A 72089-nucleotide genomic window follows, 5' to 3' on the forward strand; every position below is an offset into this window, starting at 1 on the left:
TGCTTCAGCAAGGGGGAACCTAAGCACCCTCTATAAAATCATGAAGCTCCTGAGTGGAAATAACACCAAGCCCTCTGCTCCCATACTGGATAAATCTGGCAGGAAAATAACAACACAACACCAGGAAGCAGCACGCTGGGTTGAACATTTTAGAGATGTGCTAAATCACCCAGACCCTGATGAACCAGCTACCCCCTCCCCTGCAATTGATATCCTGGACATCAATACTGGCCCCCCAACTACAGAGGAGGTAACAAAGGCCATCAAAGCCATGAACACCGGCAAAGCCGCAGGTATTGACTCCATCCATGCTGAGTTTTTAAAGGCGGACCTCCCAACATCCTCAAGGGCCCTCACCACCCTCTTCCAGACCATCTGGAATGGAGAAAACATCCCCAGTGATTGGACCAAAGGCCTAATTGTCAAGATCCCCAAGAAGGGAAACCTCCAGAAGTGTGACAACTGGCGTGGGATCACGCTTCTCTCCATCCCCAGCAAAGTATTCTGCAAAGTTATCCTGGACAGAATCAATGATGCCATTGATATCAAACTCCGAGAAGAGCAAGCAGGATTTAGAAAGGGCAGAGGATGCATAGATCAAATATTCGCACTTCGAAATATTATTGAACAATGCACAGAGTGGAATGTGCCATTGTTTGTCAATTTCATTGACTTTAAGAAGGCGTTTGACAGCATCCACCGCGAAACCCTATGGAAGATCCTGCAGTCATATGGAATCCCCCATAAAATTACCTCAATAATAGGGATGTTTTATGACCATTTTGAATGCAGTGTCATACTCGGCAATACCACCTCTGAGTCTTTCCCTGTACGATCTGGAGTTCGCCAAGGCTGCATCCTCTCACCAATCCTCTTCCTGACTGCCATCGATTGGACTATGCGAAAAACAACAGCTGAAAAGCGTCAAGGCATCCAGTGGACCTTCTCTAACCATCTTGAGGATATTGACTTTGCTGATGACCTCGCTGTTCTGTCCACAAATGCAAAACATCTGCAGGAAAAAACAAATCGACTCACCAAATACGCTCTACAGACAGGCCTCATTATTAATACCACCAAAACCAAAGTGATGTCCATCAACACCACCACACAGACACGCATCACCATAAATGATGAACCGCTTGAAGCCGTTGACGACTTCGTATATTTAGGAAGCCTGATTAGCAAGGACAATGGTGCACAGAAAGACATCCAGCGCAGACTTGGTCAAGCACGCAGCACCTACACAAGACTCCATAACATCTGGAAATCCAACACCTACAGTCTCAAAACTAAGATCCGCTTATACAACACCCTGGTCAAGCCGGTGCTACTGTACGGGTCTGAGTGCTGGCGTATAACCAAGTGCGACATGAGCAAGGTCAGCTCCTTCCACAATGGCTGCCTGAGGAAGATCTGCCGTATATTCTGGCCCAACAAAATCTCCAACAAAGACCTCTACATAAAGACTGGCTGCCGAGAAGTCACCACTGAAGTTAAGCATCGTCGCCTAAAATGGCTTGGACACGTACTCCGAATGCCCCCAGAGCGGATCCCCAAAGTGGCCCTCAGATGGACACCCCCAGGGAAAAGGAAACGAGGCCGACCTAAGATCACCTGGCGCAGAACGGTAGAGGCTGAACTGCTGGAGATGGGTCTCTCATGGGGCACGGCGCAACTGGTTGCCAAGGACCGTGATAGGTGGAGGAACATTATCGATGCCTTATGCCCCATTGGGGGCGAAGAGCATAAGTAAGTAAGTAAGTAAGTACAGTGGCCAGGGACTTGTAAGGCAGGCTTCAGGGTCCAGCACTCACATCCGTAATAGGAGAACAGCCTCTACAGTCGGGATTCTCACACTTTTAAAGGTCGGATTGACCCATATGAGCCCAGGTATTTAAAGTCAATTACTTCTTTCAGCACATTGCCTGCCTCCTGTTGTCATGGAGGTGGACGGTCTGTGACTGTGAGGGTGCGATAAGTGATGAAAATATTTTCTTGGCATTTGGCACACTGACACAAGTTTCTTGCTCCCCTCCACTGATAGTCTGCATATTGTGCATAAGTGCATACTCCAGTCCAGGGTGTCCTCCTAGAACACCCCTGCCAGGATGTCAAATGTCAAACTCTGCAATGTTGTGGTCTGGCTGCCTTGAGAGAGAGAGAGAGAGAGAGAGAGAGTTAAACCTTTGCAGTGCTTGTTTGTTTGAGTGTAACAATGTACTCAACATGAAAATTAAAATGAATAGCCCATTAGTATGTAATTAGCCTAAGGGCACAACCCACACACACAAGTGGGTTGTGTGTGGGTTTTAATATTAATTGAACCAATGAAATGGTTGCGACTAAAACTACTAATTCCTGTTTTGTTTTTTTACAACAAATATAGTGTAGGCTATTTGTAGTATATTACATCATATTTAACCACAACTAAACGACACACGCACACACACACACAATACAAATATTCTAAGCGAAATTACACACAATTCAACTCTATTTTATGTAAATGTTCATGCTAAGAAAGTAAGCAACTGTAGGTACTGTTTAGGCCTGTAGCTATAATAAGCCTATAACTCACCTGCATGATGAATCCAAAATTAGTATATTTCTGTCACGAGGATTAGGCTAATAACTCCCTGACTATACTGAAAACTACCCAACTGTCATGTCGAGTTTATGTCAATCTTTTAATACAAATTGAAATGTAAGAGCTTTAGCATAAATAAACACCAGAGTGTGAGGTAATATGGGATTCTTGTTTACATTGAGACTGCACGGCGCGCAGGTGCTGCATGTTTGTGTAATTAATTCCGAACAGATCCCCAAACCTGTTATTTTGGGGTGCGCTGGTTTCAGTTCATTAAACCTCCTCTTGTTTGTTGATGAGAGGCAGCCTAGTGAGACATACAGGCCTACTTCACTCCGCCAACAGAACACAAGCTCACATCGCGTCGTGGATGCACTGAAAGATTGAACCAACCTTCCGTCTGTCTGTCTCTCTCTCTCTCTCTATTCTATTTCTCTCTTTCTATGTAAGCTATTTTAATTCCATATTCTTCCTTGTTTTCAAAAAGAGATATATGTGCCATGTTCTTTTTTTCCCTATTCTAGATATATCTTTGAGGGGCGCCGGGCGTCTACAGATTTAATGTTTGTCTTAAAGGGGCATTCCACTCATTTTCAACATATTCATTAATATACCTTAGAGCCGTTGTGTGGAAATATTTTTTTAAAAGTCCCCCCCATTCTGTGTTTTAGTCCAGTAATAATGTAATTTGACCTCTAACTAATTGCAAAAAAAAACTAACTCAAATAACAGAAAAAAAGTTGCCTGGAATTGTCTGAGGGGAAAGTGTTGAAAATGGCCTGTAGCCTACAGTATGGCCACCATTGTGATGATGATGTATAGCCTACTGTGATGATGTCAGCACATTTGGGCAAGTTGCTATGGCCAAATTTAGCCCAATGAGTGTTTTTATGCAAAACTAATGCTTGGAATGGATTCAGCATCATGAAAACCCCCTAGTTTGATATGTCACATGCTACTTAAAGCATAAGGAAATTTAGAAAATATTGCCTTATAATAGGATGTCAATGGTGGCCATACTGTACAGGCCATTTTCAACACTTTCCCCTCAGACAATTCCAGGCGACTTTTTTTCTGTTATTCAGGATATATTGAAGATGCAAAATCAGTTGAGTTCGGTTTTTTTGCAATTAGTTAGAGGTTGATCCTGTATTTTCCATAGATTTCCTGTACTATTTCCTAGAACTGGAGGTCTGAAAAAAATCATTAACATGGTGAAACACATCTTAATGATGTCATCAAGATGTGTTTCACCGTTAATGATTTTTTTACCTGCTGATTGCAAAGCAAACAGCAGGTTTGCTAGCGCCCCTCAAAAAAAGTAGGCGATACGAAAATGCATTATGCTGTAAAAGAAAAATCACACTCGTGTGAAGTGAGGGGCGCCTTTGGGGGACACCCACTACGTCATAGTCTTGCATTGCCACTACTGTTGCCTCTGGCAATTTTCAAATGCTTCCGTCATACAGTCTGGAGCAACGGAAGCTCTATCATGAATGAGTAAGCGATAAAGCAGAAGTGAAGCCTCCTCACCACTTCTGTAGGTGTAGTTCCAGACTCTATATATAGCATTCTGAGATTGTGGAATAGTTGTCTGGCTACGAGAGACTAACTACGTCATAGTAAAACGTCCATAGACTTGGATGCCACTATGAGGTCACGGGTGGAACACATTATATCCAGGCGTTGGAGGCTCAAAAATGGCCAACTTAACAATTTTCCCAAAGAATAGAAATAGAAATAAAAGACATTGTGAACTTCATAGTGTTCAAATGTCTGCATAGAATGAAAGGAATTTCTGTACTCCTCCATCTAATCAGAGATCGATGAGGTCGGCTTTGATTGGCACTGCATGAAAAGCGTCAAATGAGGTTGAATATAAAGCAGTATATCCTGCAGATCGACTCGCATGAAGTGAAGAGATTATGGTTAGAGAGAGAGAGAGAGGAGGGACAGCGAGTGCATTCTCCGGCAGCGGCAGCAGCCACGGCAACGCCGCCAATTGCCGACAACAGCCGTGGCAGTGTTTCCTATGCCGTGGCAGTGTTTCCTCTGCCACCGGCAAAGCCTCCTAATCCGCTACAGACCGGCGGATGCCGGCACCTGCCGCTTGCCACCGGCACATGCCGGCACATGCCGGCACCTGCCCCGGCACATGCCGGCACATATGCCGGCACATGCCACCACCTGCCGGCGCCCCGCCGGTGCCTTGCCGGCACCTGCCGGCACCTGCCGGCGCCTTCCGGCACCTGCCGGCACTTGCCGGCACTTGCCGGCGCCTTCCGGCACTTGCCGGCTCCTTCCGGCACTTGCCGGCGCCTTCCGGCACTTGCCGGCACTTGCCGGCGCCTTCCGGCACTTGCCGGCGCCTTCCGGCACTTGCCGGCGCTTGCCGGCACTTGCCGGCGCCTTCCGGCACTTGCCGGCGCCTTCCGGCACTTGCCGGCGCCTTCCGGCACTTGCCGGCACTTGCCGGCGCCTTCCGGCTCCTGCCGGCACTTGCCGGCGCCTTCCGGCTCCTGCCGGCACTTGCCGGCGCCTTCCGGCTCCTGCCGGCACTTGCCGGCGCCTTCCGGCACTTGCCGGCTCCTTCCGGCGCCTTCCGGCACTTGCCGGCACTTGCCGGCGCCTTCCGGCACTTGCCGGCGCCTTCCGGCACCTGCCGGCGCCTTCCGGCACCTTCCGGCACATGCCGGCACCTGCCGGCGCCTTCCGGCACCTTCCGGCAACTGCCGGCACATGCCGGCACCTGCCGCTTGCCGCCGGCACATGGCGGCACCTGCCGGCACCTAACCCCTTAACCCCTAACCCTAACCCCTAACCCTAACCCCTAACCCTAACCTTAACCCCTAACCCTAACCTTAACCCCTAACCCTAACCTTAACCCCTAACCCTAACCTTAACCCCTAACCCTAACCCTAACCTTAACCCCTAACCCTAACCCTAACCTTAACCCCTAACCCTAACCCTAACCTTAACCCCTAACCCTAACCCCTACCCCTAACCCCTAACCTTAACCCCTAACCCTATGCCAGGTACCGGCATATGTGCCGGCAGTTGCCGGCAGTTGCCGGCAGGTTGCCGGCAGGTTGCCGGCAGTTGCCGGCAGTTGCCGGCAGGTTGCCGGCATGTGCCGGCATGTGCCGGAGGGTGCCGGCGGGTGCCGGCATGTGCCGGAGGGTGCCGGCATGTGCCGGAGGGTGCCGGAGGGTGCCGGAGGGTGCCGGCATGTGCCGGAGGGTGCCGGCAGGTTGCCGGCAGTTGCCGGCAGTTGCCGGCAGGTTGCCGGCAGGTTGCCGGCAGGTTGCCGGCACGTTGCCGGCAGTTGCCGGCAGTTGCCGGCACGTTGCCGGCAGTTGCCGGCAGTTGCCGGCAGGTTGCCGGCACGTTGCCGGCACGTTGCCGGAGGGTGCCGGCAGGTTGCCGGAGGGTGCCGGCATGTGCCGGCGGGTGCCGGCATGTGCCGGAGGGTGCCGGCATGTGCCGGCGGGTGCCGGCATGTGCCGGAGGGTGCCGGCATGTGCCGGAGGGTGCCGGCATGTGCCGGCGGGTGCCGGCATGTGCCGGAGGGTGCCGGCATGTGCCGGAGGGTGCCGGCATGTGCCGGAGGGTGCCGGCGGGTGCCGGCGTGTGCCGGAGGGTGCCGGCATGTGCCGGAGGGTGCCGGCATGTGCCGGAGGGTGCCGGCATGTGCCGGCGTGTGCCGGCATGTGCCGGCGGGTGTGCCGGAGGGCGCCGGCATGTGCCGGCGGCTGCCGGCAAGGCGCCGGTGGGGCGCCGGCGGGTGGTGGCATGTGCCGGCATTTGTGCCGGCATGTGCCGGGGCAGGTGCCGGCATGTGCCGGCATGTGCCGGTAGCAAGTGGCAGGTGCCGGCATCCGCCGGTCTGTGGTGGATTAGGAGGCTTTGCCGGTGGCAGAGGAAACACTGCCACGGCATAGGAAACACTGCCACGGCTGTTGTCGGCAATTGGCGGCGTCGCCGTGGCTGCTGCCGCTGCCGGAGAATGCACTCACTGCTTATGAGAGAGAGAGAGAGAGAGAGAGAGAGAGAGAGAGAGAGAGAGAGAGAGAGAGAGAGAATACATTCATTGTATTCATGATGTTCAACAATATACATTTATGGTATTTATGCTGTATTGTAGATTCTCAGTCGCACAGAAGGTGCACATTCTGCTGTGACATGTGAATCTAAAATGTTATTTATCTATGTGTGTGTTTATCTATGCAGATGCTGTTATTGGGAAGATGCCTTGATTGAAGTCTGTGTAGTGGGGTGTGGTCATAGATATTTAAAAAATATAGATGCCTCATTGGTCGCTGCAGTTCGTTGGAGTGACCTGTCTCCAACTGGGAAAGAGGGAGTCACGCCTCTGATTCTCCTACCGAACATCCCCTTCCGTTTTGCTCCCGCTATGCTTCGCAAGGAATCTCGGGAAAGCTATGGCCAATATCGCCTCCCGTTGCCTCCATGTTGCCTTCCGTTGAGATACAGACGCCCCAGAGACCTTTATATGTCTATGGGGTGAAGAGCTGATTGTTTGCATTATGGGGAGCATCTTGGGTGGATTGCTAGTACACTGTGATTTGTTGATTTCTTAGCCAGGGGTGGAGTCTGTAGTCTATATAAAAGGGGAAATGGTTCGGTTGAGAGTATAGGCTGCCATGGGGAGAGGTTGAGAGTATAGGCTGCCATGGGGAGAGGTTGAGAGTATAGGCTGCCATGGGGAGAGGTTGAGAGTATAGGCTGCCATGGGGAGAGGTTGACACCTGTGCCTCTCTGTTCAAGGTGTTTGCTTTTTCAATTATGTTATCTGGAACACATTCAAAACGTATTTCTTCACCTGCAAGCCTGCCTCCTGGTACAGTCTGTCATTTAAGGGTTTTTCAAGCAGCCAACACACAATCCCACTTGGCAAATGTCTGCATAGAATAAAAGGAAGTTCTGTACTCCATGTAATCAGAGATGAGGTCAGCTTTGATTGGCACTGCATGAAAAGAGTCAAATGAGGTTGAATATACAGCAGTATATCCTGCAGATCGACTTCATAAAGTTTTATGAAGTGAATTCATCATGGTTAGAGAGAGAGAGAGATCACTGCGTACATGTCAAGCCTTTTCAGCTGAATGAACTCCTCTCAGACTACGCATTCAACACTTTAGGTGTGATCAAGTTTCATAACAAAACAACACTCCAGTGTTGTTTTGTTAACACTCCAACAACACCATTTCCCAGTGAAAAATATAAAACATCTCATACCATGGGTTTCACAGACATTTGTCATGTCCTCACCACATTTACTTTTGGGCCTGGCCTAAGGGATAATATAATTCTGTATGAGAGCCTTAATTGGAGGTTTAAATTAAAATGACTAGCATTGACATATTGTTTAAATAGTCACTCATAGATGTTTGCAATGAATTGAAAGTAAATTGAATTGTATTGAAATGATCTTTAAAGATGGAGTGCCGTGATTTTTTTCCACCCTAAAACATGATCATCAGGTCTTATTGTTATATAAGGAGGTATAATTTTTTCAAAAAAGTGTACAGTATTTGTTAAAATGCTGTTTTTATGTGGGCACGCCCACCAGTTCATTAAGTATGCCTGGTTTGCCTGGTGGGTGGTGATGGGTGGTAATCCACCTGAACTGAAGCCGCACCCACAGCTGTAGTTGTATGATAAAGGGGGAGGGGTTAGGGGAGGGGCTGATAGTGTGATGTCACTATATTACTGTTTATTTCATTGGCCCGTTTGACTGTCAAGGGTTCAGCCTCCTGGAAGAAACCCTAAATACAAAGTTAATACACCATTGCACATAAAAACGACTCCAGGGTGTCTAATGAAGTACTGTCACCTCATAGACACATGAAAAACTGGAAAAATACAAAACTTGTGGCACTCCTTCTTTAAGTATCTACTCCGGCATGGAGTAGTTACCCCCAAGGGTGTCCCAAGGTCAGAGGTCAGGACCCCCACTGTCTAATATAACAATTTGGATAGTATGATCTTTTCACAGTTACTTTGTGTAACTAGGTCTTTCATGTGATGTGATGTTTACACTGTGTGCATGTGTGTAACAGTGGGTAGTGGGTAGGCTACCGAGTTGCTCACATTTACTTGGCATGCCCGTCTGCCTGCCTGTGTTTACTCAATTGCTGGCTTGTGTTAACACCATGCACCCTCAGTCCTCCTGCCCACATCACCACTCACTCCCTCCCTTTTCCCCTCTGTGACCCACAAGGTCAGTGTTTCTAACATGTTCTGGCCTCTGTAAGCAACTGGATTTGGTATTCTGTTTCATTGCATTACATTTAAACACCTGTTCACTAGCAGATCGTGAATGAGGTTTACTTGAATGTTTGGTGCCAGTGAGTGAAAGAATACCCGCCTCGTAGGGCGGCTGACCCGTCAAGTCTAACACGTTATCTCCAGCGCCACCCGCTGCATGTAATGAGTTGATGAATGCTGTCCCACAGCTAGTGCTAGGAGGCTTGCGTCAATCTTCTTCCAATGACAACACTGCCACAAGAATGTAACAAGAATGTTTACAAGCTTAAAGTGTTGGAAGGTTATACATACAGTAATAGACACCTCCTTCGGCTCTGACTGGAGCGTATGTGCAAAAGTGAGGGCAAGCTTCCTTGGTTGGTGCTTCACTAGTCTCGCGTAGCCAGACAACTATTGCGAGACGCCTGGCAAAGCGAGACTAGCAGCATCGTGGCTTCCGCACTTCCGGCACATGTCCGCCCTCACGCCGATACACATGGCTCAAATTAACTGCATGCAGTGGCCAATGAGGCATATTATTTTTAAATATCTATTATAACATCAGAAGCAGTGGTGGAAAGTAACTAAGTATTAGTTAAATTTACAGTACCCAAGTACTGTACGCTATCCCCTCCTATGCCCAGCTTTGCCTGTCTAGAGGTGGCAAGAAAGCGCCTATAGTCAGGCGTCTCTTCCGTAATTTTTAAATAGCTGGTTGATGGAAATGAGGCTTGCGCGCGGCTTCAACTTGCAGCGTTGGCAAAAAAACGGAAATGCCACTGGGACGTATGCACTATGACCCTTAACAACTACAACATCGTGTATATCTAGGGAATTTGGGCCCTTTGAACGTAAACGAATGAAACGCTCAGTGACTGTTTTAATCTAAAATCATGCATAACCATGCACACTATATTGACATTATTGACATCTTATTTGGAAGCAAACCTCAGGCTTTTTAGGGCAGACTGGTGGTCTGGGACCCAGGGCATTTGGTCATGTATGCACAGCTTGTAATCCAGGCATTGTCCGTGTGTGCGTGTGTGTGTGTGTGTGTGTGTGTGTGTGTGTACACAATGTGCGACATGTGCGTGCGTGCATGCTCCACAGAAACCTTAGTCTGCATAAGCCCTTTCAAACACAGCTGTTATTTCCATAATTGTGCTGCAGGGACTCAGGGAGAGCGATAATACAGTTTCATATATCTGCTAAATGATAAGCTGGCTGCTGGACGGCAGTCATAGACTTCATTCTTTCAAAGTACATCCAAATCCAACTACCCGGTATTTCTCACGAGTCTATGAAGGTATTTTAAGGACTCTGGGAAGAAAACGGCACAGTGCGTGCGTGCGTCACGTGCGTGTGTGGACGCAGGTGGTGATTGTAGGCTCCCAAGGCCTGGGGGACATTGCTCAAATCACCAGAGACCAAAAGAAGAACATTCTTTACCTCTCTTCTCTCTCTCTCTCTCATTTACTGACTTCTCATTCTCTCTTTCTTCCTCTGTCCATTTCTTTCCCTTTTTTTTTACCCTCCAGCTCTCCTTCCATGGATTTTTCTTCCATTTCCAATTTATTTAATTTTCATTTTTTAATTCCACACAAACTGTGTGCAAGTAGCTCCCCCTAGTGGCAAAAACTGACATACAGGTTAGGGCTTTGTTTAAGGAAAGACAAGACAAAAACAAAATACATACAGACAATTCTTAAGGATGCACATTAGGCGTGCTTCACAATTTGGAATGGAATGACCACAAAAATCTAATTATGTGAAGCACACAACGGAATGGCATTGTGGATCTCAGACCTCATAATGGCCTATGACATACTCTACATGGGCAACTGGTGGCCCGGGGGCCACATGCGGCCCCCGCTATCACTTAATGCGGCCTACAGGTTAGTATCAGAATACTGATATAGTATATTATTGATTTCAGCTAATTACTAGTATTAAAGTGTTATTGTCTTTTTTATGTCCACTGAATTTGTATTTAGTTCAAAAAGTTAACATAACTATAACTAAATGCATTTGAAATTAAACAAAATGTTACTTTTCAGGATTCAAATTAAAAAATAGAAAAAAAATAAATCAGGATTTCAATTCAAATATAGCAAAAAACATTGATTATTTTGAGCTTGTAGATCAGCTATCTTTGCTACGACAGTATATGCAATGTGAGTGAGTGTGTAAACTATAGTATTAGTGGCCCTCTCCATCGTCAAATTACAGCAGATCTGCTAGCTCACAATGTTGTGAGCTAGCAGATCTTCTCATTTCATATATAGGCAATGTACTGTATGTATAGGTTATTATAGCCAGGGTTATTTTTTTTAGATGTGAGAATTATGTCATACTGTGCCAACATGTATGTGCAGATTGGAGATTGGCTATTTTTGCACATTTCTGAATGTACATAGAAAAATCTATAACAACTGTAGGCCTATTAACATGTATATAGCAAGTATAGCATAACTTAGGCAAAGTGTCACAAAGCAAAACAATGTGGTTACAGCTTCTGCTGGATATACAGAGTGCAACTCTCTGCAATGCTAACCTTGCTGTGTCATGTTTGCTGTGTCATGCTGTGTCATGTTTGTTCAGTCAGACAACTCACGAATAGATTTACCAACATTTATTGTAGAATGAGAATACAAGTGTGCATATATTTTAGGCCGGACAGCCTACTGCTGTAGACTGCTGCTGCTGTGTGACAGCTATTAATTTGACATTGTATTGTATCATGTCTTCAATAAGTCACAGTTTGAACTCTGATGCTTACTTATGATGCATGTCATACATACAGCACTAGCCTAAACATGTCAGTACTGAAAAATTGATTGATTTAGCTATCTTTATAGCAAATGTAATGGTGGTGGTGATGATGATAAAATAGTAAGCATATAGCTGTGGTACTCAGAATGAATAGCTTTGAAAGTTGTGGCCATTCCTGGCACTTAATAAAACAATAGATGTTGTATCCTTGTGTAAAATTAGGGGTAGGCCTACTGTATCTGGATTAATGAGAATCGATTTACACTGTAAAGTCAAGTAAATCGAGTGCTAAGTATCATTCATTGTTATTTAGCAATAACAAAATAGCTAACCCGCACACATTCAATGCCACTGGTAAACATAATTCTGGCTTCTATTAAAAAGTAAAGTTTGAATTCTTAGCTAAACCTGCTGATACCCTGTACATTGGCAGTATAGGCAAATAACCGGGATGTATACAGCACTGTAAACAGTTAATTGATTTAGCGATAATTACTATTATAAACAAGCTCATCTCCTCCTGCACTGACAGCAAACAGCGAATAGCTGTTATGACAGGTCAAATTATAAAGCATATTCAACTTAAAGCTACAGAACTGTGAGCTAATAACATCACTTGCTCGAGTATAATAATGAAAAACTGTTGAAAATGAAAGCCCCAGTTAATCTCTCCTCCATAGGGTGTTTTAATTCAGAACAATGGTGTGTGTGTGTGTGTGTGTGTGTGTGTGTGTGTGTGTGTGTGTGTGTGTGTGTGTGTGTGTGTGTGAGCATTTACTGATGTGTGTGTTCATGTGTGAGCCAAGAAAACATCACCTGAAGGCCCCCAGGTTCTGTCTCCCATATCCAGGTGTGTGCATGCGTGTGCGTGTGTGTGTCTCAGGTGTGTGTCTCAGGTGCGTGTCCAAGGGATGTTTGTTTCCAGGCCAACTGTTGCCATCGCCAACCGCAGGCCTGGAACATTCTCTTTGTTTCTTTCTTTTCTCTCTGAAATAACTGATTTGCTGTTATTTTGAGTGACAAATTACCCTGGGGTATCCAAAACCCACTTTGAGAGACTGGACTCATTCCACTCGATCATTGCCATTTTTTAAAATGAATGTGACAAATTATTGGCCTCTGTCTGTTTGTCTGTCTGTCTGTCATGTCTGTCCATCCGTCCGTCCGTCGATGGTGAATTAATGTAGTCAACATACAAATCAATGTCCACTGTCTCACTACTGCATTATAGGTGTCATGTCTTCATGGTCACCGCCGTCACATCCGCAGCAGTTGGAAAACCATGGGAGTGCCGGTCCTTCTGACACTGTTCACATATTGTGCAGGACATAGCAAGGTTTTCTTTCTTTTTTTTTTTTTATATATTTTTTATCCCACGATTTTGTAACCCATTTTTCACCTGTGTCAATTATCTAATGTGATCCTGGGCTCTACACACCCTCCGCCAACCTAGTCCCCATATATGGGGGACATGGGGAGAGCAACGGACTTGAACTCATGCTTCCTTCATGCCTGAGTGTCCAAGTTGCTCCTTTACACCTGACAGGGGGGAGTTTCCCTGGTTGGACGTAGCGCATGGAAGGAACACGTTATTCCAACCAGTTCCTTTCCCCTCCATCAGGCGCCCCGGCTGGCCAGGGGGAGGCAGTTTAGAGACCAGGATTACTGCATGTTTTTTGTGAGGGTACCTACCCTAGGGGAGAACATGCAAACGCCACACAGAAAGGCCCTTTCGCCAACCCCGCCTCGGGTATGGGCACCGATGATGCGGAGCCTGGAGACACGCCGCCAGCGCCCACAGCGTCCCGAGCGGGAATCGAACCCAGGACCTTCTAGCTGTGAGGCGACAGCACTACCAACTGTGCCACCGTGCCCCGTATAGCAAGTCTTTCAGACTGGTTTCTACCTTCTGTGTGCGTCTTCTCTTCCCATCCCACTAAAGCAGCAGGTGTTCTTCAAACCTCTGCAGCCCCGTCTGAGTTTCAAGCCTCCAGGTGTCTGTGTTTTTTTTGCTGAGGCATCCCATGTGATTGTGTCGATGTTTGTGGCTTTCATGTCTCGCTTGCATAGGTCTTTGTATCGTAGCTGTGGTCGCCCGCGTGGCCTCTTCCCCGCAGCGAGCTCTGCATAGAGGATTGAGGCATTCTGCCATCCTGCATACGGCACACATGACCCAGCCAGCGAAGACGTCTCTGCGTACATGGATGGTATTTTTGAGTGGTGTAAACCACTCCTACAACTGGCTTTTGTGTGCAGAAAAAAATGAGCATGGTTGCTATGTTCAAAATAATTTCTGACGTAATTAAATCACACCCGGGTGAACTGGATGACCGTAGCAACCATGCTCATTTTTTCTGCACAAAAAAAGCCAGTTGTGAAATCACATCCGGGTGTGATTTCATTACGTCAGATCAGAGCTGATCAGGCTATATAATACATTACCTTATATAATACCTCACATCGGACAAAAACTCCAGCTGAATCAACTTCATGGTCACAAATCATCACATCAGAAGACGACCCTACCAGAATCAGACCTAAAGGCCATTCAGTCTTTGAGACCCTTGAAACCAAAGATCTTTAAAGACGGTGGGAAGCCCAATAGACGAGACGCAAGACAAAGTTTTGTTCAACACCAAGAGAATATTAGATCACGGCTGCTCTTTACCAAGACAGACCCTCCTGACCAGACCCGAAGACGACCCTACCAGAATCAGACCTGAAGGCCATTCATTCTTTGAGATGCTGAATGCTGAACTCAATAGCCTAGATCTAGGAAAGTGGTCACTCAGTTCACCCGGGTGTGATTTCATTACGTCAGACATTACGTCAGACCACAGCTGATCATGCTATGTAAAACCTTACACCACTCAGTTCACACGGGTGTGATTTTTTGCATACAAATTGGAACAAATACGCGTTCGTTTCAATATATTTAATTTCAAACACGACAATGACAATGTTAGTTGATGAGTATCTATACCCAGAGCACTCAGAAATCGCAGCAGATTCTCACAGCGTATTTAGGAACACACCCATATAGTGAGTAGTGAGTGACTTTGGTCACATCCAGCTGTCCACCAGTCTCTGGCCACTCCCTAGTTGTCCCAGCTATACACACCTGTTCAGACTCATCATCCCGGTACTTCTTTCCTGTCACCACTCTCATCAGCTGCTGCCTATACTGGTGGTTCTCAAACACAGTCCTGTCAAGGACACCCAAATTGATACAAGTATTCTTTTTGACCACGGACGCCCATCTGAAAAGATGTTGTGCATGCAAGGGCCCCGCCATAACAGAAGATTTGTGTTGCAAGACATTTTCTACAAATTACAATATTCCATTATTTTCTAAATCTTTTGAAACAACAGATCTAAGCTCACTATGTGCCGCATGGTGACATCACATTATGAGCTTGTAGATCAGCCTATACTACCTCATTTTGATGGGCACCCCCTGGAACCCTGGGGTATCCAAAACCCACTTTGAGAGACTGGACTCATTCCACTCGCTCATTGCCATTTTTTAAAATGAATGTTTCTGTTTGTAATCTGTCTCGGCTCCATAGAGGGATGACTTGCCCCTCCGTTGTGATTGAGGACACTCCTCTTGATCGTGTCACATCCGCTTTATTAACAACTAAAACTACTTGGTTCCCTCCTATTTTCTCCCCCCTGTACACCAAATTACTTTGCCAAAAATACCGTAGCTGATGTACAAATCCATCAAATTTCATCAAATGTAACACTACTGGCAAGACGCCTAATACTTATGAGATGGAAATCGCCCATCCCGCCATCCCATACACAATGGCTGAGAGATATCTTTTATAATTTGCAGCTTGAAAGGATTAGATACATAATGAGGGGCTCTGTCGCAAAATTCCACACAGTATGGGACCAATTCCTTGCCTATGCAGAGGGAATCACTTTCCCGGTCATCCCTGAATGACTCCCCGTCCTACCTTCTGGTACTATGGGCCCAAGTGCTAAAACTATAAACTACATGCATTGGACGTCAAGTGGTGAAGTTACGGTGTGACCAAAATGGCATGGTGTGTGTATGTGTGTGAGTCTGTTATTTGTTGCCTGGCTTTCCCTCTTTTTCCCCTCTCCCACCGTGTTATGTTATATGTTATGTTATGTTATGTTAAAAAAAAAAAAAGAAAAAAAGAAAAAAAAAAGAGAAATTTCATCAAATGTCTGCTTATTGTGACATGCCCAGAATAGGAAGCTGGGGTTCAAGTTATTATACTTGAAAACAAGTATAATAACAATCCTCACAGTTCAGTATTTTGTCACGAGTGCGTAAACTTGGACCTGTGCTCCTTTACTCACCAGCAGGTCTATTAAGGCCTGACCTCGTTTCCCTCTCAGTGGTTGGTTATCTTATGTACTCCATCTTCTTATCAGCTCCTGACAGCATGATGGTAGAACAGAGAAAAACCACCCAGCTGCATGATGTGCTTTACTGGGTCGCAGGTCAGGTCAGTGCCGATCTCAAATTGTGGTGTGGCTTTCGCTCCTAGAGTGAAAGGGTGCAAAAATCAGTATGATACATCTTTATCACAACATGTGAGTTTGGGACAAACTCTGTAAAAGTGTGTTTTGAAGAAAAGTTGTATACTGGATGAATTATAGGACCTATGGTTCAAGAGTTATAGACGCATTTCCAGACAACATCATACACTGATAAGAACCAGTATGCGCACGCAGCTGAGCTATAGGCCGGGGCCAAAATAAACCGACCGTTCATTAGATGCCACGTAAAAAATAAAAATACATCCCATCAAACTTTCAGTTGTGTTGCTGTTTTCTTCCAGTGTGGAGGAAGAAGGTTTAGGATGGATGTTTACTGTGATCTCTCGATCTTGAAATATATAGTTTGGTTTACGTTGTGTCACTTGTGTCAGTGTGTAAACAATTATAGCGATTCTCAAAGCATTAAGTCCCCAAACTCGCTCCCTACGGCCAGGGGCGTTTCAAGACCAAATATGAGGCCCCCATATACCTATGACATAATTATTTTGTTGATACAGCCGTATTGATACAAATAGTTTGACCGTTCAATATCACACGCAGCCATTACTCTCGACAATTAGCAACAACAACACCTCTTCTCATCCTGTTGTCCCTTCACAATTAAAATGTCTCCCCTTTACCTCCCGATGCTGCACATTTTACCCAGGTTATTAAAAATAGGTGTAACTTAACATTGTGGGAGAGAGAGAGCAAGGCAGTGCATGAGCGAGATAGAGAGGGCCAAGAGTGACGGGGGTTGACTGACGCCTGAGGTTCAGTTGGAGCTTGGAGGCCCCCCTGAGGGTGGAGGCCCGTTTCAACTGAAACTGGTGAAACATAGCTAAGGCCTCCTACGGCCACGGCACCACCAGACCCTGAATGATCGTGCAGCTGTATCCCCTCAAACCTAATGTATACTCCTCCGTGCCGCGCGAAGTGTTGTGCGCAGAGAACGGCTGAGAACAGCAGATCTACAAGCTCACAACGGTCACAACCGTGACACGATGTGAGCTGGTATGCCAGCTGTTCTCCGTGCGAAAGTTTGAAACCAACGCTCCCCAATCGGGAATTGCTGCGTTCAGATATTCGCACCGGAAGGAATGTGCTCTGTTTTTGAGTAACCGCTCGAATGAGTGTATGTCTGTGGCACTAACCGCGCACACGGCACGCACACGCACACACACACGGAAGGAGGGGTCATTACAACCCTCGTGCTTAAGTCAACAACTGTGCTTGACTCCAAGGCACCGCTCACTTCACATTATGGTGTGAGTTTTTTTTGTGCGCTGGCCGGTGACATCGTAGAGCGCACTAAGTGTGGCTCATCTACAAAAGTCCAGTTAAAACAATACAGTGAACTGAATACACCTTACTGTATTGAGTTATAAGAGTATTATAGCAGTGGTTCTCAAAGTGGGGTTTAGGGACCCTCAGGGGTCCTTGGGGGGTTCCCCAGTAAAATGAGGAACAGTTTAATTTCCACAGCTAGACGTTAGTCAAAAGAGAATGGAGCGCTCAAGACACCGCAGTGACGCACTCACACTGGACAACAACCCCAACTTCTGAGTAGGGTCAGTCAGTGCGGGCACTAGTCAACACACCCCGTAGTGCAGCGCACTAGAGTTTTGAACGACAATAAACGAACGACAAGAGGGCACACCAGTACACTATCCGAATGCGCCACTATAAGGTCAACAATATATATATACACATACATACATACATGCATGCATGCATACATGCATACTCACACAGTTCCAGACTGTGGGAGAGGCTGTCCTGTTTATTGACTGACAGTTGCTGCACAAGGCTTTGCTTTAGCACTTTTTAGCATGGTGTCAGTCAGTCTGTCAGTCAGGCATGATTTCAATACAGAGATACAGTAAGGGTGAGGGAGGGAGTTTTCATTTTCAATGCAAACGAAATGCAACAGGCCAGTATTTCAGTTCGATGATTGCCAAAGCCAATTAAGTCAGACAGCTTCTAGAAATAGCTTTTCGTGTGTGTGTGTGTGTGTGTGTGTGCGCGCGCGCGTGCGTCTGACTGTCTGTAGAGAGAGCATAGGGGGCAGGTCTCTGCTGCCTCTGTGCCATAACAGGGAGGTGATGTAGCATGTTAGCTACAGTGTTATAGCATGGAAACAAGGATGATGATGCACCGAGGAGCTCAACTCAACAACCGCCAAGAATAAAGTGATCTGTGTGTGTGATCTCTCTGTGGAGAGTTTGTGGAGGACGCACTAGCTTTATACCTGACTGACTGTCAGTCTCTCATCAACAACACACTGGCAGGCTGCAGCTCTCTGGCTACTAGCTAGCTATAGCTAGCAGCAGGGGCAGCTAATCGAGCAAAGTAAGTTATGTTCTTGCATCAACGAACGCATTTGTATGTCACGCTCCAGTTAAATCTGACAGGTGTCAAGCAAAGTGGAAACTCTGTGTTTTATTTTGCATAGTCAGTTTACTGGGTGTGTCTGTGTGGGGATAATATTTTTAGGCTATAAGCTTTAAAAAAAAAAAAAGGGAAGCTGCAGCTAGATAGCCCAGAATAAAGACTCGGAAGGATTCGTTCATGATGTCACAGCCATGCGTCATGTGTCAGGAAGTGCTGTATATAAATTCATGGAGCAAAATAAAACGGAAATGCTTGTATGATGATATATGTGCACCACATTAGCGTTGTGTCCCTCTTTTAGGGTATGTGAAATGCTATATTGAAAATGCTTTCAATGCTTGAAAGGCTTTCAAAAATAGCCGATCTATAAGCTCATACATCACTACAGAGGCATTGTGAGGTTGTTAGATTGTTATTTTTGAGCGACTGTCGTACTACGAAGTTGGGGCATTGTACGTGGTTAAGGCACATTTACAGTATAGTGGGCGGTTTTGCTATTTTGAAGATGTACTTGTTACATATAACATACCAAGCTATACACACTTCCAGTTGTTTGACGTCACCTTCTCATCCTTGGTGTTTTTTATCCTAGGCTATATAGACAGTCAGACAGTTGTGACAAGGCCTGGAGAAGTTTCTATCTGGACAAGTTGCTGTTGTTAGCCTGGGAATAACGATATATCCAGTCTAAATGCAATTATGCAAATGTTGTATGCAGCGTGCATGACACACATGGAGACTGTCCTTTAAAGACTGCTAATCGTAACAGTGTGCAAACTGTGTTAGTTTAAAAGTAAATATGCCTAAGCTCAGCTGTCTAGCCCACTCAGTTCTTACCGTTTTGTCATTGTAGAAATAGCCCAGTACATTGAAGTCCATGCAAAACCATCTAGACAATGTCATCTATTTTTTGTGTCAGGTGAAAGCTCATGAAATGTAGAAGACCTAGTCATACTGAGGACTTAGTCCTGATTGGCTGCCACACACGCAGCTGTCATGTATTGGTTACTCAGGTCACATGACCAGGTAACAGGAAGAAGGTAACAGAAATCTTTAGAGACACCCAATGTTATGTAACGTAATTTTATCATTGAGACCAGCCGGTTGAGAGGAGCGTTCGTTACTAAATAAAGAAACCAGTGCTTCTTTCACCTGACAAATATCACTATGTGATTATTTCTTGTTTTTTATTGCACACTTCAAAAGTGCAAGTGGAAAATAATTCACAATAACTGAAATACTCCCCACTCCATTTATTTGACTTCAGCTTAAAATTCTTTGATTTCAATAAATAAAGACATAGGCTAAGCATGAAGGTACAATGGAGGACAATTACAGGATTCAAATATTTGTGACCAGGAGATCCGTTAAGGACTTGCTAGACCTTTTTTCACTGTTATGGAGGTGAATGTTTAAGGTATCTAATCTATCTGTGCTGGTTGGTGCACAGGCATACGATAGTAACGATACACATTTAACATTTAAATTTGAATCTAGATAGTTATTGGAAGTGTTGCATCTACTTTGATTTGAGAGACATTTTGCTACAGTGCATGCTGAAGTTTTGCCAGTGGTAAATCCAGCCAGCGCTAGTAAGATTTATATAACAAGGCCTCAAGCCTGGTTTAGCCTGGGCTGGGATCATATAGAGTTATAATAAAGGATAGAGGTATACCTTTAACTGCTATTCTGCTATGAACGGCTATGAATGCTTTTCATTTCAATGGAAGTTGCTCAGTGGCGTTTTTGAAGCACACAGAAGAACGCTCTACTTCCGCATTTGCCAACCAAATTTCGGTTGCCAAATGCGGAAGTGAAAACGAGCGCTCAATGTTAAACCCCAGATCCACAGGGTTTCCTCGTGCTAAATGCAGGGGCCCGCCTGCAGTCCAGCTCTGACCACTACATCTCACAGCTTCAACGTTGGCCTGGGGGCTTGGCTGGGATGCATAGTTTGCGTACCATTTTTGGGTTTATGATCCGGTCGGTAGCGCATGCATTACGTCATGTTGTAGTCACCGGTTTGTAGTCATCAGGCCGGAACCCAAACCGGAACCAGATTTACCCAAAACAATTCCCAGTGGTCAAGGGTATCATAATTTTAGGGTGTACTAAAAAAAAAGCCTTGATGTGGCTTATTAATCCGATACGTTTCTGTACTTCTTGGAATAGTTTGTTTGCGGTAGGGTGTCTGACTAATGACTGTCAGACTGTTGAACCTTATGCCAGTACCAGACGGTGATCCCCTCTGTGCAGCTTTATGCTTTTTATGCTGTTTTTTTTTACCTACTCTGTGATAATAGATGTTCGCAACGTTGGGATATAAGGACACCACTCTGTAATGCGCTCCGTCCTGACCTACAGTAGACGTGCTTGGACTTGTGAGCTTGTAGATCATCACCGTGCTTAATTTCTACTCTTTTTTTGTTTGTTTGTTTTGTGTTTTTGAACTGCACAAAGGTGTGACGTCGCCGATGGCCTGTATCCCAGCTATGGACACAGAAAAAGCTCCCACGTGCCCGCCGGTGCACCAGAACGGAGCTGCCCACCACCAGGAGCCTTCGGGGCCCAAGCCGTCCGCGCCCGTCCTGAGGGTCCATCTCTACCACAGCAGCCAGGGAGGGGCTGAGCGTAGCCCCCTCGGCTACGCACCCGGGGACTATGTGGCCGAGCAGCTGTGCATAGACGCAGCCAAACAGTGCAGTGAGTAGTGGATTTACAACCCCATTCATCTGTGCTGTTTGGGACACACAGGTCCCAAGATAAGGTTATCAAGAAGCCGCAGTTAGACCTGTCAGGGAGCGTGTTGCCTTGTTTATTGCAAAGGCTAGCCCGCCTTCACACATTATTTCCCTCTGTCTACCTTTATTTACTCTTGTTATTTATAAGCACAAAAATAGGTTAGCTCTGCTTGGGATGGTGGATTGTGCAAGAGCCACACTTCAATGGTCAATACAAGTATAATTATACTATTTACAGGGCTAGCCTGCATGTTGTTGTAATGGCATGTTGGGTGTTTGATGATAAACAGAACAAGACTGACATTTGAGCAAAATCTTTATTGACCTTTTGCTCAACTAAAAACAAATGTCTTCTAGATGTGTTCCCATATGGCATTGTCTGTTGTTTGCTCCTCTTGGTGTTGTGTTAAATTCGGATTTCAATTCAGAATGCTTGCCTGTAGGAGCAGGGAACCATAGAGGAACTCACTTAATGAATGAGCTTCAATATGAGGACATTTTAAAGGTGGGTTACCCTGAGTATCACATATACACACGTATAAAAGCTAAATTACTACTGGGTTAATGTGGTAAGTTGTGTGATATGTTTAGCCCTACAACTTAAGCAGCAGGGCTCTAAGGATGCTGAGGGTCTAGTGAGAGGCTCTAAGGATGCTGAGGGTCTAGTGAGAGGCTCTATGGATGCTGAGGGTCTAGTGAGAGCCTCTAAGGTTGCTGAGGGTCTAGTGAGAGGCTCTATGGATGCTGAGGGTCTAGTGAGAGGCTCTAAGGATGCTGAGGGTCTAGTGAGAGGCTCTAAGGATGCTGAGGGTCTAGTGAGAGGCTCTAAGGATGCTGAGGGTCTAGTGAGAGGCTCTATGGATGTTGAGAGTCAGTGAGAGGCTCATTAAGACTGCAGGCAAATCTGACCAGATCGCATATAGTCCGACATCGTTGGCCTATCTGCATTTGTTCGTTGTGGTAATGGCATATACAGTAGGTGTGAGTAAATTCTTAACTTAAACTCTGCCATACAGCGGTGTCGCTAGCCTCCCGCCAAATCAATAGCTGATCTACAAGCATAATGTGTGTAGAATTTCAATGTGGTTCAAACCTGGTTGAACCATTATTTTTGTGTTCTTTTGCTTTTTGCAGCCTTAGACACTGAGTCTTGTTTATAATTACAGAGCTTTCGAGTTTTCATTGAGACTGATTTCATTGAGATATACATACTGTATGGCAGGGGTTCTCAAACTGTAGGTTGCGACCCCTTGGGGGTCGCCACATTTTTTGGGGTGGTCGCCAGATTATTTTATATAAAGAGAAAAAAAAGGCTGGACTGGAGTTCACATAGGCTTATGTACATGCATAAACCTTCCATAACGACTATATCTGGTATTTATCAGTATTTATTTATGATGTATTTTCTCTGTCTCTGTCTCTGTTATGCCGTCAGTTTGTCTCGCGACATGCTTTAGCCATGTCGCGAGACATGGCTAAAGCATCTCCGGGGGTCCCCTCCCCGGTCAAAAAGGTTGAGAACCCCTGCTGTATGGCATACAGTAATGTCCCGTGTTTACTGTTTATCCATAGTGTATATGTGTCACACACAACACAGCCTTGAAAACATTTCCGTTTCCCACCCTCCGTGTTGTCTGTCTCAGGTGTGTCGCCGCTGTACTGCAGCCTCTTCGGCCTTTTCCGGGAACGAGATGGCCTTTGGTTCTCACCCAACCACATCTTCCAGCTGGACGAAACGGCCTCGGAGGACGTGTTCTTTAGGATACGGTTAGCATACTTTGCATTCCACTCACTTTGTTTCCCCCTATATATTTGTGTTGTTTTGAATCCCTTAGTGAATATGATTGTCACTCACTCCACACGACAGGTATTACTTTCCTGGCTGGTACAGTGGTGGGACATCCAGGGCCTACCGATACGGTGTCACCAAGGGCCAGGAGAGCCCCGTTCTGGATGACTACGTCATGGCATACCTCTTCTCTCAGGTACACACTCGAGCATACAGTGAGTGTGGACGAACTAAAACGACAATGTTTAGCGTTGTTTTTTTGGACACCGATATCCACATGCATCAGCTGAATGGCTTGATAGAGGTTGTTCGTTGCGTGCACTGCGCACAATTAAGCATCTGTACCATTTTGTGTCTAGTGGTTCTCAAACTTTTTAATTTCAAGGACCCGCATAACTCTTGAGAGTGTACAAATCAGTGTTGTTTTCGTCGACTAAAACTAAGACGAAAAATGTTCGTCGACTACCTTTTTCCACTGAAGAAAACTAAATGGAGACTAAATGAAAACTGTGCTATGATGACTAAAACTAAGACTAAATATACTGACAACTTCGTCAACAAATAAAAACTAAACTAAAATGTTAGGAAAGGACTAGTGGACAAGAGATCCAGTATAAGTCATTTTACACTTGGTTGCATGCTGAAAATAGCAGATCTACAAGCTCACAACGCGTCGCAGCGCGACGCGTTGTGAGCTTGTAGATTGGCTATTTTCAGTATGTGTAAAAACAGTCCTTACGACGGCAACAATGCCCACCAAAATACATTTTAGTCGACTAAATCAACTGTAGATTTAGTCGACTAAAATCTCATGGCATTTAGTCGACTAAAACTAGACTAACACTAAAACATTCCAGGTGACTAAAATGTGACTAAAACTAAATTAGAACTATTCAAGAGACTATGACTAAAACTAAAATTAAAATTGCACTCAAAAACAACACTGCACTCAAGGACACTTTGAGACCCACTAGTGTAGCAGAGTGTTTCCAGTGAGCCAACAAGCACAATAGCGGCAACCTAACGCTGTTATTTGGAACAGAGCCTTCATAGTATCAGCTGTAACACCTGTGAAGGAAGTAGGGAAGGGGCCCAAGTTATTTCCAAAATGGCGTGTTCATAGAGCCCATTGCATATTGCCTTTGTCGTGGCATCACATTACAGCTTAAGAGCACTGGCCAGGCACTCTGACAAGGGCCCTGTATTTAGACTACCGTACCTCTATCCCAGTGGATTTCCACACTGACTTGAGAGAGCTGACACATATTTGCCACTAGTGAAGAGGCTTTTTTTCCCCCTTCTCCTTGGCGTCAAGCTGGCACGAAGTAGATCTGGGCTGATCAGGCCTTATCTAGATGGTGAACTTAGGGCATCTAGACGGCAGTGTTTAAAAACAACTTCGAACTTTCCTGCTGTGTCGCATCCGCCATTTGACCTTTTCTCTACAATGAAGCCTTTTGACGGAACCAGCGCCATGTCAATGTTCCACTGTTCTGCCACATTAGTTGCATATGGTATTTATAATAAACGCCAGGCTCCCTAGGGAACTGGGAAGTGTGACCTGAGATGGGTTGTATCTACTGGCACTGAAATGTCCTCTTCTGGACTAAATTTAGAAAAAACAGAATGTCATTGTTTGCCTATAGAGCGTCACAGTCCCGCCCCCTACCATGGACCAGGAAATGATTCTCCGTTCATTTTCCTCATAGACATTTCAGAAAGTATTATTTAAAGACACAATTTTTGGGGCCGAAAAAATAATTAGAAAGAAGAAAAAAACGGCAGGTTACAACACTTTTTTTGTTGTTTTTCTTCTTTGTAATTATTTGTTTGGTCCAAAATATTGTTTGTGTTGTCATGAGTTGTCACGACTCGAGTTGGCTTTGTCCGCGGCGTAACCGTCTTTAAATAAATACTTTATGAAATGTCTATGGGAAAAATGCATTGGGATTCATTTCCTGGTCCATGGTAGGGGGCGGGACTGCGACGCTCTATAAGCAGACCACAGAGGTACATTTCATTGCATTGGCATTGCTATACCATTTATTGAAGAGCTATACGCATTGGCCCCTTTTCCACTGAAATAACTTTGGTTCTAGAACTGGTTCCGTTCTTTATTTTTTATGATGGTTTTATATCACATATGCGTCTTCCGACCTGAATTGCGACACACCCACTTTCGTTCCCACTTCAGGGCAAGAAGAAGTATTTTTTTTTTGGGTTCCATTTCCGAACCGACTTTTAGGGAACTGAACCAATTAATTTGGTTCAAAATTATAGGGTGGAAAAAACAACAGAACCGTTTGAACCCCCGGTGGAAAAGGGGCCATTGTGTGAGCCTTGTGTCAGCCTTAGTTGAATTCACGTAACTTGAAGCCACAATGACTGGTGGTGATGAACTCTGGGTGAACTACCGTGGAATTGGGGCGACGTTCACCTCAGTCATTTGGGAACGGCTAAAAGGCTTTGGCAGCCCCACTAATGGTTTATTAAGGTGAATGTCTTCGAGACACAAGCCTGACTGACACTTAGCGCTCGCCGCTCACCCCTGCCGGGTTCATAAGGGATTTGATTTTGTGTCAGGCTGCAAAAGGCAGTGCCGTGGGCTAAATTATGTAACACAGCATTGGCCACAGGTTCGTCAGCATCTTCCTCTTTTTTTATCCAAGGGTGTGACTCAATACCAGCAAGAGCCCATTATACCACATTCACCTCAAAATGCTGACGGTATCTTTTAAAGCACCGACTTCTGTCTGTCATAATATTGCACTCTGTGCCACATTCTATCTGTACATAGTGGAGGAGTGATTTCGTCAGTGGCTCGGTGAAGATTCCCAATACCCACGAGGCCCAGGAGGAGTGCCTGGGGATGGCTGTGCTGGACATGATGAGGACAGCCAAGGACACCCAGCTGACCCCGCTGGACATCTACCACACTATGAGGTACAAATGAAGACGATGGCAGCTGTCATCGGGTTTCTTGTGCGGTCCTCCCTTAGAGTATATATGAATAGAGACGGCACCCGAGTTCTCCTCCCATCCACTTGCATTAAGTTGCTCAAAAGCGCATGAGGTGATTTCACTGTGCATTCTGGGTAGGAACAGAGTGCATTCTGGGATGGATTGGGCCCAAACACATGAACGCGCTGCCGCTGACTATCATTGCAGGCATTCAGCGTTCACGTGTCATCGTGACGTGCACAATGATAGTCAACGGACCAGCACGTTCATGTGTTTGGGCCCACGCTGCAATATCAAATTCGGCCACTATGTCCATTTCGCCTCAGGGTTTCATCCGGGTGCCGTCTCTATTCATATGTACTCTAAGGGTCCTCCATGTAATGCAGGGTCCCTAAAGTCACCAACACTTTGAAAACCCCTGCTCTAGTGCCACAATTAGGCCAACATCTGCAGATATACTGTACATAATCCAATAGGCAGATTACATGATGAATCCTTATTCCGGTGACCCCATCATAGCTGCCGGTTATTTCCTGTTTACTCGATCGAGCAACGCAGAGCTATTCCATGCGGTGGTGAACAGCGCGATCTAACTCAGTATCTAAAACAGTATACTGAAAAATATTTATGAATAAAACAATATATATAGAAGACGAAGAACGTATTGTCTGAGGTGAATCATTTTTACCACAGTTATTGGAAGGTGGTTAGTTCAGTGCCCCAGCCGAGATCACCTGGGAAAGTTTGGGTGAAGAATGTAAATGAGTAATGTTCTCTCACCACCGGTGCTTGCAGGTGTGTGTGTGTGTGTGTGTGTGTGTGTGTGTGTGTGTGTGTGTGTGTGTGTGTGTGTGTGTGTGTGTGTGTGTGTGTGTGTGTGTGTGTGTGTGTGTGTGTGTGTGTGTGTGTGTGTGTGTGTGTGTGTGTGTGTGTGTGTGTGTGTGTGTGTGTGTGTGTGTGTGTGTGGTAGCTGTGCTTGAACGTGAAGAGTTGTGTTGCCGAAATAGAGCAAGCATGCTCAGCAAACCATTACCCGCATAAAGATATTTCTTTTTAACATCTTGTTTTCTCTGTGTGCAAGGCAGTGATGCTAGTGATGGTTCAGCACTTTGCAACTTTGAGAAAAAGTGTTAATACATGTTAGGGCAGTCACTTCTAGTCATTTTTACTAGTTGACTAGTTGCCTAGTTTACTAGTTGCCTTTGTTTAACTACCTATTATGTAAACCAAAAAAAAAGAAATTCTTATCAACTAGTCAACTAGTACCAACAAAGTCGACTAGTGGATTTACTAGTTTTTACAAAAAAAAAGAAATTCTTGTCAACTAGTAAACTAGTCGACTAGTTGCTTAATGCCCTAATACATGTAGTAAGAGTTAACATCTTACGTACATCTACAGTTAGGATTAAACATGGCTTCCTGGCTCTGCTCTCAACATTGGTGAGAAGGATCTCAATCGGCGGTTACATTTAGTGGATAAATGAACCCTGATGATTTCACGGCGTGCAGTTGAACTTGTTTATTCACAGAATAACTCTCGTCCTCTCTTTGTCTCGTTCTCTCTTTCTCACTCACTCTCTCTCTCTCTCTCTCTCGCTCGCTCTCTTTTCAACCCCAGCTACAAGTCCTTCTTGCCCAGAGGCATGAGAGCTCAGATCCAGGGCTGCAACTTCTTGACGCGCAAGCGGATCCGCTTCCGATTCAAGCGCTTCATCCAGCAGTTCAGCCAGTGTCGGGCGACGGCGCGCGACCTCAAGCTCAAGTACCTCATCAGCATGGAGTCGCTGGAGCCCGCCTTCTACGCCGAGACCTTCCAGGTCCGGGAGCCGGCCGGTGGCACCGCCACCATCCTGGTGACGGCAAACGGTGGCATCCAGTGGCACCGGGACACAAACAAAGACTCTGAACAGGTCCGGTAACCCGGCCAGGGCAAGTCCCGGGACTTACTGTACCTCTAACTCTTTGGCTGAGCTTTAGTATACTGGCGTTAATAATATTGGGGTGCAACAGCTTATCGAACTAATCGATTAACGCATATATCTCTGCTGTCGGGAAGAAACCACATAAGGCCATTCAGGAAATTAAAAAACTAAATGTACATTTTTCAGAAAATTAAGAGAACCTTATTTTTAAAACAAAGTAATACTGCCTCATCAAAGTTGGTATTGTGACTTTGTATATTGCATGTGTTACTTGCATGTGTCATTATATAATATTATCACCAAAAACCTCAAAAAGTTAGTTAAAGGGGCATTCCACTCATTTTCAACATTTTACTATGTCATTAATGTACCTTAGAGCTGTTGTGTGGAAAAAAAAGTTCCCCCATTCTGTGTTTCCTAGAACTAGAGGTCTGAAAAAAATCATTAACATGGTGAAACACATCTTGATGATGTCATCAAGATGTGTTTCACCATGTTAATGATTTTTTTCATAATTACAGTTCTAGGAAACACAGAATGGGGGGACTTTTTTTAATTATTTCCACACAACAGCTCTATTCTCCCGACAGCGACGATATACAGTATGTATTTAAAATGATGAACATGACGTGCTGAGAGCTTGTTTGTGTGACGCTGTTGTGTGATGAAGTATAATAGCGATTAAGTAATCAGACGAGTCAATTAGCCCCCATTAAACCCATTTAGGACGGGAACCCCTTTTTGGAGTTTTTTCCGTTCAAGACGGGAACCCCCTTTTGGGGTAGTTGTTGCATTACAAATGGACTGTATATAGTAACATATTCTTTTTTTTGTAATTTTTGAATAAATATTTGACGCTTTTCAAAAAACTTAGGGCAGGATTTAGAAAGCATTTTTATAATCGGCCTCAGGTCTAAATGGGTTAAAAAAATATATATATATATATATATATTGATGGATATAATGATTTCTCAGCAAATAATCGTTAGTTGCAGCCCTAGAAATGATTCTAAATTCGGTCGGTCATTACGTTTTTAACTCAAAGTAAGGACCGATCGTCTTTCAGCGTCAAGCTGTGTTTTTTTTCTTAAGCTGAAACTCAACGTTATGCTTGTCACTTTAATCCTGCGGAACGCCGACACTGACTGTGACTGACACGTCTAAGGTGGAAGAATGTGCTCAGTGGTTTGCATGGCTACACTGGTGTGTAACCGCATGTGTGACAGTGTATTAGAGACTGGGGTTAACCCATTTCGGGCGGGATCCCATTATGGTGTTTTTATCTTTTATTTTTTATGTTTTTTTTTGTGGCTTTCGCCTTTATTTTATATTTTTTATGGAGGGATAAACAGTAGGCTGACAGGAAATGGGGAGAGAGATGGGGGGGGGGGGGGTGACATGCAGTGAGGGCCGTCGGGATCGGGAGTCGAACCCGCGGCACACTGCCAGACTGGATTCCCAGCCAAGGTGCCTGGACCGCTGAGCCACGGCCCAGGCCCCCTTTTGGTGTTTTAAGCATTATGTTATACTTTAGCTATTGAAAATAGCAGATCTACAAGCTCATAGATCTACGGCACTCTGTGCCGCGCTATGAACTTGTAGGTCTGCTATTTTTTAAAAATCGTGACAATGTGGCGCAAATCTTTGAATATATATTCTTTCAGAGCGAACGTTTTTAACTCAAATCTTTGCTTCTGGGGGGGTCCCTGGAAGCGGCCAATTACATATATTTTTGGGGGTCCTTGACATGAAAATGTTTGAGGACCACTGATATAGAAACATGAGGTTTTTCAGAAAACTGTCAGGATTTAGAAGACATTTTATAGAATCGTCCTCGGGTCTAAATGGGTTAAGAGCCATCAGATCAGCAGTGGCGTGGATCGCTAAAACGCTCTTGTCGTCGGTTGGCGCGGTTAGCAGAGCGGGGGTTTATAGAGTGCATCTGCCCACTTGGATGACGGCGTCACAGAGATGTTGACACCCCGTCGCTTGTTATTATCAGAGCACAACTGTGCACCATGACACGCCGGGCTGTGTCGCTGACATGGCTGAGAATTTAAATGCTTTGTGCTGTGGCATCACGCTGGATTCCATTATCTTGATACTTTAGACTGTGAAGAGAGGGCAGAATATTGATCGAAACTGAACAGCCTTTAACCACATGAACCCTCACGGCCCTGTTCCAGGGATGTCATAATAGGTAGAGCTTCAGCAAAAGTGGGCAAACATAAGCAAAGAAATAATGAAAATAGGCAAGCATTTGGTGAATAATAGCCTATCTATAAGCTCACAACAGCACCTTGTGACACATTGTGAGCTTGTAGAACGTCTATTTTACCTTTTTTGACGTACAAGATTTTGTATTATTATTATTATTATTATTATTGGAACATGATGAATGAATCATTATAGATTTATGGAACCTAATTTGTGTTTGTGCTATTATTGGATTCGTGGATGAAATACTAACTTGGCATCTTCGGTGAAAGTTTGCCTGAACACTTCTCCCATTTCGAAGGAACACGCATAAGCTGGATGCGCATATTTTTTTGTCCATAACACGTGCGTTCTCTCCGGTGCTTTATCCCTGCCTCACCCTGGAGTGGGAACCAACTTGGCAGATTACTCCCAGCTTCATCTAGCAAACAATAAGCTATCTGTGGTCACCAGACACATGTTCTCAAAGCTGCCAGCAACTTAAGCCATTACCACAGTAATAAGACAGCGCTAGGGGTTCAACACTTAACTTAATCGAGCTAAATTATACAAATGAATACAAATTAATTTATATAATCGATTTTGAACCTGGCTTCTATATTTTAGGCATGTCGATGTATGAGTGAAAACTGTCCAAAATCTATAATGACGTGGATCCGATCTGTGACAGATGTCACCGAATACCAGCGAGCCATGTGCGTAGGTCCTGATCCTGTCCTGTTCTGCAGTCCTATTGGGTGGGAATCTTTGAATCAATGTCTAAAGTGGTTGGAAAACGAATTGAGCCTAATGTGATCACGGCACTATTTGGACTAATTCCCCCTAAAATGTCACTCTCTTCTTTGGAGGCAGCCTTTAGGTCCTTCGTTACCCTATTAGCTAGAAGGTGCTTTGATGTTGCTTAGGTGGAAATCTCCCACACCCCATCACACACTTTGTGGATATTCTTAACTATGTCAAATTGGAAAGAATCAGATGCTTGCTGGGTGAATAAATTCAGTAAGATGTGGGACCCTTTTTTGAAAATATTTTCATGAGCTGAACCTCTCTGATATTACTTACTGAGTTTCCAGTCATTTGTAGAATGAACTGTGGCATGTCGGATGGCGGATCGACTAGTACTACCAGTAGTACCAGTTATAATTTTTGTTTCTGTCTGTTTGTCAATAAACAGACTGTTGGGGGGGAAATATATATATGCATGCAGCAGCAAGCTCAGCTGTAGATTGGCTATTTTCGATATTTGTGGGTGTCATCATTGTTGTAACTCTGACTAATCAATTTAGTCATATAAAAAGTACATTTGAAAATATTAGCATCAATTCGTTCATTTATTAAAAAGAAAATGTATAATTCAGGATTATTCACTTAACCGAAAAGGTTATCGATAGAATAATGGAGAACATAACTCGTATATTTTAGCATTGTGACGTAAAATGTGTCCAATGTCATGTGTGTCCAGGAGCTGCAGATCCTGTGTGACTTCCCAGATGTTACTGACATCAGCATCAAACAGGCCAACAAAGAGAGCACCTTGGAGAGCCGGGTCGTTACCATTAACAAGCAAGACGGCAAGAATCATCTGGTAAGACCTCTTCTTACACAGTATTCAGTATTTAAGTCCGACGTCATATTGTAGTGCTACGTGACGTCCGGGTCCAAGTGGCACCAGCTCCCGTCCACATCTCATTGTAAATAGAATATCTAGACGCGTGAATCTTTTTACAATGACGTTATTTTTCAGAAAGGAAGCCATTGAGGGTTAAAATGGGTCTTAATGCTTCCAACTCGAGTAGAATTATTAATGTGTCTATGACCCAAAAATAAAATGATGTGGATACAATAAAGACTATTATTATCATTATTATTGAAGGTGGGTGGTAACAGTCCATTTGCTCAGTAAAATATTTCGGGGACATATTTAGAATGTTTGCAGGCTTGAGTATGTTGAATCTAGTTTGCATTAATTAGGATTTAGTTGACACAATGAAATAAAATGGCGACCCAAATCTGTCACCGCCAGATTTGGGAGAGCAGCGCAGCTTTGTTGTTGCGAGGAAAGCAGTAAAATGAGACTTTCGTGGTTGTTTTCGTCTCAGATTTAGTCCGACGGAGCGTCACAGTATAACTCTATGGGGACACAAAAGCGACACAAAGTAGGACCTGGATGTATCTCAGGAGGGGGCGCTCACGTCACAGCTAAAATACTGAATAGTAGAAATGGGAGTCACATTTTTGGCTCTCTCTGAGTGAAATGAGCATTCTGAAATGAATAGTCGCAGTCCTTGAATCCGACTGGCTGAGTCCCATTGTTAAAATACTTGATATAGAATAGAACACAGCTGGACTGTAGAACAAGCCAATGTCCCGTTTGGAAGATTCACTGCAACGTTCCATGGATGCATTACCGTTCACAACTTTGTTTTCCTTATTATGCCTAAGAGGCCCTTTTTTCCTCTGTATGTTAAGGTTTTACGAATCACTTTAAAAGAAGGCAGATACTATATGGTGCATACCGTTTGGTACCGTCCATGCATTTGCACAGCAACTTCCTTGTTTGTGCAGTAAGCCACGGGGACTGCTTTCTTGTGAAATTGTTATTAACCAATTTTGACCTGAGATCAGATTCTAAAAATGTCTTCTACATCCTGACAGTTTTCTGAAAAAGCTATGTTTCTATGTCAGTCGTTCTTCGATTTTTCAAAAATAGCAGACCTACAAGCTCGTAGCGTAAGAACTGTTCTAAGTGGGTTATGTCCATGATTTTGATGTTGCCACATTTGGTAACCGTTTTAGAACAGCTAGGATGCTTTTGTAGATTGTATATTATATGGTGTATTCTTGGTTGCCGTGTGCATAGGCACGACTAAAGCAATTCCAGGAATCCTATTGACAGCTTCTCTTGCACGTTGTCTCAGGAGCTGGAGTTACTGTTGACACCTTCTCTTGCACATTGTCTCAGGAGCTGGAGTTCGCGAGCCTAGCCGAAGCTCTGTCCTTCGTGTCCCTCGTCGACGGCTACTACCGCCTGACTACAGACGCCCACCACTACCTCTGTAAGGAGGTGGCGCCCCCTAGGCTCGTGGAGGCTATCGCGTCACATTGCCACGGCCCCATCGCGTAAGTCTGACTGAGTCGAAGGCAATTTAGCCACTTTCAGCCTGGCAGGACGTTATGGGCATATCACCGCTGTACGATGAATGATAAAATGGAGCTTAAATCTGTAATCTGTTACTTTTATGTCGTACAGGGTTCCCTGCACGAGCATTGAGTTTTGCCTGTTTACCTTCATGCAGTACCTCTTGTCAACCGGTAGTTGACAAGAGGTCCATAGTTTCCTAAGTACCTACCCGAGCACAGGATCTAAATGTCTCAATAGAAGAGCCGGTAGACCAACTGTATAATTAAATATTAACATACTACCATGCAGATTGGTCAAATCATAATTGTATTCACTGATAATAAAAGTGATTGCTTGTAGCTTTAAGCGGGTCATTTCACAGGAAGCATCACAGCCTGGTGATGGAAGTGTTGGCAGAATGTATCCGACACTGAGATGAGTCTATATTGGAAACCTTGTTGCCTGTCAGCTCTCATGTGGCCAATGTCTTCTTCACAGAATGGAGTTCGCCACCAACCGACTGCACAAGTCCCAGAACAAGCGAGGGTTTTATATCCTGCGATGTAGCCCGAAGGACTTCAACAAGTATTTCCTGACCTTCCCCGTTGTGGTACGTACAGTACAGGGTCTCGCAGGTATCTTATATCTTGGCCCCATCTACACCGAGAAACTCTCCGAAAAAGAACCGACCTACAAGCTCGCAGTGCACTACGTTGTGAATGTTGAGGCTGAATGTTCATCTATTATGGCCAGGTCTAGTGCGCTCCCGTGTCCCGGCCCAGGTGCAGTGGTGGAAAGTAACTAAGTATATTTGCCTAAGTACTGTACTTGAGTACAATTGTGAGGTATTTGTACTTGAGTATTTCCAATTTCAAATACGTTTACTTTTACTACACCTCAGAGGCAAATACTGTACTTTTACTCCATTACATTTATTTTAAAACTTTAGTTACTAGTTACTTTGATTATTATTACAAAACATTTCAGCCCTATATAGAATTCGGCCATTTGGGCCGATCTATAAGCACACAATGCATCGCGATGGGACACATTGTGAGCTTGTAGATCGGCTGTTTTCAAAAGATTTAAAGACTTAAAATGGGACATTCCGCATAATGACTACTTTTACTTTTCATACTTTTAAGTACATTTTGCTGTCAATACTTTAGTACTTTTTTTTTTACTCCAGTGCATTTTTTTTGTGGCTTTCGCCTTTATTTTATATTTTTTATGGAGGGACAGACAGTAGGCTGACAGGAAATGGGGAGAGAGATGGGGGGGAAGATATACAGTAAAGGCCGTCGGGATCGGGAGTCGAACCCGTGGCACACTGCCAGACTGGATTACCAGCCAAGGTGCCTGGACCGCTGAGCCACGGCCCAGTCTCAAGTGCATTTTTAGTTCCGGACTTTTACTTGTAAGAAAAAGTTTGGGTCGCCATTTTGAAAGAATAAAAGGGCACATAATGTGTTAAGTGAAACATGATGCAAGTATGTTTTCCCTCCACTGCCCCCAGGTGTACAACACCAGCATCGAGTACAAGCACTGTCAGATCACGCGGTCTGCCGGTGGCGAGCTGAACCTCAGCGGGACCAAGCGCAACTTTGGCAGCCTGCAGGAGCTGCTCGGCTGCTACCAGAAGGAGACGGTGCGCTCCGACGGTGTCACCTTCCAGTTCAGCAAGTGCTGCCCCCCCAAGGCCAAAGGTACAGCAAGGCAGCAGCGTTCGTGTGTATATATATATATATATATATATATACGCCAGTGGTTCCAAAAACTGTTTTTAGACTGTGACCCAAAAGAGAAATTTAAACATTCTTCCGGGACCCAAACTATTTTTTTTTTTTTAAACATTTGTTTTCTAATTTATTGAATGGCTTAGATTTATATTTTATTTCTTCAAAATCATTACATTTTGTTTTTAATTCATGAACGAATTGATGCTAATATTTTCAAATCATAATTAAAAACCAAATGTAGGAAACAAAAACTAAGGGCACCCATAACAACGTGTCTGCGACCCACAGTTTAATATGCTTTCATGATTATTGTCAGTGCAGGTTCTGATGTGAATTCCTTGGATATTATAAATGGAACAAGGTAGTGCATCTCGCTGACACTACGTTTTTAAATGGTTCCATGCCACTGTCCGCTCTTATTTACAAGCAAACAAAACGTAACTGTTTATTTATTTGTATTTTATTTATATACGGGTCTCTTTCTTCCAAGAGTCAACCATAAAATGTTGTTTTTTTAAACTTAAATAATATAATTTGTATCGTACTTTTTTCTGCTAGAGGCAGGTTAGCAGCGATAAATATGACGTGTGTGTGTGTGTGTGTGTGTGTGTGTGTGTGTGTGTGTGTGTGTGTGTGTGTGTGTGTGTGTGTGTGTGTGTGTGTGTGTGTGTGTGTGTGTGTGTGTGTGTGTGTGTGTGTGTGTGTGTGTGTGTGTGTGTGTGTGTGTGTGTGTGTGTGTGTGTGTGTGTGTCCGTCCTTACAGAAAAGTCCTGCCTGTTGGTATGCAGGAGCAACAAGGCCTCTGAGGTTCCCCCGTCCCCCTCGTTACATCGACACAACATCAGCCAAATGGTGTTCCACAAAATCAGGAAGGAAGACCTGGAATTTGTAAGACTTGGCTCTCTCATTCGGGCAGCATCTAGTTGTGCGTACCAAGGCGACCGGAGATCTCCACCCTACCGATATCTAAATTCAATGTAGGAGCTAGAGCCTCTGAGAAAAGCTATTTATGATTTAACCTATGGTCACTGCTTGGAAACCAAGTCCCAATATGAAGGACCGGTAGGATTTCCTGCCAGCTGGATCATGTAACTTCCCTACTCGGCCCATTTCCTGTCATCTCTACTGTAACTTGACATTTTCTACTGTAGTTACAGTAACGACGACTTTGGATGGGTCCTGATTCTGAAGTTCAGTTGTTTGTGAAATCTCTGAATAGTTTTCACCCAGTTTTAGCCCCTACATTGAGCTTAGTCCCCAGATGTACTGTAGGCAGAAATCTCTGGTCATCTAGGGGGCATCCCATACCTCTGGTCATCTAGGAGGCATCCCATACCTCTGTCTACCCAAAAATGTTTTTGGGTTTACAACAATTTACAATTTACAATTTAGGCATTTAGCAGACGCTCTTAATCCAGAGCGATTTACATTAAGCAAGAACAAAAAGCATGGGAATACATCACATATGTAAAATGCATTTATCGCGAAACATGCGTAAGCTAAGAACGTAACTAGAACATATCTATATAATGACACTATACATATAAACTATAACTAGAACATATCTATATAATGACACTATACATATAAACTATACATATATGCTATACTATGCTGTACATATATACTATGAAGTGCTATGACTACATACAATGCACTTATTGTGCTGTCTACATGACATGCTATAAGTCTGTTTCAAATGCTATATAAGTCTAAGAAGTGCTGTCTAAGGGGGTAGGGTAAGTGCTATGGGCCATGATGGAGTCTGAAAAGGTGGGTTTTCAGATTGAGTGCCGTGAGTGCCGTGATTTTTGTACTTTTTCTGTTTTGTATGCGTCTATGGAGTTAACATTACTCTAATAGACCCCCCAGGCGTGGTTATAATATTGTCTTCCCTGTGTATTTTTGGTTTCTTCCTGAAAGCTGAAAGCCTTTGAGTCAAAAGGCCCAATCTAAATACACCACTGTAATGACATAATAAACTCATCCCCTCACCTAACCCCTCTGCCATTATCATACAACAACAGCTGTGGGCGAGGCTTCAGTTCAGGTGGGTGGTGCTAAGGTGAAAACCAGATATACTTAATGAACCGGTGGGTGTGGCCACATAAAAAAACATCATTTTAACACTTTCTGTACACTTCTTTTTTTTTTAAACTATAGTTGGAAGTCTTGCGACCATAGGTCGCAGATTACTATGAAAACTACCTGAAAACCTGTTAGTGACTACGTCAGTGACTCCGTCATGCCACCATATATGGCCGTCAGTCCGTCACGCTTCGTGACACATCACGCCACCATACAGTATATGGCCGTCTCCATATATGAAGATCACAACACTGACCTCATCAAACCCTGGATGGCCATACATGGAGAAGACTGGATCATCACCTAGATCTGCATATATGGAGCCGGCCAGCATCTGACCTCAAAGTCTCAAACCCTTAGATCTCCATATATGGAGGTGACCTGTTCTGACATTCCATATATTGATCCTCCCCACCCGTCCTTCCTCTTCAATGTCTCCCTTTTGACTGATACCTGTCCATTCAAACTCTAAACGGGCCCGCCCCAAAGTTATTATTGCAGCACCCTTAGATCTCCATATATGGAGCTGACCTGTTCTGACATTCCATATGTTGATCTGACCTCATCAAACCCAATGAGCTTTAATTGACGTAGATCTCGGCCAGTGGTGGTATAAGTGTTAAGACACGCTCCATATATGGCCAGTACAGAATTCATTCCATATGTTGATCTGACCCCCCCCCCATGCCAAAGCGACAGCGCTCGCCCAGCAGTCTGCCGTCACCCAGACGGATGCGTTCACGCGACCTCGCCCTAAAGGCATCTTACTGGTATAGTATAATCATGTTTTAGGGGGGAAATCACGGCACTCCATCTTTAAAAATGCGTTTATATAACTGTAACCATACTGTACATGAGCCTGATTTGCCAGGTTGACGTCTCATTGATGTCTAATTATCTCCCTGTTTCAGGTCGAGGGTCTGGGTCAAGGGACGTTCACCAAAATCTCCAAAGGGGTCCGCAAGGAGCTGGGGGACTACGGCCTCGTTCACCAGACGGACGTGGTCATGAAAGTGTTGGACCAGGCCCACCGCAACTACTCTGAGGTCTGTGAGATCATTGCTGTCGGGCAGAAACCTTGTATCTCCATATTTCTTTTTGTCCTTTTCTTTTTTTTATTAACACAAGCACTTCAATTAAAATGAGAATAGAAGGCCTATGTTTAATTTGACATGATAATTCCAGAATCAACCAGAAAACTTGAATCAGAAATAACTAAATTAACGAAATAATTACTAATAATATGATAGCACAGTTGTGTCTGTCAATCCTAATGATTGTTTGTAATTAGAAAGTGCTGATTTGCAAATTTTAATAATGTAATAATATCTAAGCACCTACCCAAAGACAAACTTAATATATTTATTGTATACATTTCAAAAACGGCAGAAAGAGTATATCTACAAGCCCACCTACCCTGAGCTGATAGATCGGCCTATTTGTGCACGAGTATAAAAGTATAAAATGGGGAATTAATTTATGAAAACAAAAGCATTACAAATTTCAATGTCCAATAGCAACAATATGTCTGTAGACAAGTAGTACAACACACAGTACATTATATTATATTCATTCACAGATCATTCAATCTAAGACGGGTTGTTTGAAAGGAAAGATAATGGGACCCCTGCAGCCCTGCACCGACATGCAGACTTTACTTCATGAACTAGTGGGAATAATTCACTTAATAATTTCATCATTCTCTCCACAGTCCTTCTTTGAAGCTGCCAGCATGATGAGCCAGTTGTCCCATAAGCACCTAGTCCTTAACTATGGCGTGTGTGTCTGCGGGGAAGAAAGTATGTGTGATTCTCTCTCTCTCTCACACACACACACACACACGCACACGCACGTGCACGCGCGCGTTTGTATTATTAAAGGAGCATTCAGTGATTTGGGTGATTTGGAGAAAAAAAACGGTCCGCCCCGGTAACAAGATGTGCACATGCACACGCTCTACAGTGGGGGAAGTACAACAGACCAACAGCACGTGCACCAAGGCCCGCTCCACTCGATCATGATTGGAGGAAGGCCCCTCTCATCCTGATTGGATGAAGGTTTTGCCACCCAAAGCCCAAACCGAAACTAGGGGTTTTTGACCCCAGGGGCTCACTGGGGACAGGGAGGAACTCCTTATATGGTCAGAACACTTTATTATCCAAAAAATAAGAAAAAATAAGTGATATTTGTATTAAGTGAAATCACTGAATATACCTTTAAACTCATGAGGGCATAAAAATTGTAGGATGACACTCGTTTGCACACCCGTGTTGTTCACCAAAAATTACCCAATTTTCACGTGCAAAATGCATTTTTCTGCAAAGCGTCCCCTAACCAACCCTAACCCCCAAAGCTAACCTCTAAATGCATAATTCTAACTCCATCCTGTATCATTTCCTTATTGCAAGCCTTGTTCCCCAAATCATAAAACAACAATTCTTTCTTGTGAGGAGCAGGAAAATGGTCTTCTAAATGTCTATTTATTTGACTATACTTATGGGAACCTTGGCCTTCACAAGCATAGTAATGCAAGTACCCCTCCTCCCATCAGCCTCCCGGCAACATGCTCTATAAGCTTAATGTCAAAAGTCACCCAAGCCACCTGCTAATCTGTGCTATCCCGTGAGACGGTGGGCTGTGATTAAATTGTGCCCCACAGAAGGCTATTCTTAGTGGGATTACGATAGGTAGCCAAGGACGAAACCCTCTTACATACAAGAATAGCCACAAACGTTTTTTTTTTGTTAATGTTTTTTTTTGTGGCTTTCGCCTTTTATTTTATATTTTTGTATGGAGGGACAGACAGTAGGCTGACAGGAAATGGGGAGAGAGATGGGGGGAAGACATGCAGTAAAGGCCGTTGGGATCGGGAGTCGAACCCGCGGCACACTGCCAGACTGGATTACCAGCCAAGGTGCCTGGACCGCTGAGCCACGGCCCAGCCCCACAAGCGTTTTTTTAAATAAAACATGTTGACCTTAACCTGCCAGCATAGGACAAGCTTTTGGTCTTTTCTTTTAACAGGATATGTTGGTATAATGTGTATTGTAGTAATGATGATGTTATTCATAGCGCTATTCATCATCTAATGTGGCTGTGCACGTTCTATAATACTGAGAATATTCAACAAAAGTGCTAAGAAAGTAAGTTGGTTTGGATTGAGGAGGTTTTGATGATGAGTTGATCAGAGTTCTTGTCATGATTTCAGACATCATGGTGCAGGAGTACGTGAAGTTTGGCTCGCTGGACTTGTACCTGAAGAAGAACAAGAACACCGTGAACATTCTGTGGAAACTGGAAGTGGCCAAACAGTTGGCCTGGGCCATGCACTTCCTGGTAAGACATGCACTTCCTGGTAGGACATGCACTTCCTGGTCCGCCTTTCGCAATTCAATAGGCCTATCTCACGCCCCCTTCCGGTAGCTAGTGGTGTCATTTAACATTAGGCATTTACACTTTTTTTCTCTGGAGAATCTAAGTACATTTCCTAATGTAGTTTGTGGCTTGTGAAAATACCTCTTTTAACATGGAAGCCTATACACTGACACCACGGCGCGTAATCAGCGCCTCAAACTGTGACTCCGCCCACCCCCTGGGGAAGTTGTGATTTGCGCTCGTTCACTGCAATGCAATTTGCGGCATTTTCAAAACAATATTGAGCAGAGTAGCGATTATCAAACGTATTTGCAATGCCATACGTTGAAAGATCTGTTGCCCGTGTACCTCCGCAAGTTAGATAGCATCGGCATAGATGTTTGTCCGTATGTGATTAAGGATTGGACCAAGTTGCATTGGCAGCCATAGAAAATTCTTACCCCAGGCTAAAACAGGATGTGACGTTTTTTGGGCGTTCCTGTCTTATGTGGTGTCAGTGTATGGACCGCAAAGAAAATAACACCACTAGCTCCAAAAGGGGGCGTGGATAGGGGGCGGGGAAATGCTGTGAGATAGGCCTATTCAATTACATGTTATTATATAGTGCCAACTGCCAAGTTGTCCCACCCCGAGCCAGCATTCCCCCACCAACTGGAAGAAATGACCGGCAACATATAGAGGGCAAGACAGAGAGAGAGATGATGGCAACAGCGATAGTAAAATTGTGACGACGGCAATAACAATAGCAGGTATAACAATAGTATGCTATAATAGCGTGCAAGAGAGAGTTTCAAGCATTAGCAAGAACAATCTTAAAACTATCATGAGAGCAAATTACAATAGCAGCCAGGTATATAGTATATTATAATAATAATAGCGTGCAAGAGAGAGATAAGAAGCAATAGCAGTAGTAAGAACTACGACAGCAATACAATAATGGAAAGAAAAAAATATATAAATAAGTTGCGTGCTCAGAACCAAAAAAAAGAAAAGAAGAATTGTAAGAGGCATTTCATTATCCATGCAATTAGCAAGTTCATTTAATAGAGCCATTTTCCATCTGGCCTTCATGCAGGGGAAGTCACTGCTTCATTATGTATTGGATTGAAGTGCCACCATCTTCATTACACTAAGCCCAGTATCCATCAGAACAATGTTTTATTGATTTTCTTTTTCTTGTCATTCATCTACTCTCATGCCTCTTGTAAACAGTGGTGGAAAGTAACCAAATGCATTTACTTAATAAGTACTGTACGACAGTTCCCACCTGATGTTGTGTGGGAGTTCAGACTGATCCAGACCGTACTGAATAACTGCCAGCTTGCATAAGGTCTTCAGACTAGGACTCAAGTCTAAGATATACAGGTCATCATTGACTGATGAACTGTATGATGATTGATGTCCTCCAAAGAGGATGATACGATCTCCCACCATGCAAGAGCATAACATGTTACTCCATATTCTGTAATGAGTTCGTAAACATGGAGCATTCCCTTTGGACTCAACCTTCTTCCAGGTGAACGTTGCTGGACTGAATTTCCACAGGTCATTGAATTCCTGGTTATTTTTCCTGCCACCAAATATGTACAGCTCTCCATTGTAGGAAAAGGCTGAATGACCGTAGCGTCCTTCGGGAAGAGGCTGTGCAGAAGGAGTGTTAATCCAGTAGTTGGTCTCTGTGTCAAACACTCTGATGGTGTTGTTGGACGACCAGCCCCCAAATACAAACATCTTTGTCCCGATGATTGTGGCAGAGTGACATCCTGAAGCAGGTGGAGGAGTTCCTCTGGTGTTAATTAAAGTCCAGATCATTGTGGTGGTGTCCAACTTGTAGATGTCATTAGAGTATCCATGGATAAACATGACCTTCCCAACGACACAGGCTGAGTGGCCGTACCTCCCCTTTGGAACAGTCCCAGAAACCTTGGGTGTGAGCATTCTGTGGTCGTCGACATCAAATGCATAAAGCACCGTGCTGCAGTTCCACGTGTCAGTGAGTCCCCCCCAGATGTAGATGAAAGGGTCGATCACCACAGCTGTGCGGCTGGAGCGCATGGGGTGAACCTCAAGGGGGCGTTGTCCTCTTCCGGGTGTCTCTGGTGGCAACTCGGTCCAGCATAAAGACACTGTGTTGAAGACATGCACTTCAGTCCGACGCTTGGACTCGATAAAGTCTCCTCTAAAGCAGTACACTTTGTGGTCCACTGCTACAGCAGCATCATACGGTGTCTCTGGAAGCCCTTTTAGGTGCACCATCCAACGAAGCATTTCACACAGTAGTTTCTAGGTTTCTCCCTGTAAAAGAATGCAGTCCTGAATAACTTGAATGAATGTCTTGAAGGTATGCAGTCCTACTGTGTGGGTCAGCACTTATATAGGTTAGCAGGCCTATGTATGACGTAAACTTGATGTCACATGTAGGCCAAGTTGGTGTGTCGTAGAAGACTGACGTCATAGACTGACCTGCTACTACTCTGACAACTGCTACAGTGGTTATTTTTCAGGCACGCTAGCCGCTAGCCCCTCCTATGTCCAGCTTTGAGGGTGTTTGTAAACACAAACATTAAATGCTATTGACAATGAATGGACAATTTTGAGTGTAAACACAAACATTGATGACAAAGACGGCCAGAATGAGATGATGTATGATGATGACCAGGCCCGAACAGAATACGCGGCCGCGGTGTTCCGATGAAAACGCAGCAGAATTTCCGTGGAAATTGAACACGTTCATGCTGTAGTTTACTTTACCCAGGCTAGCATAATATTAACCAGTGGATGCATCCCGCCCCTCCTCCCCTCATTCTCTGAGAGGTCGGTGGACCAACCAGTTCATAGGGTTCACCTTCATGAGGTACGGCCACAGTGCAGGATGGATTGAAGCAAGAGACCATGAGCGTGAAGACCTTGGCCCTGAGTTGTCACATCTGCTCCAAGATTGAGCCAGACATGAAAGAGATGGAAGAGGACAACAGGGATACTGCAACAGTAGGACAGAATTGGACTTCTTAAGACACTGAACACAGCAAACATTCAGGGGAGAGTATTGTGAACATCATCAGTGGGTAGATAGACACACCAGTTGTCAATGTAAACAGTGCTATAAAGATAGCCTGGCTTGGCCATACTTTTGTCACCGGCAGATTCATGTCTGGCCACTGCGAGACTACAATAAAGAGTGGGAACACAATCTTACAAGATTTAGAAAAGACGTCCTGGTCAAAGGTATTTTACAAGACCATCCCTTCTAATGTGAAGATGGTGGCAACAACAGCCAAATCCATTCAAATGATACACTCCAAAGTGTATGACCTAAATGCTATCTATTCAAGGGTCATCGTACTGTGATGTTCATGTGGAAGGTGCCCTCGCCTATGAGCTGGCACCAGTCTTATGTTCACTGAGGATGGAATGCAAATTCAGAAAGTCCACCAGCATGGGACCCAGAGTAGCTTGGATGGAAAAAGGCCACTGAGCCCTAACAATCTACCTGAAGAATACAAACCTTCCCCAGATGACATTTGTGCAATTATAAAGTGTGAATGCTGTAAGCAAAAAATAAATAAAACCTGTGTATATGGTTTGCACACAATGTTCTGTTGATGTTTTGGTGTATGCTCACGGTAGGCCTGAAAGAGTTAATTCATCAAGGAGATGTGGTGGAAATGACCACTTCCAAATAAGCATTTATTTTGCAATGAAAATGTGTTGCACTTGCATTGATGATTATTGTATTTTATGGGATTTTGCTGTTTTAAGCATGAAGGGGTTAATATCTAAAAATGCCCTATTCTGAAATCATATATTGTACATATCCACATCCATGGATAAACACTCTAAAAAGCAGATTTGATGCATTTAGATGTATGTGTGTTATATATTTAATGTACGTACTGTAAGTACAATGTTGAGGTATTTTTTTACCTTACTTGAGTATTTCCAATTTCCAATACTTGTACTTCTACTCCACTACATCTCAGAGGCAAATATTGTACTTTTACTCCACTACAATTATTTGAGAACTTTAGTTACTATAGTTACCTTTGGATTATTATTGCAAAACATACATGAACCATTTCAGCCCTATTATACATTGCTGGCCATTTGAAAATAGCAGATCTACGAGCTCACAATGTGTTGCATCGCGATGCATTGTGAGCTTGTAGATCTGCTATTTTCAAAATATTTGTATTTTGTATACATTTAAACATTGAGTACTTTTACTTTTCTACCTAGTTTGATACCAAAGCTTTTGTACTTTTACTCAGGTAAAGTTTGAATTCTGGACTTTTACTCGTCACGGAGTACTTCCACATTGCATTATCGATGCTTTTTACTTAAGCAAAAACATTTGAGTAATTTGTCCACCACTGATAGGCTGTGCTTCTCAGGCTACTCGACTGACCGTTCTGTCCCTCTGCGTCTGCAGGAGGAGAAGAACCTTGCTCACGGGAACGTTTGTGCCAAGAACGTTCTGCTCATCCGCGAGGAGGACCGGCGGAATGGGAACCCTCCTTTCATCAAGCTCAGTGATCCAGGGATTGGCATCGCTGTGCTGCCCAAAGAGAGTGAGTTGCTGCCCGGGCTGGCCTCTAAGTGTCCCATGTCATTCCCTGCTTTGGCCAGGAGAGGGCGGTCATGGAACATCTACTTGGCTGGATATGCATGCATGCAGTGTTTTGTTATGTTAACATGACAACATTTAGTTTTTGGTTTTTAGTCTTTCTTTCTTTCTTTCTTTCTTTCTTTTTTGTATATATATTTTGAGCTTAAATCAAACTTAAAAAGATAACATTGGAGAAAGCCTCGAGTGCAATTTACATTTTATACAATTTGTGTATAAACATTGTGAACAAGTTGTGACATTTGTGTGACATTTATTTTATTTCCGAAGCTCACGGAATAAAGTCTCAGCAGAGATTGTTTGAACCGTTTTTTTTGTCTTGTTTGTGGCCCAGTCCTGATCGAGCGGATCCCGTGGGTGCCTCCCGAATGCCTGGAGGACCCCCCTGGCGGTCTGAGCCTGGCGGGAGACAAGTGGAGCTTTGGCACCACGCTGTGGGAGATCTGCAGTGGAGGGGAGAGACCCCTGGGAGCACTGGACAACTCCAAGGTGAGTACAGAGACCTCTGGGAGTATTTCTTCATGAAATTACAAAAAGATAATCATCAATTTGCTTTTAAATCATGCTTTTTATAGGAATGTTTTTGAAAATGTTTTGAAATAATTATAGACACAAAATGAAGGAAACAAAAAAAATAAAGGGACCCATAAAAATGTGTCCGCGACCCACAAACGGGTCGCGAACCAGTGGTTGGGGAACCAGTGCTCTAGCGTAAATGCGCAGTAACGCTGGGGTTCTTCTTCTTCTTCTGCCACAGAAAAGCCTGTTCTACGAAGACCGCCACCAGCTGCCCGCCCCCAAGTGGACGGAACTAGCCAACCTGATCTCCGGCTGCATGGACTACGAGCCCATGTTCAGGCCCACGTTCCGCGCCATCATCCGAGACCTCCACAGCCTCTCCACGCCCGGTCAGTCTTAACCACAACCTACACCACGCCCGGTCAGTCTTAACAACAACCTACACCACACCTGGTCAGTCTTAACCACAACCTACACCACGCCTGGTCAGTCTTAACAACAACCTACAGCCAGTGGGTTCCAAACGGTTTTAGCTCCGTGACCCAAAAGAGAACTAGTTTGGGTCCCCCGGGGACCCAAACTAGTGAAAATAGCAGACCGGCTATTTTCACTACTTCTTCTAATTTATGGATTTTCTTAGATTTTTCTTTGATTTCTTCATGAAATTACTAAAAACATCATTGATTTTAAATGTTTTTTGAAAATGTTTTGAAATGATAATAATTAAAACCAAAATATAGGAAACAAAAAATAAATGGACCCATAAAAATGTGTCCGCGACCCACAAATGGGTCCCGACCCACTGTTCGGTTATTTTCGAAAAGTATAAAATGGGGCTTAGTTGTCACCAGGGTCTAAATGTCTCGGGGAGACCACATCCAACCACTGCACATGAACTAGTTTTGTTAACGTACAGATTTAATAAAATGAAATGAAAATAAAATCCAGATGGCAGCCTTAAATAACACGATGCTGCCACACGACTTAACATTTTAGTACCTTCATGTAGGTTATATTATAACCGCTAGACTCTAGCGGTTATAATATATGATAATAGAGTAACGCCTAGAAGGGATACTGTGGTAATTTTTTGCCGTGATTTTGAATAACGAGTCAGTCGACCAATCGAGCGACTCTGACCAAGTGGAGTGAAGGTGACCGTGGATACTTTGTGCCCCGCAGACTACGAGCTGATTGTGGAGAGTGACGTCCTGCCCAACAGGACAGGAGGCAGTGTCTGGGTTGGTGGAGCCTTAGATAACCACGAGCCCGCCCAGTTTGAAGAGAGACATCTCATATTCCTACAACAGCTGGGCAAGGTAACGCCACAGTGTGTGTGTGTGTGTGTGTGTGTGTGTGTGTGTGTGTGTGTGTATATGTATATATATATATATATATATATATATACACAGTGTGTGTATATAAAACAATTATGTTGCTACATGTATAGCAACAGCTAATGAGGCACAGTGGCTCCCGGATTGAAAGGTATAACAACATAACACAACAATAGGGATGCACCGATGTATCGGCCACATTTGCCGTTATCGGTTAATATCGGTATCGACAAATAAAACTGACATCAACCGATGGCAGTATATCCAATATTTATATTTTTGCGTTGGCTATGTTGGTTATCTGTAGCCCACCAAGCCGTAGATGCCGAACATTTATTTCTTGTATTAAAGATATATTTGTTTCCCTGGCACAAAAGGGGGAAATAAAAACAACAAAAGCTAAATAAACACATTTCACTATTCAGTAGCGGCTAAATTGTTATTTTAAACATCGGTATCGGCCAGGAATTTCCATATCGCCGCATCCCTGGTGGTTCGAAGGTGTGATGTGGGCCAGCCGTGTAACATGTCCTGTTGGTGTCTCCCTCCAGGGCAACTTTGGCAGCGTGGAGATGTGCCGCTACGACCCGCTGCAGGACAACACCGGGGATGTGGTGGCCGTGAAGAAGCTCCAGCACAGCACGGCGGAGCACATCCGCGACTTTGAGCGAGAGATCGAGATCCTCAAGTCACTCCAGCACGAGAACATCGTCAAGTACAAAGGCGTGTGCTACAGCGCAGGTAAAGCTGGGCCGGTCCGTTAATGGGCCATTTGCGCATAGAATAACGCTTCCTACTTCCGGGCCGGCCTTCCCTACTTCCTTCACAGGTGTTACCGATGATACTAATTCAAGCTGTGTTCCATTTCACTAGTAAGAAACCACACCACTGTTCAAGATTAGTAGTATTTATTTGCACAAATGAGATGTGGGTGTAATGATGAGGAGCCCGGGGAGGGCGAGACTGAGGATGGGGACGTAGTCTCGAGAGCTTGACGACCGACCTGCTCACCCGGGAGCGGTCGGTCGCCTCTGCTCGGACGCTGCCCCCCCGGGGGCTCCTAGGAGAAGGAGAGAGAGAGAAGTGTTAGCAGGGCAATGCTGAGGATGGAGGGGGTTAGTTGGGGAGGAGGGGGGGGAAATTTGACAGCGCGAGGCGGTATCAAACAGGTAAGTAATGATATGAGGTGTGTATTTATGCTGTGGGGAATGTTACGTGATTGGCTGCGCTGCCGTGGAGACACGGGTGAACTTGACGAGGAGATAGGGATGGGAGTGATTTGGGTTGAGCAGTGGGTGGTGTCCACTCCTGAATCTACGTTGAACACAACTACATTTAGTGTGCAGTGGTTCTCAAACTTTTTTAAATTTTATTTCAAAGGCCCCCATAACTCTGATAGTTACGGGGCCATTTGGAACCCACTCAAGGACACTTTGAGACCCACTGATGTGTTTCCAGTGAGCCAACACACACAGTAGCAGCACCCTGACTCTGTTTGACCATGGAACAGAGCCTTCATTAGTATCAGTGGTAACACCTGTGAAGGAAGTAGGGAACGGGGCCCACGTTCTTTCCATAAGGGTGTGTGTGCATAGAGCCCATTTCATCAGTGACAAAATGTTGTGGTCCGTGCGGAGAGTAAGATTTGGGAAGCCGGCTGGGGAGGGTGACCTCTGTCGCTGCATTAGCGTCTCCTACATGTTGGTCAAGGCACCTGTTGAGCAGGGAGCAGAACTGGGAGGAATAGCGTGTTCCTCCGCATGCGTTAACTCATTCTTGGCGGGAACCCCTTTTGGTGTTAGCATTATGTTATGCTTTAGCTATTGAAAAATAGCAGATCTACAAGCTCATAGCGCGCCACCGAGTGGCGCGCTACGAGCTTGTAGGTCTGCTATTTTTTTTAATCGAAGAACCACTGACATAGAAACATAGCTTTTTCAGAAAACTGTCAGGATGTAGAAGACATTTGTAGAATCTGATCTCAGGTCAAATTAAAGCCCTACCGGACGGTGAAACTCTGACAGTGAGTCTGGTGAAAAGAAGTGCCTGCATGGTGACTCTGTGTGTGTCAGAGGAGACATGTCTACATCGTTGGTTCTCAAACTCACGTTGTGGAGCTTAACAGATCGGCTACTTTCACACCAAGTCAAACTAAATGCAACGCCTCCTACAATTCCAAATGCTTGTGAGGGTGAGACCCAGTTCACATATGATTATTTTGAGGGGTTGCACCCCAAAAAGGTTGAGAAACACTAGTCTACATCCTCCCCAAGGCCAACAGGTAGTGGTCAGCAGGACTACATGGGGGACTAGTGAATCGTCCTAACGGCTAAATTGGGAGAAGGTAACCATGGTTATGTTGTTGTGCCCCTACCTCCCCAGGCCGGCGGAATCTCCGTCTCATCATGGAATACCTGCCCTTTGGAAGTCTGAGAGACTATCTGATCAAGAACAGGGAGAGGATAGACCACAAGAAGCTGGTGCATTACACCTCTCAGATCTGTAAGGTACGCCAAACCACTGACTGAACCTCCGTTTTGAATCCTGTGTGGTGGGGATGCAACTGGAGAGAAATGATGAGGCTGTTCGTCCACGGTCTTACATACAGACGGTAGTCTGTATTTACGTTCCATTACACCGTAAAATCCTCATTGTTCAACTGTGGAGAGTTTACAAGTGGTTAAATTAACACTGAGCATTAAACTATGTACGTAGGATCACTGATAAGTATTATTTTTTTTGTATTCAAGTTCGAGTTCAATCTATTAGGCTACCTATGATTAGGCCAGGTGCTGGATATCAAGGCAGGAATCAAGCGAAAAGTTAAAACATCCACAATGGGCTAAAGCGCCAAAACAATTGTATTAATGGTGCCAAATTGTTTGGAATGTTTAACCTGATGTGTGGATGTTTTAACTTTTTGTATTATTATTATACAGAAATGTATCCCATAATGACATTTCATACACAGTATGTCCTGTAGTTTGACATCATGATCAGTTCCTCATGTCAAGCTCTCTCTCTCCCTCTTGTGAAACTACACAGGGCATGGAGTACCTGTCGAATAAACGCTACATCCACAGAGACCTGGCAACCCGAAATATCCTGGTGGAGAGCGAGCTGAGGGTGAAGATCGGAGACTTTGGTCTCACCAAAATTCTGCCACAAGACAAGGAGTATTACATGGTGAAAGAGCCCGGGGAGAGCCCCATATTCTGGTAAGGCTTTCTGGAGTGTTCCTTTAAAGGAGTTGTAAGTGATATGTAGGCGTTAAATATCTCCATATTCCGATAGTGATCATTGCTATAGGCTGGGTGTTTGTTCACTACAAAAGACTAAGGTCTTTTGTAAATAGGAAGTTTGGGAAACCAATTTTATCCAATTGGGAAGGATAACTCCTACAAGATACAGGATAAACAAATAAATAAAGTGTAATTGGAAGTGATGAAACGAAAACAAAAATGAGCGGTGAGGAGCCAGCACCTACTCCTCCCTGCTGACAGGTGGCGTCGCAGCCCATAGGATTACGTCCAGTGATTAATACTAATTCTAAAACAGTTAGTCCAATACTTCATTCTGATTGGCTGGTTTCTGATTAGACCGCGTACGGTAATCTACATCTTAAATCAGTTTATATCAATCCCAGGTGCGTTACAGTGATCCGGTATATGTGTAGCTGCACTAGGGAAGGAAAGCCCTTGATTTCCTTACAAACCCTGGCCGTGCGGGCTTCGAAGCTCCGCCTGCGCTCATAGGCCTGTGAATGAGTGGCTCCGGGCGGGCTTGTAAAGACGGCAGGTGCCTCCTATTCCCCCGCGAACAGCTGATCGCAAATGTCTCGGGCGCTTAGCTTAAATATCTAAGTAGCTATGCTAGTGTTTTTGATGTGATGTTCACATACATATCGGCTACATCTGGATTAAAAAATGTATGAATTTCTATCGAATATGTTAGTTACCATTAGATTGACCTAACACTCAAGTGTTGTTGACCTGAGATCAGATTCTAAAAATGTCTTCTACATCCTGACAGTTTTCTGAAAAAGCTATGTTTCTATGTCAGTGGTTCTTCGATTTTTCAAAAATAGCAAACCTACAAGCTCGTAGCGCGCCACTCGGTGGCGCGCTATGAGCTTGTAGATCTGCTATTTTTCAATAGCTAAAGCATAACATAATACTAACACCAAAAGGGGTTCCCGCCCAAAATGGGTTAATGTGTTTCTCATTTGAGTACTTTTTCCACCACTGCGCCGTGGTAGCATGACACCACTGCAGAGGAGGTGACGTGACTGTGTGTGTGTGTGTGTGTGTGTGTGTGTGTGGTGTTGTCGTCCAGGTACGCCCCAGAGTCTCTGACTGAGAGCAAGTTCTCTGTGGCGTCGGATGTGTGGAGTTTTGGTGTGGTGCTCTATGAGCTCTACACCCACAGCGACAAGAACTGCAGCCCTCCTGCTGTGAGTAACGCACGCACACACAATGTGTTTAGGACTAATATGAACTGCAGCCCTCCTGCTGTGAGTAACGCACGCACACACAATGTGTTCTCCTGCTGTGAGTAACGCACGCACACACAATGTGTTCTCCTGCTGTGAGTAACGCACGCACACACAATGTGTTCTCCTGCTGTGAGTAACGCACGCACACACAATGTGTTCTCCTGCTGTGAGTAACGCACGCACACACAATGTGTTCTCCTGCTGTGAGTAACGCACGCACACACAATGTGTAACGCAGCCCTCCTGCTGTGAGTAACGCACGCACACACAATGTGTTTGGGACTAATATACATCTTTCCTGTAACTTTCACCAGCAAAGTAAATCTAAAAAGATTAGAGAGGGCCCAGGCGGTGGCGTAACCGTCTGGGCACCCGACTGGTAATCCAGTCGCAGTGTGCCGCGGGTTCGACTCCCGAGCCCGACACGGCCTTTACTGCATGTCTTCCCCCATCTCTCTCCCGTTTCCTGTCAGCCTACTGTCTGTCCCTTCAAAAACCAATAAAAGGCGTAAGCCGCAAAAAAATATCTTTAAAAAAAAAGATTAGAGAGAAGAATACAAATTGGGATGGTTTTTACAGTCACTGTAAACCGTTAAAATTGTATTTTGTGACAGTTGTAGGACAGAGGTGAAAAGAAGCCCTGAACACGCGAGCACACACACACACACACACACACACACACACACACACACACACACACACACACACACACACACAGAGATGCATTCACATAAAGGTTTTCTGTATCCCATGCAGGGCTAGTTAAACTACCATAGAGTGTGTGTAATAGCATTGCTGATTACACCTGGAAACTGAAAGCTGATGTCAATCGAATATCTCTGGCTGCAAAGTTGCTCCAAAGTTGCTACCAATACTAGACTTGTACGTGCCCGTCGGCCACCGGCCTACTTGGGAACGATGCAACTTAGCACAGTTAGGCCAGTCAATCTAAGCTAAAAAATAAAAAAGTATATAGGTTTTTAATGGTACCCCAACTTTCAACCCCTGAATTTACCATTAATCACAATTTTTCAATACAACAATTTTTATTGTTATTGGATGACCCTAAGGATCATAAAAAAAACCTTGAACGATTACTATTGCCATTTCTTTTGGGTCAAACCTTAGATTGACTATAGCCTAAGTGGCATAGGACTGTAGTAGCATACGCTGTCTGCACAATGTAATTCAATTGTTATATATGAAACAGTCTTTGTTCGGGGGCCATATTTCGCATTCTGAAAAATTAGCTGCTTGGATCCAAAGCAGGATTCTCTCATCAAGAACTGCCAGCCAGCAAGTTAGTGCTGTGGGAACCAACTCAGGGGCACCGGTCATGAGGACGTCCCACATTTAACATCTGTGGATGTAGGATGGAGGGCTCGTCTGAAGACGACCTAGAGGGAGAGGATTCTCTACTGCACTTTTTGTATCTTATTGTATCTCTTACAGTATATGAAAGAGACGGCTAACTGGGACATGCAGCTCGTGTGTCGTTGTCCCACACCTTAACAGCTGTCTTCCTTCCCAGGTCTTCATGTCCATGATGGGCAACGACAAGCAGGGCCAGCTGATCGTCTACCATCTGTTTGAGCTGCTCAAATCAGGCAGCAGGCTGCCTCAACCCCTGGGCTGTCCTGTGGAGGTAGGAGATCCCAACAATGCATGGCAGGGGATTGTATACCGTACTACTGACTGTACTGAATGTATGTCTGTTGGAACTCATACGGATGGCTGGGTTTTCGTAAAACCTGGAGGGAATGATCGGCAGGCTTTCCCCCGAAGAGATGATTCACTTTTGGGATTAAAAGGTCAAAGATTATAATCGGGGTCAACATTAATGCCAGCCTGCGATGTCAGAGTGGTATTCTTAGAGCAGTGTGTCCCAAACAATGGGTTCGGGATCCATTTTTGCACAACAGACCCATTATTGGGTCCACGTCGTGTATTGGTGGAGACAGATGGTTGTCTAACAAATACATTGGGAGAAAATAGAAAATGGGTGCAGGGAACATATATTTTAAATATTAAATTACAACACTCTTTCTTGTGGGCTGTTTTTAGTGTCAATTGTGACGGAGATGTAACTGCTTTCTTTTCCGTTTTTTTTTTCTTTCAGATGCACGAGATAATGCAGGAGTGCTGGGACATCGACCCCTGCTTGCGTCCCTCTTTCAAGGAGCTGGCCCTGCGCGTCGACCTGTTCAGGGACAGCAAGGAGATGTAGACCCACAGAGAGAGAAAGAGAGATGGCGTCCTCTCTGTTCAACAGCCGAACTGCTGCATAGTATCCTGCATCCACTTGGCTGCCATGGCGGTGCCCTGTTTGTGCGGCAAGAAGACAAAGCCCCAGATTAGTGGCCTTCTCCCGCTGTGTGCCATGGCCCATAGTGAGACTGCAGACTCTGGCCCAGTGTTCCCAAACCTCGGGTGGCCTTGTCTGTTACAGAAGTAGTCCAAAAATGTTGTGAACTATGTTGCACAAAACTACATAACTTACTTTCGTCCACTTTCTGCCCGTATTCTCTCAATGTGATATAAGTCCAACTTGTCATACAGAAGGGGGGGAAAAAATCCAAATGTTTCAAAAATAGCTAAAATGGCCGATCCACAAGCTTGTAGGTGGCCTATTTTTGCTATTCGTCTCACGAGAACTATATTGCTGTTAAGTGGTTAACATGTCTGAAAAACATGAGTGTGTGCGTGCGGGCACACGTGTGATGTGGGCTCAGCATTTGCCAGATGTAAGAAGGGGGGGTTCGGAGCGTAGAATGTTGGGAACCAACTGCTGTAGCCAGTCTACTACAAGGACTAGAGCCTGATTTATACTTTGTCATATGATGGTGTATAAATGAACCAATTTAAGCTTTATTTTATATTTGTGACGGTGTCATGCGGCGAAAATAGCTTATCTACTAGCGCACAAAGCGTTGAATCGCAATGCTTTGTAAGCTTGTAGATCTATTTTTGGAAATAACTGCAGCAAACTATAATTTAGGCTGTTTGTGTGTGTTTGTGCGTGCGTGCGTGTGTGCGTGCGTGCGTGCATCGTAGCTAGCAGGGCTAGCTCTCCATCATCCTTTAGTTCTCTAAGCTAAAGAATGATGGACTTGTACAACTGAGAGGCGCTTGTTTGTTTTGTTTTCTTAACGTTTGTAAATAACATATTTATGTACATATGTCCAAAAGATTTTATAATTTTTATAAAAAAAATGAACATATTTCAGGCTATGTTTGAACTGATGGCAGTCAGTGTAAATTAAGTATATCCAGAAGTGATTTAAAAAAAAAGAAATCTATTTTTATTTTTTATCTTTTTCCCCCCAATGTGATGCAGGTGGTGTGCGAATTAAAGATGACAGTTGTATTGAACGCTGTTCCTTTATGTATTGTATTTGTTCGAGAGCTTTCATGCAAAGGAGAGAGAACTAAATGGCAAAAATTGGTCTTGTGCGAGTATTGTAAGATTTTGTTTGAGTATAAAATGGGGCTTAATGTAGCACTAAACATCATTTTCATATAATTGGTTCCCAGATTGAGCCCCCCTCTGACGATTTACCTGTAGTCACAAGCTCCAATACCTTTATTGGTTAATGTCTAATGCGAAAATGTAATAACTTAAAGAAAATGGATGTAGAAGCTCAAAGTGATGCTCCGCTAATGTAGCTTTTTATTTTAAAGTTGGTTCAATAATTTGTAAAAACCCACAGAGACAAAAAAAAAACACCCAACAGTGGTGATATAAAGTATGTTTGGCAGCATTGATATCAGTAATGCTGGTTGGACACTATTGGTTTTGGATAAGCCTTCTCAATAACTTGTTAATCTTTCTGTATTTCTTTTACATTACACCGATATACTTGCCCTGTGGAGCAAGGAGGTGAACTTGCATACTTATCTCATAGTTCTGTTTTATAGAACATTGTGCTGTACAATTATTGGTAAAAGTTTAAAGGCAAATTAAATGTTAATTAAAAGGACAATTCTTTCAACATTAATGCCAGCCTGCGATGTCAGAGTGGTATTCTTAGAGCAGTGTGTCCCAAACAATGGGTTCGGGATCCATTTTTGCACAACAGACCCATTATTGGGTCCACGTCGTGTATTGGTGGAGACAGATGGTTGTCTAACAAATACATTGGGAGAAAATAGAAAATGGGTGCAGGGAACATATATTTTAAATATTAAATTACAACACTCTTTCTTGTGGGCTGTTTTTAGTGTCAATTGTGACGGAGATGTAACTGCTTTCTTTTCCGTTTTTTTTTTCTTTCAGATGCACGAGATAATGCAGGAGTGCTGGGACATCGACCCCTGCTTGCGTCCCTCTTTCAAGGAGCTGGCCCTGCGCGTCGACCTGTTCAGGGACAGCAAGGAGATGTAGACCCACAGAGAGAGAAAGAGAGATGGCGTCCTCTCTGTTCAACAGCCGAACTGCTGCATAGTATCCTGCATCCACTTGGCTGCCATGGCGGTGCCCTGTTTGTGCGGCAAGAAGACAAAGCCCCAGATTAGTGGCCTTCTCCCGCTGTGTGCCATGGCCCATAGTGAGACTGCAGACTCTGGCCCAGTGTTCCCAAACCTCGGGTGGCCTTGTCTGTTACAGAAGTAGTCCAAAAATGTTGTGAACTATGTTGCACAAAACTACATAACTTACTTTCGTCCACTTTCTGCCCGTATTCTCTCAATGTGATATAAGTCCAACTTGTCATACAGAAGGGGGGGAAAAAATCCAAATGTTTCAAAAATAGCTAAAATGGCCGATCCACAAGCTTGTAGGTGGCCTATTTTTGCTATTCGTCTCACGAGAACTATATTGCTGTTAAGTGGTTAACATGTCTGAAAAACATGAGTGTGTGCGTGCGGGCACACGTGTGATGTGGGCTCAGCATTTGCCAGATGTAAGAAGGGGGGGTTCGGAGCGTAGAATGTTGGGAACCAACTGCTGTAGCCAGTCTACTACAAGGACTAGAGCCTGATTTATACTTTGTCATATGATGGTGTATAAATGAACCAATTTAAGCTTTATTTTATATTTGTGACGGTGTCATGCGGCGAAAATAGCTTATCTACTAGCGCACAAAGCGTTGAATCGCAATGCTTTGTAAGCTTGTAGATCTATTTTTGGAAATAACTGCAGCAAACTATAATTTAGGCTGTTTGTGTGTGTTTGTGCGTGCGTGCGTGTGTGCGTGCGTGCGTGCATCGTAGCTAGCAGGGCTAGCTCTCCATCATCCTTTAGTTCTCTAAGCTAAAGAATGATGGACTTGTACAACTGAGAGGCGCTTGTTTGTTTTGTTTTCTTAACGTTTGTAAATAACATATTTATGTACATATGTCCAAAAGATTTTATAATTTTTATAAAAAAAATGAACATATTTCAGGCTATGTTTGAACTGATGGCAGTCAGTGTAAATTAAGTATATCCAGAAGTGATTTAAAAAAAAAGAAATCTATTTTTATTTTTTATCTTTTTCCCCCCAATGTGATGCAGGTGGTGTGCGAATTAAAGATGACAGTTGTATTGAACGCTGTTCCTTTATGTATTGTATTTGTTCGAGAGCTTTCATGCAAAGGAGAGAGAACTAAATGGCAAAAATTGGTCTTGTGCGAGTATTGTAAGATTTTGTTTGAGTATAAAATGGGGCTTAATGTAGCACTAAACATCATTTTCATATAATTGGTTCCCAGATTGAGCCCCCCTCTGACGATTTACCTGTAGTCACAAGCTCCAATACCTTTATTGGTTAATGTCTAATGCGAAAATGTAATAACTTAAAGAAAATGGATGTAGAAGCTCAAAGTGATGCTCCGCTAATGTAGCTTTTTATTTTAAAGTTGGTTCAATAATTTGTAAAAACCCACAGAGACAAAAAAAAAACACCCAACAGTGGTGATATAAAGTATGTTTGGCAGCATTGATATCAGTAATGCTGGTTGGACACTATTGGTTTTGGATAAGCCTTCTCAATAACTTGTTAATCTTTCTGTATTTCTTTTACATTACACCGATATACTTGCCCTGTGGAGCAAGGAGGTGAACTTGCATACTTATCTCATAGTTCTGTTTTATAGAACATTGTGCTGTACAATTATTGGTAAAAGTTTAAAGGCAAATTAAATGTTAATTAAAAGGACAATTCTTTCCTGTTAGGTTGAGGAATTAAGTTTTGAAAGTGCTGACTTTTACATATACCACCAATTGCCACTGAGTGGCAGTGTTGCCTTAATTCCTAGAAGCACGTCACAACACTCACACAGGTTTATTACATAATTTATTTTTGTACTAAAACAAAACTACTTTAGATTAAAAAAACAAACAAATTCAAACATAAAAATTAACAACATTGAGACTAGCCTTATCTGTTAGGCTTGCGCACAATAAACATTAAAACTTGTTCAAATATTTGGATGCAAATATTAACAAAAGCCTACAGGATAAAGTGACCGCTAAGATTAGTCCAATCTTAGAGATGAAACAAAATGGGAAATCGAGGCAGCTATTTGTACAAACATAAACACAACATTAAATTAACACTGTTAATTGAATTTGTAACTCTGAGTGAACAAATGGAACCTTACAGGTCTGAGGTCCATGTGGTTACATTTGTACACTCAGAGTTAATTAACACTGAGGATTTTACTGTGTAGAGGCACCAAGGGCATTATATGGATAGAGTCAAAGTAAATCAATACAAAGCAAGTCTCTCAAGCCAGACAACTCTTCCACAATCTTCGAATGTTAAGAGTCTCCACTTCGCACAGGAAGCCATCAACTGTTTGTCATATAACCATTCACAAAAATACAAAAAATGTCTTTAAAATACATTTTAGAAATTTATTTTTCCGCTAAACGGCAAGCCTTCGATAGGCTTCGGCTAATTTGGTTTCCAGTAAGACTTATTTAAGTGCGGTGGAGACGGGACATCCACTTTTAGTTTCTGCAGAATTTCAGCTTCGCTTCTGATGTGACAGACTTGTTAGGCGGAAGAATCTGAAAAAAGATTGTGTGAGTCAACCAAGTATGTCTGGAGAGACCACTACAAAGCTCTTTGTAGGATGAGAGACCACTACAAAGCTCTTCGTAGGATGAGAGACCACTACAAAGCTCTTCGTAGGATATTCAGAGGTGCGGTACACGGGGTTCGTTCGTATCGATGGGGAGGCCTCGGTGTCCTCCTGGGGGGGGGGGGTGGAGGACACCGGTGTGTGCTTAGTTTGTTACACAGGAAGTGACAAAGATGCACCTTTTGGGACCAACGGAATAGTTCGAGAGGAGTAAGCCCATTGTGGTTAAATGGAGCGCTTGCGCGTCTACGAGGAGGCCCGGTTCTCCTCGTACGGAGACTCGTACACCTCCATGGGCGGGCAGGTGCACACCAGGTGCTGGTCGCCATAGATGTCATCGATCCTGGAGATGGCCGGCCAGAACTTCGTCTCGGGCCTGATGAATGGCTGCAAGAAGAAGAGGGGGGTGTTACATTGATTGAATACGTTATTGAAGATTTTTTTGTTGTTGCTACAAGCAGTAAAACTAGTCCACAAAACGCCAGAGGCTCGATTCCATTGGTGTCCATTAAACATTCAGAACTCAAACATCTGGACAAAACAGTGCAACAATGAAAAAAACACTACTACACTAGATATCTAAATGATCAATATTGTTAAATTCATGATGATAGTGCCATAAAAGTGGGTCTGTAACTCAGACTGTACAAATGAAACCAAATGGACTCCATGACAGTTAACTAAAGATTGAAGATTGTACAGTATGTATTGGTCTCAGATTTTTTTTTTTTTTTTTTTACAGACATAGTATCAAATGGGGGTCTGTCGCCTACCCATATGAAACCTGGTAGTCTTTGAAATGAAAAAATATTGAGAATCATTGAGTTTGCGGGTGGTATGCCACCAGAACTTGGGCCGCTGATACTAATGAAGGCTCTGTTCCATTCTGGTCAAACAGAGTCAGGGTGCTGCTACTGTGCATGTTGGCTCACTGGAAACACTCGGATGTGTAACTCTGAGAGTGTACAAATGGAACCAAATGGACCCGTGGTTCCATTTGTACACTCCCAGAGTTATGGGGGTCCTTGAAATTAAAAAAGTGTGAGAGCCACTGCACACTGAATGGAACAGAGCCTTAATTAGTATCATCAGTAACACATCAACAAGCTCACAAGCGTGTCGTGAGCTTGGCTATCCGAAGCCAGAGTCTGTGCGGGGGGTCCTTGGCATGGAAACGTTTGGGAACTCCTGCTTTAAGTTCACTCACCAAAGGGAACGCAGCGTATTCCCTGGAGTAAGGTCTGTCCCATGTGGAAGAGGTGATGGTTGCCAGAGAATGAGGGGACATCTGCACACACAAACACACACACACATTAGCACTAAAGATAATAGTTCTTCAAAGAGTTAGTGTCGAAGTATCCTTGTGCAAGACACTGAACCCCTAATTGCTCCCGAAGTGCAGGTTGGTGCCTTGCATGGTTTCCTCCGCCATCGTGTGTGAAGGGTGAATGTAATGCACAGTCTATGTGAAGCGCCTTGGATAAAGGCGCTATATAAATGCACATTTCTTTTACACACACACACACACACACACACACACACACACACACACACACACACACACACACACACACACACACACACACACACACACACATATTAGCACTAAAGATAGTAGTTCCTCAAAGTTCAGTGCATCCCAAACCAATAAGCTGGTATTTGCACCTTGAGCGGGTTGATGCGAGAGTCCATCCTGCCTTCCTCGATGTCTGCGATCTCCTGCCTGATGGCCATCAGCGAGTCACAGAAGCGGTCCATCTCGGCCTTGTCCTCCGACTCGGTGGGCTCGATCATCAGGGTACCGGCCACGGGCCACGACATGGTGGGCGCATGGAAACCTGGAGCACCCGGTGCCAAAAACACGTGTTCACGCATGTTGGCGGTGGTGGGAAATGTACTCACATTTTCTACTTGAGTAAAAGTATCAATACTGTAATGTAGAACTACGCCGTTACAAGTAAAAGTCTGGAATTCAAAATGTATTTGAGTAAAAGTACTAAAGTATTGGCACCAGAATGTACTTAAAGTACCAAATACTCATTGTGCAGAATGTCCCATTTAAAGTCATCAAAATGTATGAAAATGTTTTGAAAATAGCAGATCTACAAGCTCACGATGGTCACGATGTGACGCATTGTGAGCTTGTAGAAATACAAATACCTCAGAATTGTACTCAAGTACAATACTTAAGTAAATCTACTTAGGTACTTTCCACCACTGCCATAATAGAGGGCCCCAACTGGAGACTTCTCCGTCTGAACCATGATTGTGGTTTCATCACACTTTCAGGGTGAGTTAACACTGCAGGGTTTTCCGTTATGTCGTAAGCGAGGAACTATACTCGCTACCCGTCTTACCGTAATCCTGTAGCCTCTTGGCGACATCGACCGCCTCGATGTTGGCCGTCTTCTTAAATGGCCTTACGTCCAAAATGAACTCGTGAGCACAAAAACCTGTGGGAACGCAAGCACACATCGGTCATGAGTGCAGGAAAAATGCCGTTGACCTACTCCAGAATCGTTTGACATCCGACACGTGAATTAAGATATTCAGACTGCCTTATTAAATTTCCCGGAAAAGTACATACTAGCAAACCTAGACACATGCACTTTGTGTTACATAGTGGCTCCTGAAACAGGGTTTCCCATGATGCATTGCACCAGACAGCGAGAGCCAAATCGGAGCTGACCTAGAAACGGTCATGTAGCACCTAGTTTATGTTTTGATGGCTAAGTTTAGGTATACGGTTAAAATGGTTCAGACCATAGGTTAGTTATGTTTACATATCTTTGCTGTCGGGAAGAAACCACTTAACTCCAAAATGTTCCTTTTTTTCAGGAAATTAAAAATATACATTGTCCAGGAAATGAAGAAAAACGTATATTTTGAAAACTGCCCTGGAGTTAAGAGGTTTTGTCCCAAGCGCTTTTTACTACTTTTCATTGGCTCAATATTTTCGAAACAACACACACAACGACGTAAAGGGTGTTCAATAGCAAAAAATGAATAAAATCTCAAAAACCTCAAAAATGTAGTTAGGTGGTTTTCTCCCGACAGCAACTGATGTTTGGACATTAGGTTAGATATGGATATGTTTATGGTGTTGGTGGGTTTATGGTCAGGGCAAAACTCTGGGAGGGCAGTTAGCAACTGCGGCCGCATGACATCAAACTCCCAGAAAAAAACGGAATTGTGTGCCGGTGACAGATCAGGAGCCACGACCTTTATGTTAACAACATGTCATGTTTACGTTTACCTTTCCTGCCTTTGAAGAGGATCTTGTAGTGGCTTTCCAGTCTTTTGGCCATGTAGTTGGCATTGAGGATGGCCACCTCTGTAGCGTGAACCAGTCCCTTGGCGCCCATCATCTACAGGAGCAAACAAGGTACACAATGACAATTCAAAAACACATTACGGAACTTATTTTAATTAACTATACTGTAAATGATGAATGTGTCCCGACAACCCACTGTTTGGGGAACAGTGATATATAGATCATACTTTACACTCAACAACAATTATGATTGGATTTACTTATTGTCATACTGAAGAAGTAATCATATCAACAGTGGCCTCTCACGTTCCCTATCTTAGCCCGTAGTACTTGCCCTAGCCACGACGACCTTACAGGCGTATGCAAGGGCTAAAGTTATGTAATTTAGATAGAATTGTATGTAGACATAGCACTCTAGTCTATGACTCATAGTTTCACTGTACAGATATATTCTACCGTTAGACGGATGTTAGGTTCTTAGCTTGCTTAAGATTCTTAAATTGCCTAAATTTTAAATGGTAACCTTGATGTATGCCCAGGAGATGGGCAGGATGGCACTGGAGCCCCAGGGGGCCGCGCTGATGGTTCCCAGGGAGCTGCTGGTGTTGACCGACATGGGGACCACGGGGTGGCTGGGCAGGAACGGCGCCAGGTGTGCCTTCCTGGGGACAGACAAGGTATATGAAAAAGACACTGACTTACACTCCACTGGGCCGGGGCCCCCACCGCCATGAATACACCGGGGCCCCCACCACCATGAATACACCGGGGCCCCCACCACCATGAATACACCGGGGCCCCCACCACCATGAATACACCGGGGCCCCCACCACCATGAATACACCGGGGCCCCCACCGCCATGAATACACCGGGGCCCCCACCACCATGAATACACCGGGGCCCCCACCACCATGAATACACCGGGGCCCCCACCACCATGAATACACCGGGGCCCCCACCACCATGAATACACCGGGGCCCCCACCACCATGAATACACCGGGGCCCCCACCGCCATGAATACACCGGGGCCCCCACCACCATGAATACACCGGGGCCCCCACCGCCATGAATACACCGGGGCCCCCACCACCATGAATACACCGGGGCCCCCACCGCCATGAATACACCGGGGCCCCCACCACCATGAATACACCGGGGCCCCCACCACCATGAATACACCGGGGCCCCCACCGCCATGAATACACCGGGGCCCCCACCGCCATGAATACACCGGGGCCCCCACCACCATGAATACACCGGGGCCCCCACCACCATGAATACACCGGGGCCCCCACCGCCATGAATACACCGGGGCCCCCACCACCATGAATACACCGGGGCCCCCACCGCCATGAATACACCAGAAACAACAGACACTGACTTACACTCCAATGGGTCCCATGCCGGGGCCCCCGCCGCCGTGAGGGATGCAGAAGGTCTTGTGGAGGTTGAGGTGAGAAACATCGGAGCCGTAGTCTCCGGGTCGACACAGACCAACCTGGAAGATGGAGCACAATGCGGTAGACGTCGCTCCATGTCGGCTGTGCCCCCATTCAAAATCCTGCCCGTGTCCTGTTCACCGTGCACCGTTTGTTACGTTGTTTTTCGTACAGAAACAAGCCGTAAGTGAGTTCCTCAAAATAACACGGTGTCCCAACATCATAATAACAATTTAAAAAAAGATCAAATAAGAAGCCTTCAGCAGTAGCAAATTAGCAGAATAGAATAAGGCATTAACTGGCTATTGAAAATGACCCCAGAACTGGTATAAAAGTTAAATTCAGAAGATAAAGAAAAGGGCCGCGATACAAACATTTATTAAAAAGGAAACCAACGTTTTGATTATTCCCTGAAGAAGACCTTCCGCGGTCGAAAACGTTGGTTTCCTTTTTAACAAATGTTTGCTACGTGTGTGTGCAGCCTTTTTCTTTATCTTCTGTAGTTACTTTCCAGCGGTGGCCGAGCGGATTGCGGAGCGGTCTTGATACCGGAAGGTCGCCAGTTCGAATCAGCGGTCCGACACGTTAAAATTACCACCACTGAAGTGCCCTTGAACAAGGCATTGAACCACTAACATGAAATGTTCTATGAGCAGGGCCTGGCTGGAAACAAGTTCTTGAGCTTAGCCCAGATACCCTGGGTAAATATAGTAATCATTTCATTTCCAAGGCCATGCAGCAGCACCTCACCAACACTGGTGTGCGCCCTTCTCTTCTTTGTCTACGTCAAAGTTAAATTCCCCTTAAAGCTACATTATTTGTTGGAATTAGAAATTGATAAGACGTGTGACTAGCTATAATCAGTGCAGGAGAAAAGGCCTTGGGAAGGGGGTGGGGTCTTGAGACATGAAGAGGGGGCAGGTGTCCATAATCTATCAGTGATTGGCAGAGGAAGACCTGAGGTAAGATCTCTCATCTGCATAATACTGACTTCAAAGGTCAATTTCTTTTGGCTTATAGCCACTGTAAACCCTTATCTTATTAGTCCTTTTTGACACACGCACTTTCTCACACCCACACAGTAAAAGTGTTAATTAAACTGAAGGGTGTACAAATGGACTAGAAATTACTCTGTAGCTACAAAAACCGAAAGTTACTTTCAGCAAGCAGTAACACTTTAGAAACCACATGAACCCAAGTGTCCCTATTCTGGGCATGTCATGAATTTCATAATAGGTGAAAATAGCCGATTTACAAGCTCACAATGCATCACAATGTGACTAGTTGTGAGAGCTTGTAGATTAGCAATTTCGAGTGGAAAAAGATCACACTAGTGGCTGCCACACGATTGCCTTCTGAACAGTCTGACACTATCATCATCCTCATCGTCCTCCACGAGACATGAACGTTATTGTATGAAACAGAATGAATTAGGGGTTGTGTTTATATCGGCCATATGACGTCTCACATCACCATTTAGTGCACTACGCAAACGATTTTTGTTAAAAGAGCTCTAAACAAACATTAAAAATCCATAGACTTGGTTGCCACATGAAGTAATTTCGGAAAGCTAGCGCCCTTCAAAAAAGGAGGGGGGGGCAATTATATACACCTAAGAAACCCTGGTCAACAAAGTATGTAGGATGTTATACTTTGACATAAAATAGCAACGAACGGCAGCTCTACAAGCTCTCAACGCGTTGCATTGTGATGTGTGTGTGAATTTGTAGCCATTTTTGAAGATTTTAGAATTGTTTTTGCCTATAAAGGCATGCCCAGAATAGGGAGGCCAGGTTGAACTGTAGCAACTGGAATATTTCCTAAAAATCGCACCACCTCGTCACCTCACCTGTGCGTTCATGTTGGCGCCGTCCAGGTAAACTTGGCCACCGTTTTGGTGGATGAGCTCGCACACATCTCCGACGTTCTCCTCAAACACGCCGAATGTGGAGGGATAGGTGATCATCATGGCCGCCAGCCGCCCCTTGTGTTTGTCCAGCTACCAGAGAGGGAGAGAGCAGGGCCAGTCAAACCTAGCAGAACAGTGTCCAGCTACCAGAGAGGGAGAGAGTAGGGCCAGTCACACCTAGCAGAACAGTGTCCAGCTACCAGAGAGGGAGAGAGTAGGGCCAGTCAAACCTAGAAGAACAGTGGTGTTTGTCCAGCTACCAGAGAGGGAGAGAGTAGGGCCAGTCAAACCTAGCAGAACAGTGTGTTTGTCCAGCTACCAGAGAGGGAGAGAGTAGGGCCAGTCAAACCTAGCAGAACAGTGTGTTTGTCCAGCTACCAGAGAGGGAGAGAGTAGGGCCAGTCAAACCTAGCAGAACAGTGTCCAGCTACCAGAGAGGGAGAGAGTAGGGCCAGTCAAACCTAGCAGAACAGTGTCCAGCTACCAGAGAGGGAGAGAGTAGGGCCAGTCAAACCTAGCAGAACAGTGTCCAGCTACCAGAGAGGGAGAGAGTAGGGCCAGTCAAACCTAGCAGAACAGTGGACAGCTACCAGAGAGGGAGAGAGTAGGGCCAGTCAAACCTAGCAGAACAGTGGACAGCTACCAGAGAGGGAGAGAGTAGGGCCAGTCAAACCTAGCAGAACAGTGTCCAGCTACCAGAGAGGGAGAGAGTAGGGCCAGTCAAACCTAGCAGAACAGTGTCCAGCTACCAGAGAGGGAGAGAGTAGGGCCAGTCAAACCTAGCAGAACAGTGTCCAGCTACCAGAGAGGGAGAGAGTAGGGCCAGTCAAACCTAGCAGAACAGTGTCCAGCTACCAGAGAGGGAGAGAGTAGGGCCAGTCAAACCTAGCAGAACAGTGGACAGCTACCAGAGAGGGAGAGAGTAGGGCCAGTCAAACCTAGCAGAACAGTGGACAGCTACCAGAGAGGGAGAGAGTAGGGCCAGTCAAACCTAGCAGAACAGTGTCCAGCTACCAGAGAGGGAGAGAGTAGGGCCAGTCAAACCTAGCAGAACAGTGTCCAGCTACCAGAGAGGGAGAGAGTAGGGCCAGTCAAACCTAGCAGAACAGTGTCCAGCTACCAGAGAGGGAGAGAGTAGGGCCAGTCAAACCTAGCAGAACAGTGTCCAGCTACCAGAGAGGGAGAGAGTAGGGCCAGTCACACCTAGCAGAACAGTGTCCAGCTACCAGAGAGGGAGAGAGTAGGGCCAGTCAAACCTAGAAGAACAGTGTCCAGCTACCAGAGAGGGAGAGAGTAGGGCCAGTCAAACCTAGCAGAACAGTGTCCAGCTACCAGAGAGGGAGAGAGTAGGGCCAGTCAAACCTAGCAGAACAGTGTCCAGCTACCAGAGAGGGAGAGAGTAGGGCCAGTCAAACCTAGCAGAACAGTGTCCAGCTACCAGAGAGGGAGAGAGTAGGGCCAGTCAAACCTAGAAGAACAGTGTCCAGCTACCAGAGAGGGAGAGAGTAGGGCCAGTCAGTGGACAGTGGCAACAGGCCACGGACACCTATTCTTTGAGACACACACATATAGGTAATTTGGGGGCGTGTCCAAATCCGCCATTGCTTCATGGAGTGAAAGGGGGGGAGTTTTTCGTTACCACTGTCGCAATATTGCTTGCTCTCGGTGGGATCTGTCGGTTTTCTGCTCTATATGTAAAGTGTCTTGAGACAACTTGTTGTGATTTGACACTTTAATACATTTTAATTGAATTGAATTGAACACAGGATTTGCAATTAGCCATATGCAGACCACTGCCATCTTGCCAGCAAGGTGGCAATCTGCCATTGACAGCCCATTGTATTAAACAACGTCAAACTCACCAACATTGCAGCTGTACGAAAAGCTTGAATTATCCTCTTTCTGTCTGCAAAGTGTTTGTTTCATAAAAATCCACGGTAGATGTCATGAGCTATTTCCTGTCAAGAAATTCCTTGCAGGTGATTTTTGAGTGGTGTAAACCACTCCTACGACTGGCTTTGTTAGTTTACGTGTCTGTCTGTCTGTGCTCAAAAAATGAGCACGGTTGCTATGGTTACCCAGTTCACACGAGTGTGATTTCATTACGTCAGACATTACGTCAGACCACAGCTGATCAGTCTATATAAGACCTTACACCACTCAGTTCACACGGGTGTGATTTTTTTTCAAGTGTTGGAGTTTGGAAGCGCCAATTGTGATTGGCCGGAATGTGATGACGTATGATGATGTACGATGATAAGTGCCCCTCACTTCACACGAGTGTAATCTTTTTAAAGATATCTTTGCTCACCAGGGCCTTGAGGTGCGACATGTCAATGTTGCCGTCCTTGTCCACCTCCACCACCTGGACCTTCATGCCGGCCATCTGGGCGCTGGCCGGGTTGGTGCCGTGCGCCGACTTGGGGATGAGGCAAACCTGGAGCGGAGAGAACGGAACGGATTCAACCACCAGTACCTCCTCTTGCATATACAGCGTTTTTACCTGAGATACTGCGCTGTTGGCCTGTTTGATGAAAATAATATATAGAAAACAGACTACCGGCAAATCAATAGCTCTATAGAACTGAATATTTGACTGTTGGGTGTCCGTTCTGGACTCACACCCCTGCCAACATCAATGTACAGTACAACTTTCACACGGGGTCACCGATTGATTTTTATCCCTTATTAGGTTGATGCTTGTGGCATGTTGCAACGTAGTCACACAAGGGCAGTGGGGCGCCGACACCCGTGGGTTGAGTAACGTTTACCAACCACTGACTGGAAAAACACTGTTGTGTTCCGCAGGTTATATACTGCATTGCAAAGTCTTAAAACCACCAAATATGGCATCTTGAAAGCAGATCAAATACATGGTGTTCTCGGTCCCCTATTTGAACAAGGGCTGTTGCTTTGGACCTTGACTGTTTCAAGGGATCAGGCGATGACTATCCAAGATGTGCTTACAAGAGAACCATGCCATACCATACCATGTATGTATGTATGTATGTATGTATGTATGTATGTATGTATTTGGTTAAAATGGGTAAGGTTTAAAAAAAGGCAAAAGCATGCTCTGTTGCACTGGCCTAAAAGTGGGTCCTTTAAAACTGCTTCAACTTCTGAGAATGTGTTTGGTTCATTAGCCACCAGATGGCATACCTTGTATGTATGTATGTATGTATGTCGGTAAGAATGGTGGTCCCTTATTGGCTGTTGACGGTGACGTAACTACGCTTCAAGGTAGGGTTAGGGTATATATATTTTATAGAGGGGCTGATCGTAAGTTCGTAGAGGTGGCACCTCGGCAGAGGTTACTACCACAACAATGTATATGAGGAACCAAAAATAATTGTACTCTTACTATATGTCCCTCTACACATGATGTAACAATAAAGAAACCTTGAACCTTAAACCTGCCGTAAAGCTACCGCAGAAGAATTTTAAACAACTGAACTGACCTCAAATGCCATTCATCTACTAGGTCACACTAACCTATTCCATCATGCCATGCCATCTAGAAAACAACGCTGTCGGGCGGAACCTCTGGCAGACATGGTTGGTTTGCTGCTGATACTGTTAAGCTTTTGTCACAGATATTCAATTAGAATTCATGCCAGAAAGCTGCTGCCAAAAATTCAGGCATTCATAGAAAAAAGAGCCATTACTTCTAATTTGTAATAAAGCCAGGAGCCTGGATGGCTAACCTGTTTATAGAATATATCCATCTACGATCAAAAGCCAATTTAAAAACTAAATGCACAGCATTATGGTTATGAGGCCACATTTATGAAAAGGATTTCCAAAAACATTACGCATATTTGTTACAATGTGATAACATTTAGGATGGTTATCCAAGCAGGTACTGCCGTCAAAAACATTCATCTGCAGCCTAACAATTCAGTTTAGCTAGTAATCTAGCAGCTATTTAGCTAATTTAACCATTTTAAATGTAGTAGATCATTGGCTATCACCTCGTTGGTGTTAAGGTACAGCATTACTGCATTACTGAAAGTAAAACACAAATTACACACATTGTGGCTTTGTAAAAATGTATAATTAGTAATGGTATTCAAAGCTATACTAGACAGATTACTTTTCCTTTTTTTTATTTTACTTTTGCGTGTGAATAATAATATTTTGAGAGAGGACTTGCGGTGTCCTGTTTGGTCCAGAGAAAAATACTTTTATAAATAGCACCCAAATGTGGCTGTATCCAAAAAAGCCAAATTGCCAAAATTATGATATATCTGGTCTTTACTGCTAAAATGCTTTGAAAACTAGATTTGTTTTTGTCCAGCTCATGAATGAATAATAAATAATCTTAACCCATGTTATGGTGCATGAACCCCCACCACTATTGTGTCAGGTGGGTCTATGATGGTCGGACCCACCCAAGGTTTCTCTTAGTCAGGATGGTGGTCCCTGTGTTGAAAACCCCTGCTGTATCTCATTAACTTCTACATAGCATCGTATTCAATGATTTCCCCCCCAGTACAACACTTACTGTTCTCTCGGGCTCTCCTTTTGCAAGCAAGTAGGCCTTTATGGCTGCCAAGCCAGCATATTCTCCTTGTGCACCACTGTAAAAGAAAAAGGAACACACAGTTAATTTAGCACACACACACACGCACGCACGCACGCACGCACACACACACACACACACACACACACACACACACACACACACACACACACACACACACACACACACACACACACACACACACACACACACACACACACACACACACACACACACACACACACACACACACACACACACACACACACACACACACACACACACAGTTCAAAGGCCAATCCACAGGCATTACCGAAAGGGACGAAAACGAGAAAAGGTGTAATGATGGGAGGGAAAGAGTAGCTGGCCGCTATCTCTCCTGGCATTCATGAGGCCAGTGCTGCTGATAAGTGAAAGTAACTGGTGATAAATAGAATTGGCATTCAGCCAAGAGCCAAAGAAATGAGTAGACAGTAGAGTAGAGTGTGAGCAAAAAAAGGTAACTGAGGGTCACAGGTCTCCAGCTGGAATCGAGTCGGGGACGTAGCGACTATGTGGTCGAAACAGCGCTAAGGTTACATCGCACCTCCACCGCGGGGAGACTGTGGTTGCATTCCTCCACGGTGCCTCCAGCTCTGCCAGGCGCTCCAATTGACACAATTCACCCTCAGTCTTCTGATTGGTCCCTGACTGACTAACCAGCAGGCTCTTTCTGCCTTGTTCCGCCCTGGTTACGCCTTGTTTATGTTGAATTTGCTAAAACATATTTTTTGGAAAAAACTAAAAACAAACATGATATGCCCAGTCACCATGCTGCATCTGTGATGTTCCTTTTTACTGACACCAAGATTAAAATAAGAATTGAGTGCACAGAATATCAATACGAAGCAACTGAAAAACATGTTATTTCAATGGTAGTGGATGGAGAGATAAGGATTTTTGTCCAACCACGAAACCGTAACCAATGGGTGTGAAGAGGGGCGCAAACACGGGCGGGACTTGACAAAGGGTGAATTGGCCGTGTTTTTGTGTAGGAATCCAGCAGGGAAGGGTGATCACTGCATTAGCGACTTCTACAGGCTGCATAGCGTGTTCCTACGCATGCTTTATGTCCTCCCGGTAAAACTCCTCCCTGTCATTGAAAAGATGCGCCTGGCACCTCCATGTGGATCGGAGGAGACTTGTAGTTGTCTACACTCTAGACCAACAGATCTCCAAGCACGGGGAACTTGCAGATGTTCAACACCGACATGCAACCGACAAATATGGCTTCATTGCTTGTTTAACTTCTCTGCAGCCTTCATACCAAGGTTGAAAGCTGGAGTTCCCTGAAAGCCTGCTGGCCTGCGGTACCTGTTGGGCTGGAAGGAGATCTTGTCGTAGCCGGTGATCTCACACAGGTCTTTCTCCAGCTGTTTGAAGAGCTGCTGGTAGCCCTCTGCCTGATCCAGAGGCACAAACGGGTGAATGTTTGCAAACTCCTTCCAAGTGATGGGCTAGAGAGAGACACACACACAAAGAGAGACATTTAAATAGAATAAACTCCTTCCAAGTGATGGGCTAGAGAGAGACACACACACAAAGAGAGACATTTAAATAGAATAAACTCCTTCCAAGTGATGGGCTAGAGAGAGACACACACAAAGAGAGACATTTAAATATAATAAATAGAGAAAATAGCAACAAAAAGAAAAACGTAAAGGGCATCAGTAAAAATATATATTTTTAAATTATACTATATTATTATGTTATATACACACAGAAAACCAGTGTTATTGCACAGTCGATGTGTCGATCGATCTAGGTGTTCAGGTTTCAGTAGCCAGCATGGGCCAGATTTTTGTGTGGGTGAAATAGGCTCTGGGGGCACAGTTGGTAGTGCTGTCGCCTCACAGCTAGAAGGTCCTGGGTTCGATTCCCCCGTTTCCTCCTCCGGGTCATCAGTGCCCATACCCGAGGCGGGGTTGGCGAAAGGGCCTTTCTGTGTGGAGTTTGCATGTTCTCCCCGTGTCCCCTAGGGTAGGTACCCTCACAAAAAACATGCAATAATCCTGGTCTCTAAACTGCCTCCCCCTGGCCAGCTGGGGCGCCTGATGGAGGGGAAAGGAACTGGTTGGAATAACGTGTTCCTTCCACGCGCTACGTCCAACCAGGGAAACTCCCCCCTGTCAGGTGTAACTTGGACACTCAGGCATGAAGGAAGCATGAGTTCAAGTCCGTTGCTCTCCCCATGTCCCCCATATATGGGGACTAGGTTGGCGGAGGGTGTGTAGAGCCCAGGATCACATTAGATAATTGACACAGGGGTGAAAAATGGGTTACAAAATCGTGGGATAAAAATTTAAAGAAAAATAAATAAATAGGCTCTGTCTGTCTGCCTTCCCGCTCATATCAAA

General features: G+C 44.5%; 2 protein-coding genes across 2 annotated transcripts in view; one reads left to right on the forward strand and one right to left on the reverse strand.

Annotated features, from left to right (window-relative positions):
- Positions 1-18196: 18196 nt before the first annotated feature.
- Positions 18197-54847, forward strand: LOC306934203 (tyrosine-protein kinase JAK2-like). Its single transcript, XM_079516741.1, has 24 exons — positions 18197-18505; positions 21008-21250; positions 22932-23055; positions 23156-23273; positions 25875-26020; positions 27657-27948; positions 31640-31762; positions 33140-33297; positions 33797-33908; positions 34815-35004; positions 35801-35925; positions 38037-38171; positions 38837-38924; positions 40334-40461; positions 44930-45068; positions 45459-45613; positions 45882-46032; positions 46826-46962; positions 47532-47721; positions 49363-49487; positions 50026-50198; positions 51316-51433; positions 53007-53120; positions 53595-54847. Exons 2-24 carry the CDS (start codon positions 21022-21024, stop codon positions 53700-53702), a joined length of 3378 nt encoding a protein of 1125 aa, XP_079372867.1. The 5' UTR covers positions 18197-18505; positions 21008-21021; the 3' UTR covers positions 53703-54847.
- A 2887-nt stretch (positions 54848-57734) lies between these two features.
- The window catches only part of gldc (glycine dehydrogenase (decarboxylating)), a 33639-nt gene continuing 19284 nt past the window's right edge, over positions 57735-72089 (reverse strand). Inside the window, exons 15-25 of the mRNA XM_079515818.1 lie at positions 71047-71189; positions 69676-69751; positions 67480-67605; positions 65109-65258; positions 63206-63318; positions 62341-62479; positions 61800-61911; positions 60901-60996; positions 60209-60381; positions 59751-59831; positions 57735-58930 (exon numbers count right to left, since the gene is read on the reverse strand). Of these exons, the coding sequence (XP_079371944.1) occupies positions 58790-58930; positions 59751-59831; positions 60209-60381; positions 60901-60996; positions 61800-61911; positions 62341-62479; positions 63206-63318; positions 65109-65258; positions 67480-67605; positions 69676-69751; positions 71047-71189 (1350 nt within the window). The 3' untranslated portion in view covers positions 57735-58789. The remainder of the gene's footprint in view (positions 58931-59750; positions 59832-60208; positions 60382-60900; positions 60997-61799; positions 61912-62340; positions 62480-63205; positions 63319-65108; positions 65259-67479; positions 67606-69675; positions 69752-71046; positions 71190-72089) is intronic.

This window comes from Electrona antarctica, assembly GCF_951216825.1.
Source record: "Electrona antarctica genome assembly, chromosome: 12".
NCBI classification, from domain to species: domain Eukaryota; kingdom Metazoa; phylum Chordata; class Actinopteri; order Myctophiformes; family Myctophidae; genus Electrona; species Electrona antarctica.

Bases quoted from the DNA above. Each gene is read 5' to 3' on its own strand.
- LOC306934203 (XM_079516741.1), top strand. From the start codon at position 21,022: ATGGCCTGTATCCCAGCTATGGACACAGAAAAAGCTCCCACGTGCCCG. The intron at 27,949-31,639 runs GTCCGGTAACCC...ATGTGTGTCCAG, and splicing joins CAAACAAAGACTCTGAACAG to GAGCTGCAGATCCTGTGTGA. The intron at 46,963-47,531 runs GTAACGCCACAG...GTCTCCCTCCAG, and splicing joins TCCTACAACAGCTGGGCAAG to GGCAACTTTGGCAGCGTGGA.